At 42.2% G+C, this 72089-nt stretch overlaps 1 protein-coding gene across 1 annotated transcript; it reads left to right on the forward strand.

The window, feature by feature from the left end:
* The first annotated feature begins 30205 nt into the window (after positions 1-30205).
* On the forward strand, positions 30206-51013 carry LOC148040746 (uncharacterized). Its single transcript, XM_087661454.1, has 2 exons — positions 30206-30790; positions 50619-51013. Exons 1-2 carry the CDS (start codon positions 30387-30389, stop codon positions 50851-50853), a joined length of 639 nt encoding a protein of 212 aa, XP_087517580.1. The 5' UTR covers positions 30206-30386; the 3' UTR covers positions 50854-51013.
* Positions 51014-72089: the final 21076 nt, after the last annotated feature.

The raw sequence follows: 72089 nt of genomic DNA on the forward strand, positions 1-72089 counted from the left end.
CTCTTTTACATGGATTCGGGAGCGCTTCCACATTTAATGGTGCGCCTTTTACTCTTTTACTGTCTCGGGACGACACTGAGACTTTCTGAGGGTCGTGCCCGAACATTTAAATTTTTCAGGATCTGGTTACCGGTCAAGGTGCCTTTTTCTTCTTTTATCCTACGCCTTTTTTTGCTATTTCCTTTTTCCCATTTTTTCGCTCCTCTGCTCAATTTTCCCGCTCCTCTGTGCTGCGGTAAACACGGTAAACATTACCCCCCTCCTAACCAAGTGCCAGTCCCATGGCACTGCGGTGGAAACTAGTGGCTAGTTGGGTCTGCTCCTGCTAGGCGGAACTGGTAGGTAGATGACACTGATTCAAAGGTGATTGTGTGAATGAGAGGTGATGGAGTTTAATGACAATGACCAGGAGAGATTCCGACGTGCTTTAGGCTTCATGAAGGTGCTCGGCATTTCTCACACAGTTGTGGCTTCCATTCTGCAACGGTTGATAGGGGTTCCAGTTGGCTGGTGGAAAATATGTAGCCGGTCGTTCCTTGAGCATCAGAAACGCTTGATCAATAAGCAATCCCTTAGGAGGATGGTATTGGAGGGATTTATCCTGGAGGAACCCCCCTCCCCCCCCCCTGAACTCTGCCTTGACAAAGATATGGTTTGTCTTTGCATTAAAGACCTGTGTCTTTGATTTGAAGATCTTTGTCTTTGATTTCAAGATCTTCAATGTTGCGTTGAAGATCTTCACCCTTGCATTGAAAATCTTCAGGCTTATGGAATCAATAAGCGATCCATAGATCTTGAGACGTTAGGCATGCATCTTTGGAAGATGAGGTTCCAAGATCTATGCCAATGGCAAATCTATTACTGAGTACTCCTTTTGCTTGATTTGGTTCAGTCATGGTAGCCATCGGCAGGCACACGGTTGGCGACATGAAGCATGTTGGTCCGTCCAATCCAATGCAGAAAAGCTCCTGAAACAGCAACAATGGTGTCATGTCCGGCACATGAAAAAAGTTCTGGTCATAATAGGATGCCGTGGGTGATCTTCTTCAGCTGAGTAGCCAGTTCTTGAAACACGAACATAACCTGCAAGAAAAGTTGTGCACTCCCTAAGGGGTGTGTCTGCCTCTCCATGTAGTGCATGGTGCCCGTGGCAGTGAAACTGGGAGATGGGTCTAACCTTGGGCAAGCCCTTGGTAATGTCCCACACTTGAGGACCCCATTTGTGCCAAGGGAGGTGCGGTGCGAGTGGCTTAGGGTGACAGGTCTAACCATAGGCTAGTGTTACCTCCCTAGGTATGTCCTGCCCTTGATGCGCCCTAAGGGTGAAGTGGGGGAGCAAAAGGGGCTAGGGGGTTAGGAGCGGAGCCGGCTGACCGAAGCCACCGGGCACGCCTAACTTGAGAACCCCTAGGTGCAGTGATAGTGCTTATGTGGTGATTGAGTGCTTCTATAAGTGAGTGTTTGTGTTGTCATGCTTTTTGCTTTGCCTTTCGTTCTTAGCTTTTCTCTTTTTGTACATTCTTTGCTTTTCTTTTCTTTTCTTTTTTTTGGTTGTTAATAAGGGAAGAAGTTACATAGGGGGATATGGCTACTGTTGCTCACTCTGATCATGTTGGGAAGGAGATTGGGGTTTGCGAAATCTATTAAGGAAGGGCCGGCTTTGTAGATACCTATGTAGATCAAGGTGGGTTTGGAGTGTGGTGGTGGAGAGGAAGGGATGACTACAAGTCGAAAATCGGCTGTCGCAAATATCCTCTAAAAGGGCTAGGCAAAACGAGGGTAGGAGCGTGGCTCGCATCATGAGACGGGCCATGGCACAGCTATCAATCATGTTAGTATCAAAGAAGAGAAGGGGTAAGTTGCGCTCTTGCAGAGTGGGATCTATCCTAAGGAGAATTCTAAGTAGGCAAAGGTAATTACAAGTGGTGATAAATGCTGGGTCAGGGCAAGAGGAGAATGTGTCTAGGAAGTGTACAATGGCATTACAGAGATTGCTAGGGGTGAAGGTAAGAGCATCCTCGTAATTTGTACAATTAGGGTTGTAGATGACTGGGAAATCATACCTTTCATGGGCACTTGGGTCAAAATCAACTCCAATCCTCAGAGGGTGCAGCATGTGAGTGGGATCATTACGCTCGGAGGGGAATGCGTTGCAAAAGGTCATCCAAGTGTCCACATTCATCAAACATAGCCTTCTCCTCCACAGAGGCTGGCTTTCGAATCCTGGCACAGATCTTGGCGGTCTGAATACCCTGTTCTGCCAGTATTCGCTATCTACATTGCTCCATGTAGTCGGATGCTGCTCTCTTTCCAGCAACCACATGTCTCTTAGCCTTTCAGCGACACCTATGACTTCGTCCACCACTTTAATGGGTAAAACTCTTCTTAAGTTCGTGGGGAAGCTGAAAGCAAAGTCATAGGGTTGTCTATTCAGCTCCTGCTGCTCCCATGTGGTGATGTCTGCTTGGAAGCGCACAGGGCGCCCTTCTAGGCTGGGCGGAATTGGCACTGCGACCGCTATCACTGGCCGAGCCCTCTGTCTAGCCCTGACCTCTAGAATAAGCTTCCTCTGCCTTTCTTCTTGGGCGGTTGCTCTCTCTACGGATGGATCAGTGGTGTGGGCGGCTGGTCTTCTGGTGGTGGCGAAGGGGGTGGATGGACCAACTCCTCCTCTTGAGGTCCCATTTCGAAATTGAAGTTGGTCTCATCCCCCTCTTGTCGTTGCTCTTGCTGCACTGTCTCTGCTGTGAAGCCCAATGAGTCTATCTCCTCGGGAGATAGCCCTGCCTCTAGTAGTGCATTACGTTGTTCTTCCAGGCTTGGGCTGGCTCTTGTCTTTCAAGCCGGCAGTTGTAGTCCTGCTTTTAGTGCTTTGCGTGCCATGCCTAGTTTCTTGCAAGCTGTTTCCACTGTCTCGTTGTCTTCTAGCACTGTTACGTCCAGCAAGGTGGTCATGAAAGCACGTTGTTGAGCATTGAAGCTCATGGAGACGGCACCTGCCCTGCTTTCCGCCATCATTTTATCTTTCTTCAGCTATCTTAGGCATTGGGCGAGAGTCTTCACCCGTCTTTCATTGTGAGCGGCCCACTCCTCGGCCCTCTTTCTCATATCCTCCAGACTCTCACCTTGCCTTTGAGCCAACACTGTCAGTCGCTACTCTTGGTCTTGTATGTCCTTCTTCAACTGTACCTGTTTCTCTTGCTCCGCACTCAGCTCCTGTTTTAACTTTTCTATCTCTTCCTCATACCTACGAGCCCTCTCTTCTCGTACCACCTCCAGGTCATTTGCAGCCTTATGGATCTTCTCCCCCTGGGCCTGTAGATCCTCGCAAAATCCTATAAGTTCATCATTTTGCCGTCTTAAAGATGCCATGACCTCGGCGTCTTCATTGGCCTTGGTCTCATACTCGGCTTCCGCATCCTCCTTTTCCTGGAGCTACCCTTTCAGCTCATGTAGTTCTCTCTGAGCTGCGGCTAGCTGCCTCATTGTTTCTACCTGGAAGGCAGCTCTAGCCTCTTTCTTAGCTTCCAGCTCAGTAGCCGTTGCTTTCTTCTCTTCCTTCGCCTTTTCCAGCTGACCTTACAGCTGCTTCACGTATTCATCATATTCTTATGCTGGCATGCCTGTTGTGGGGACGGAGGTGGTGAAAGTTTTTATCTTTTGTCTCTTTGGGTCCCTTCGCAACTCTGCATCAGCAACTATAGGTCTCTTAGTTTCGGGTGCAGAGGGCGTGACTTCTCCTCCTCCTTGGCCCATCTGCTTGTCGACCAAAAACTGCACCCACCCCAAGACATTGCTGAGATCGACCTTAGGAGTGGAGCCTTGGGTGGCAGTGGTAGTGGGCGTTGTCATGATGAGAGTGGCTGGTGTGGTAGGCACGAAGAGAGGGGGAGTTGGCGTCATTGGTTCTTTGCCTTTTCCTTCTGCTGGGGGCGGGGTGCGATTTCCGGCACACTGGTACTGGAACCAGGTGCTTCTGTTTTGTGTGGGCTCTTTGCGCCCTCCTCGTCTCTTTTGTGCTGCTCCTCAATGGAGTGACAGGTGGCCAGTGCTATTTCTTCATCTTCCTTTCTTCTCAACTCCTCTTCAGTCTTCTTCCTCTCCTCCTTTGCCTTCTTTGATTCCATCTCAGCTAATCTTGCCTCCTCTTGCTCCTTTTTTCTCTCCTCCTCATCCCTAAGCGACTCCCTCCGAGCCCTCTCCAAATCTTCTTTTTCTTTTTTCTTGTTCTCTTCTTCCCTCTTTCCATGCAGGGCTTTCGTTCTTTGTTCTGAGTGCCTTTGTGGGCTGCCTTGGGACTCTTCCTCTTCGTCTTTGTCAGTCTCTGTTTCATCTAAAGACCTGTGCTGTTCTTCTGTGCGAGGTGGGGATTGTGACGGTGACTCGTCACTTCCTTCTGCGTCTCTCTTCTTATCTTCTTCTTCCCGTCCTTGCCTTAGTGCTTCTCAGATTATGGCAGTAAGGACACCTCCAAACCCTATGGTTGAGGACTTGGAGGACGATGCCTTGCGATTTGATCTGGACGATGGGGATTCTCCTCCAGTGGTTCTTCCTCCCATTGCTAGAGCCTTAACTGAAGCCTCTATGGTTCTCCTCACAAACCCGTTCAGGTTTACCTCATCCAGTGATTGTGCCGCAATGTTGTCGAGCAGAGGCACGTTGATCTGGCTCATTATGGTGTTGTACCTCTGGCTCGAGAACAAAGTGTGCACCATTTTTGCTTGCAGCTGGATATCTGGGTTTGGGATGTATGCCAAACTAATCCCATCGTTGATATGGACCTTCACCTTGTCCATTCCCAACATGGCGTAGACGTCCCTCTTCGGCTTTCTTTCCACTTTATTTGGCAGCCCCAGTGCCCTCTCCACCAATTCTGGGGTCAGCTCGATCTGTACTTGCCGGGTGGCTTCATTCTCGCGCACCGTGATGGTGCCTCTGTTTCTGTTAAAGGTGCGCAAAAAGTCGGTGCACTGGGTGTAGTCCATCCTCTGGCCCATTGCTTCTAGGTATTTCTGTAGATGGCACTGGTCTATAATCTAGCGCACTGCGGGCTCTTTGATGGCCACATCTTCAAGGTTGAAGATGTGACGGAACCTCAACTGGCTAAAGGCTCTAGTCTCTACCGTGAGCCCGTACTTCGCTTGCTCCTCCTCCGAGAAGGGGAGCTTGCCAGCCTTGTCCTGGCTTGCCATGATAGATGCCTGCAAGTTTATCCATTTCCACTATTAGTGCTTTTTGACAAGTAACTTGCTGAAAGAAGAAAAGCGTAGCAGATTTTATTGATCTAAAATATTTTGAGTATAGCCTTAACTTTTATTTTTAGACTTTTACCATTACATTTTACCATTGCATTTCAATTTTTATTGACATTTCATACTTGGTTCACTTTTTAAATTCCACCTTACCCCCTGCCCCTTTGGAACGAGAAGAATCCGTCCCAGGATTGGAGGTTGAGAGGACAAGGGCGTTCAGCATAAAGAATATCGGTCTATTTGCGCAGGAGCCAAGCATAGAATTTGGGGTTGTACTCTAGCTGAGCTTCATGGTCTAATTCGAATGGACGGATACCCACGTGCGTGATGTATGTCAGAACATCAGTTAGGAGATCGCCAGAATTGACACAACTAGCAATGTGGAGTTCTTTCTCTGTTAAGAGGCGGTCAAGGTAGGGATACCCCTTGATGTGCTCTTCCATGCGTCGGCCACGAAGAGTAGTTAATACTCAATACGAGGTTGGCGCGACGTAAGTGGGATCGTACTCTGTTGTTTTGATTGCGCGGCGCTGCTCAGTGTTGGTCATTATGCGGCGCCCCCCAACTTCCCATTGCAACCTAAGAGTGTACCAATGCTTCAAAAACGTGGAGTCAGTATCAACGAGCTTGGATAACTCTGTGATTTCCTGATCAGTGATAGTAGAAGTGGTTCGTTGATCATAGGATGTGATGAGATGTTGTTTAATGGCTTGCTCTTTGGAGATCTCGCTGTTGAGCAACTCAACAGCAGCAGAGCGAGAAGCTTTTGCAAATGCGAATTCGAAGGTCTCCCAAGAGCAAGTCATATTGCGCACTTCCGTTGCAAAGGGTTCTTCTAATAGACCTAAGTCCAAGCGGTCATAACTGAGGGCTAGCGCCACGAAGGTGGCATCGAGTCGTTTAATGTATTCTGCAACGTCATCCCCAGTATCCTCAGCGAGGTCAGCAGCTAGTGCTAGAAAGGATTTTCGTTCATAGGAGGGCGTAAGGCTGACAGGTGGTTGAGGTTTGACAGAACAAGAACTTTTGACAACGAAGATGGGTGGTTGGGAGGGTTTGTGAGTTTGTGGTTGGGCCGTTTGGATGTTGAGTGGATTGGGAGCAGCCATGACGGACGGGCTGCTGCATTCAGGTTGGAGTTGGGGAGGCGGATTGACTTCGGCGGGGTGATGACTCTTGTGACGGAGCCTGCGGTTTAGGCGGGTAGACTTATGGGACTCCCTTGGGTCTAGGTGTGGATGAGGAGGATGGTTGTGGTTCAGGAGAGCACTGCGGCTTGCGGTTTTGAGGGTTTATGGAACACGGTTTGATCAAGCTTGAGGGCGGTGTATGAGTGGTGTCGTTGGGCGAGTGGGCCTTAGGGATCCACAGCCAGGTATTTCCCTCATAGTAGCCTTGGCAACGTAAGAGGGCTTTAGGGACCCATCTTTGCTTGATCATGCGGCGCTTTCTGTTACTGCATCTTGGCCTCCTAGGGCTAGAGTTTTTAGTCCTACGAGGATAGGAGTGTTGACTCCTAGGCAATGGTTGCGGCTGTTTGGGCTTCCATTGAAATCTAGGCTGTTGAGCCTGATGTTTTGCTACTATGGGTTGTGATTCCTGAATCCTGGAAGGTGGCGGCCACGCACTGCCCCCCTCCGTAGATTTGGTCATGGAGAATTCTATCGGTGGCCTTGCAAACGGTGATGAAGTCGCACAGCCCTTGCTGAAAGTTGTGACAATGCGAACGTTACCTATTGCGAGGTGGATACACTGCGACTCATAATCAACATTGCAGTGAGTCTGCTTTTTGAAAGTGTGTCCTAGCAGCGACTCCGTGCCTGCGTCTTTAGCATTTGGCAACATGTAAAAAACCATTGCGACAGTCTCGGACTCGATAGAAATGGCTACTTTGCACTTGCTGAGGAGTGCGTAGGAATGGGCCCCATATGGGCTTAATTTAGCATTCGTGGGCTGGAGTGGTGGGCTGCCAAGTTTGGTCCAATGACCGTGAGTGCGGACATTGCAGTCTGCTCCCTCATCGATCAGAGCGTTGAAAGCGCAGGTTTGTTTTGCAGTGACCGTTATATGGAGGTATGTGGGATCTACGGCTTCCTCATCCTCATCATCAATCTCCATGATTGTGGCCACTCGTACTTTGACAGGCGGTTCTAACATCAGGGGCTCGTGTAAAGGATGGGTGGGAGGGTAGTACTTCTTGACACGACTACCATTGAAGAAGCCTATTCCCTCACCATCTAAGGTTTCGAGTTCGACATTGCCTGTGCGGTTGATCGCACGAACCTTGAAGGGTCCAAGGTCTCGAAATTTCATTTTCTTTTTATGTCCCTTAACGGAGTAGAGGAGCACTAAGTCGCTCTATTCAAAGTCGCACTGCTTGACATGCTTATCAAACCAACTCTTGCGACGGGCCTTCTCACATATAAGTGCATGGGTGGCTAGAAGACGAGTCTCTAATAGGCGTTCAAGCTCGACCAGGTGTTGCGTCCATGCCTCCTTCCCTTCCCATCGTTCTTGAAGTGCTATTCTCAAGCTAGGAATGAAGAATTCTAATGGTAGAATTGCCTCAGTTCCATAGGTCAGCCTAAAGGGGGTTTGGCCGACAGCCATCTTATAAGCTGTGCGGTAAGCCCACAAAACTGCCATAAGCTTGTTGTCCCAGTCGCTGCATGAAGCTGAGACTACTTTGGTCAGGACATTGACAAGAATTCTGCCTGACCGTTCGCTTGAGGGTAGTATGGCGATGATTTGCAATGGATAATGAGAAAGGTGGACAGGAGATGCGCTATCACTTCGTTGATGAAGTGTGTGCCTTGGTCACTAACCAGTTCGATGGGGCACTCGAATCGCAAGATCACTTGCTCCCATAAGAACTTGGCAGTTGTCCTAGCATCGTTTTTACGTGTGGCTCTTGCCTCTGCCCATTTCGTGAGGTAATCCGTGGCCACAATGATGTACTTGGCTTGTGAGTACTGCGTCGTGGGACTGATGGGTCCTATGAAGTCGATTCCCCATTTTTCAAAGGGTTGTCGAGCAATAATTGGAGTCAACTCCATTTGATCCTTGCGAATCGGGACTTTTGTCTGTTGGCACTCATCACAATGCTTGACGAATCGCGTGGCATCGCGGAAAAGCATGGGCCACCATAGTTGAGACTGCAGCACCTTCCGTGCTGTCGTCTCTCGGCTAAAGTGTCCTCCTGCAATGCCATTGTGTGCCTCCAAGAGCACATCTGCATCTCATGCTCACATATGCATCTACGTAGCAGTCCGTCTTGCCCCAGCCTATAGAGTTGGCCTGCAATCAGCTGATAGGGCTAGACCTTAAGGATTAAGCGCCTACGTCGAGCTTTTTCTATTGGTCGCTCAAGCAGTCCGTGCTCAAGCACTTGGACTATGTCATCCGCCCAATACGGCATTAGATCAGCCTTGAATAACTCTCTCTCACTAGACAGGCTAAATAGATGGGCATCGGGTAATTCATCAACGATACCTTGTCCAACAGCTTCTCCCATGGGGATACATGACATGTGATCAGCCATGTAATGTTGTTTTCCCTTTCGTACTACCACGGAGAAATCGAACTCTAGAAGCAGAAGGAGCCATCGAGCTATGCGTCCTATAGCACAAGGTTTCTTTACGAGATAGAGCAAGGCTTGATGGTCCACGAAGAAGGTAAAGGGTGTGGCCAAAAGATAATGCCGAAATTTCTTCACAGTGAACATCATGGCTAATCACTCTCTTTCTGTTGTCGAGTAGTTCATTTCCATCTCAGTGAGTTGTCTGCTAGCAAAGCTCACTGGATAATCTAAGTTGTGTTCGCCAGGTTGGCACAACACTGCCCCCACAGCAAACTTAGAAGCGTCGATGTGCACGTGGGAGGTAATGGTCCAATCTAGGGCTTGTAGAATTGGTGCTGTTGTTAGAGCCTTTTTCAATTCTTCGTATGCTTGTTGGCATGCATTGGTCCATTCGAAGATGATCAGCAGCTTGTATAATGGTCTGGCGATCAACGCATAGTTCAGTACAAACCGCCGATAGTACCCCGTATGGCCTAAGAAGCATTGAACTCCCTTGTAGTTAAGTGGGGGTGGAAGGTCAACAATAACCCTGACCTTCGAGAAGTCAGTGGCAATGCCGTTCTTTGACACCATGTGCCCTAAGATGCATCCGTGCTTAACCCAAAACTGGCACTTTAAGGGGTTCAAGGAGAGACGATACAAGCGACACCACTCAAAGACTGTGCGGAGTTTGTCTAAGTGTTCGATCCAGATCGAGTGGACACAGAGATCGTCAACAAAGACTTCTAACTCCTTGCGAAGCATGTCCTTAAAGATGGTGCACATGAGACGTTGGAAAGTGGCAGAGGCATTGGTCAACTCGAAGGGCATGACTATGTATGCAAAGACGCCCCACTCAGTGGCAAAGGCGGTGTCCGCAGGATGCACTTACACCTGGTTGTACCCTGAGAAGCCGTCTAGAAAACTGTAGGCTTCCTTGCATGCCACCCTCTCAAGCATGTGCTTGGTGTATGGCAATGGATAGTTGTCCCTCTTCGTAGCAGCGTTCACCTTCTTGTAATTGACGCACACTCGGATTTTTCCATTCTTCTTCATCACAATGACTATGGGCGATACCCAGTCTATGTGCTTAATTTCGTAAATGAATCCAGCTCTCATCAGCTTGTCAATTTCCTCTTTGACAGCGTGAGCGTGTTTTGGATTCATAGGGTACAGTCGCTGCTTGACCGGCATTGCATCTGGCGTCATGGGTATGTTGTGAGTCACGACACTCAGATCTACCCCCTTAAGCTCCTCTAAGGACCAGGCAAACACGTATATATACTCTCGCAAGAGAGCGACAAGACTCGTTTCTTCTTCATCAGTCAAGTCATCGGCAATGAATACTGGTCGGGGTGTTTCCCCTTCCTGGGCTAAGTCTACCTCCTTGACTTTGGCTGGTCCCTCTATTGGTTCGCTCGTCTGCCCTTGATGTTTGGCACCTAACAGAACTACTACCATGTCCCCTTTTTTGAGTTTTGTGAAGCATTTAGGGAGGTCATGCAGCTTTCGATGTTCTTCTGTTCGTGTATCCCTGGGTTGCTTTGCTTTTTTCTACCTTAACCGTCTACGCCTCAGGTGGACGGGTAGGCCCCCCTTGGTACATCTGGTCGTGGGCGGCCTAGGGATCTCTGGATCACTATCCGAACTAACTTCCTATTCATAGTCAAACCCTCCGTCTTCGCTAGAAGAGGTGGTCTCCCCTGGTGGCCGCAATTCAGATGGTGATTCAGTCCTAAGTACTAATGTCATTCCTGGTTGGGCTAGGCTTGCTTGCTCAAGGTCTATGGCTCCTATGTGTTCCAACCAAGCGCGATCACATTCCATGCGCGTGACTCCTCGCTCTACCCTAAAGGTCTGCCATTTCTGTTGCTTGGAGTCTGCTCGTATCTGTTCAATTTCTTGTCCTTCAGTGTCGTATTCTATGGTATCTACTTTACCCTCGCTCTCATCACTGAAGGATTGGCAGTCTTCGTATTCATCGCTAGAATCTTTGTCATCCGACTGCTTGTCATCTCCTAGGGTTTGGTATGTCTCGTGTCATTGGTCAAGAACTAGGGCCCAGTTATACATGAGGTTTAAATCATGCACCCTGGTCCATTGCCACTTGGATTCCTCTAAGAGGTCCTGGAGTGGTTTGAAGTTTGCAGCTGGATTGCCAGCTAGCTTGTCCGTTAGGTATTCCAGTATCCCCTGGAGTTCCCTTTTGTTGGATGGTACTTGGAAGGTGACAGGCTTAGGCTTTTCATGGAGGCTTCCTGCCATCATACAGATTGGTATAGAGAGTGCTTCGTTAAACTTGCCGATCGTTTTGATGGCTTGCTCAGATACCTCATGATCAGAGAATGGCAGGTCAATTGTAGCGAGAACGTGCATCCAATCCCGCTCATCCTCTGGGCATGGAATGTACTTGGTCAAGGGCCCATAAGACTTCTTGACCTGAGTGTTACCCTTGAGCATAGCAAAGATGGCATCCAGGTCGACTGGTGAGGTCTTCCAAGTGTCCATCTCTATCCTTACGGCATCCGTTCTATTGCCAAGGAAGATCAAGCCGTTACCCCAATCTTTGATGACTCTAGCGTTGCGCATCCAGGGTCAGCCTAATAGGATATCGTAGTCCACTCCCTTCATGACTATAAAGTCAACAGAGAACTGAACACCTGCGATCTTCACTGGCCAATTCTTAAGTACCCCGAATGGCTTCACTCTCATACCGTTTGCTAACGTGACATTGAACCTAGCAGTTTCGACGGGTGGGTTTTCCCAAGTCTAAAGCACTGCCTGGCTAAGCACACTAACCCCAGCTCCCGTGTCTACGATTCCCTTTCTTGTTGTGTCACCTAGGGCTAGGACTGGTAAGACTGCATGCATCTTAGAGTCTTCCCAGAAGGCATTGACGTGCAAGGATTTAGGCACGGAGTGTAGCGTCAAACTTGGTAATTGCGTTTCTACATCATGGTCTTGAGGGTCTACCGTGACCTACTCTCGTGACCCTTCGACCCACTGCTTAAGATCTTGCCATAGGGTAGGATGCTGCCTAAGCAGATCTCCCAGGCTAAGTGTTACGGGGTAGTCACTAGCATGGTCAGGAGATCGTTGGATACTCATCTCTCCTTTAACTTGGATTGTCCTGGCCAATGGCTGTGATTGACTGATCTGCGGCTCTCTAGCATCAAGGCTTGGTCTTAGCGGCACTGCTTGTGGCACGGTTGCTTCTGCCGACTTAGGTTGAGGCGGTGATATTGGCGTGCTTGCACTGGAGAGATCATTGATCTCATCCTCCATGATGGGCTTCGTGTCCTTGAGATGCTCTTGAGCTTCCTTCACCCATTCCTTCACCTTTTCTATGGCCTCTAACTATCGCTTTGGGTGCGGGTATTCCCCTACCTTAGCGCTTCCCTTTTCAGTCGTCTTAGGGGCTGAAGTCTCCGCCTCTGCGTCTGCGTCTGAAACCTTCTTTCCAACAGGCAGAGTCGTAGCACTCTCAGTTTTTAGTGCGACTTTAGCTTTCGATCTCTTCTTTTTCCGCCTACGGCTTTTCTTCCCTATCGAGGTTGCGTCAAAATTGCTAGGTCCTGGCAAAGAGATGTCGGCTTGCTTCGTTTGGGCTCGGGTCATGACCTGCAATGGGATAGGTTTGGCCTCCCCATTGAGGTTTTCGACACCAAACAGCCCCAATGGGACAGATGGTACGTTGGCTGAGCTAGAAGATGGCTTTCGCTTTGGGCAATCTACGAAGAGATGGGTGATTTCGCACTCTGCGCACCTTTGGTCAATCTTGTATCTGTTTTGCTACTCTCTTTCAGGGCAGCGTGATGAGACATGACTGGGGTGACCACAAGTCCAACAAGTGACTGGATCCTGCGGGTGGCTGCCCTCCTGGGCCTCTATCTCATCCTTGTCCTAACGCCATCACCAGCATGGGTCGATAATCCATGAGGACCGCGTTGCCCTCGTCGTCGTGCGAGACGTAAGGGTATATGTAGGTCTCTTCATCATTCGGCTCCTCCATGTAGTGGACTAAAGCATCACTCGATGGATGGATCACGTAAGGACCAGGCGGTCTAGGAATGCCGGTAGGATTTATGTCCATTCTAGGGATGGCTAGTTTCATATCGTTAAGCGCGGGAAGAGCTAATGGGGCTCCCCTTCTGAAGAATGATTGCGGCCTGTTCACTAGGTAAGGCTGGCCGTAGGGTTGCGAGTATGGAAGTCTTCTTGGTAATCTACAATGTGTGACATCATGGCCGAACCTACCGCAGTTAGCACAAGGTCTTGACCTAGGGTCTTGACACTCGGCCGGCAAGTGGTTTCCTCCACAGCACACGCATTGGACGTGTGGGTGTGTTGGTCGTCTCAACATGTCTTGCAACTTGGCTAATTCCATCTTGACATCAACCAAGCCTTGGTCTGTCTCAGTGGCTTTTCCCTTATCTTGGGATGATGGGATTGATCGCTCACTAGAGGCTGACGCTCTCTCTGAGCTTCGCAAGTTGGTCTCCTCTAGATTAGAGCTCCTGGAGTTCCGCTCCTTCAACTGATCATCGACTCTAATGGCTTCCTCAAGCACTCTAGCTACCGCGTCTCGCTGCAAGCTTCAATTGCCCGCCAATGTCTTATATAGCTCCTCGTCTCGAATCCCGCTGATGAATACAGTAGAAACTGCTCTTTCAGTCGATCGCTCGCCCAGAGGGATTCTCTTGAAGAGAGTCCTCACATGGGTTACGTAGTCGCAGATGTCCTCCTTCTCTTTCTGCTTGGCGTTCATCAAGTGTACTAGTAGGTTATCGAAGTATTCGGGCTCGGCGAATCTCTTGATGAAGAGATCCTTGAGGCCATTGAAGTTGGCTCGCTCTACAGCATCTAGGCTCGTATACCACGTCCTACCCTTGCCGCCTAGGCAAAGCCCGAACGCTTGCAAGCGTTGAGTTAGGTTGTTGAGGCCGTTGGCCTCGCAAACTTACTCAAACTGCTCAACAAAGCTGTATGGGTTGTCATGGGGTTGGTACTTGTCGAGTTGCTTGGCAACAATCGGTATTTTGGACTGGATCTTTGAACCTTGGTTCGCCGCTAGTCCTACGAGAAGCGATGTCGCTAGTGCAGTGGCACTCTGCTCTGCTACTATATTATTGAGCAGCCGCTTCATGAGAAGCTCGCTCAACGTCAAGTCTCCCTCTAGTGCTCTCTCATGGTCTGTTCGGTTTCGGCCAACTAAGTTCAACACTCAATCGCTGCACCTCATGCAGCTCCATGCTTTGCCTTTGGCTCCTAGCCTGCTGATCCCTATTGTACTCGGCTATGCTCTGCAATGCTTTGCGGGCTAGCCTTCTCTCCTCTTCTAGATTTGTGATGATTGTGTCTGCTGTCCTGCCGCGGTGCTCGTACCGAGCGTGCGCATCATAACTACTCACCAGCTGAATAGCATCTGGGAATACGTTCAAATTGAGCTTCTCATTAGACCGGTGGTCTGAGCTCTCTTCTGTCATGGTCAAGTTCTCGTGCTCCACTAAGCTGTCAATTAGGTTGAATAGACTTGAGAGATCCACGTCGTTGGCACTCCTTGCTTGGTCCTACTCTGCGCTTTGATGGTTTGTCTATGTCTTGGTTCTCTCCTGCTGGTGGGTTCCTTGAGTGGTTTTATCTGAGTGAGTTCCTTGACTTATTAAATACAATCCTCAATTTATGATCACTCTGTGTATGTCGTTTCTCATGCACTTGTGTACTTCAAGTGCGGAATTCAATGTGAGTGCGGCAAACAATCTCTGTATGGTTACGCCCTCTTGTCTCGTCTCGGGCCTGATAAGCTTCGTCGCTCAAGTCCTGGCCGTTTTAGCGGATTCTAGGGTCTGCGTTGCTTCTTGCTGTTTACTCGGGGGTTGATCACAGGCCCTACGATTGGATTTCCGTTCTCAACGTGTCAGGTCGCTGGGGAGTGCTCCAACACTGTCCCCCTGTCTCTTGGTCGTAACTCCTACGTCAAGAACTGCCTACAAGGCATTCGCTATGTTGTCCTGGAGCGGGTTGCGCTTCTAGTCGGTCGCGGGGGTCAATTTTTGATGTTTTCTTTTTTCTACCTAAGGGTGTGTCCGATACTCAGAATCGGACGTCTGGTTTACCAGTGGTCCGATTCTCAGAATCGGACCAGGTGGGTCCGATTTTGAGCTGTCCGACTCTCAAAATTGGACAGGGGTCAAGTGTCTGATTTTTGAAAATCGGACAAGTGGTCCGATCGTACCAAGTGGGTGTTCCGATTGCTAACGTGTCCTAATTCGTGGGTCTGATTCTACGAATCGGATAGGGGTGGGTCCGATTTCCTCGATTGGACGAGGTGTTCGATCGGACAGGTGGTTCGATTTCTTATGGTCTGATTTTCCAAATCGGACGGGTTGGTCCGAGTGGTTCGATTGGATAGGATGGTCTAATCGGACGGTTGTCCGAGCGTTCGATTCTCAGAATCGGGCACTGGGTCGGATGTCCGATTCCACCGATCCGAACGCACTTTCGAGCATGAAATCGTCAAAAATCTTAAGGTATTGATTATTACAAGCTACAAGATTCAACAGGAATGATGCTGGAGTGATGGAGAGGAGATCTATATACCTGGAGATCGCCGATAGCAATGTAACTCCTCGCATTGACCGATCGAAATGGGTCACCCAAGCTCTCTCTCTCTCTCAACTAGTTGCAAATGAGGGTTTCCTTGCTCTCCAAGAACTTATACCCCTGCTGGACATTACCGGGATGTTATCGATTACTCTCCTTGCGATTCCTACACATTCAACTGAGCATTTCCTCCATTTTCCACTTGTTTTTCCCGATTTTCTCCCTGTTTTACAACAACAAACCCTATGCCTCTCAGGTGCAATTTCCTAATGCTAGCCTACTCTAAACTCAACAAAAATCGAAAGCAAAAAACTGAAATAATTTCTCCATGTTTTCCAATCATCAAACAACCAAAATATCCCAAAATACTTACTTGTTTTTAAGATCAAAAATACCCAAACTTTCTACCTATCTCAAGCTCCATTTCGGGGATGAATCCCCTACTTCGATGCTCGATATGAGGCGCGCAAGTGCTCAAGCTTAAATCCGTTGGTCCCGGCAACGGAACCAAAATGTGGGAGCTTTCGCTCAACCGCCAAGACCCACGGACCGCTTATTGCTTCAAACATTTCAAGCGAGCTCTAATGGCTATCTCTCACCTAGCCGATGCGCCGTCGATCCTACGAATGTAGTGAGCTTACCTTGATGCCGATGTGAGTAGCCTCCTTCCTCGTACACCTCGGTATCTCCACAATTCTTGATGCTAGCTCAAGCATCCTCAAGCCTCCTCCATCTCCAAGCTCCATCCTCCATAGCTGCGTGCGTGAGAAAAGAGAAGAGAAGAGAAGAGAAGAAGAGGAGAGGAGACGGTGAAGAGCTTCACCCTCTTGATCCCTCACTCCCACACACTCACTCCCTCACACTCTCACACTCCCTCCCTCAAGAGCACACACAAGCAAGAAGGAGAGAAGAAGAGAGGAAGAAGAAGACTCCTTTTGCCACACACCAAAGAATGAGCTTCTCATTCACTTTTGAACTTTATATACAAAACCCTAAATCCCTTTTGGACGGTCATCCCCTTTTTTACAAGGCCGGCCATTGGCCTAAGCCCATTTCTCATTTCCCACCATTCTAATGTATCCTATTCCCAACTAATGCGTACAATTTGCACAGGAGCGAGCCTGGCACTCTTTTACAAGGATTCGGGAGCGCTTCCACATTTAATGGTGCGCCTTTTACTCTTTTGCTGTCTCGGGGCGACACTGAGACTTTCTGAGGGTCGTGCCCGAACATTTAAATTTTTCAGGGTTTGGTTACCGGTCAAGGCACATTTTCCTTCTTTTATCTTACGCCTTTTTTTGCTATTTCCTTTTTCCCATTTTCCCGCTCCTCTGCTCCATTTTCTCGCTCCTCTGTGCTGTGGTAAACACGGTAAACAATAGAGTACTTAAATATATTAGATCTTGGGGGTGGATTTCCTCCTCACTTATTATAATCTCAACAGATGAATGCACCTATTATTCTACTTAGAAACTTAAATTCAAGAAAAGGTTTGTATAATAGTACATGGTTGATATGCAAGGCATTCAATAGAAAAGTGATAGTTGCTAAGATAATAGTAGGGAAAAATATAGGGGAATGAGTTTTCATTCCTATAATCACTTTTATTTCTAGTGCTATGCAATTTCCATTTACTATGAAGCAAAGGAAATTTTCTGTTCGATTGGTGTTTGCTATGATGATCAACAAGTCATAAGACTAGGCTTTATATATTGTTGGTCTTTATTTGAAGGTACCAATATTTATACATGGACAATTATCTGTTACATTTTCAAGGGTAAAATCCTCATGTGGTGTGAAAGTCTTGCTAGATGAAAATGAAGGGGCTATGAATGTCACGACAAATATTGTATACAAGGATGTTCTTTAGAGGATGCAATGATATGTATTGTTTTTTTGTAGAGATGTATATAGGGATGTATCTTCAGAAGGTGGAATGATATATGCAACTTTTTTGTAAAGATGCATCTATTGAAATTTGATTGTTCCGTAGGGTCAATATTTGGCGCATATGTGGAATATCCTTTATGCCATCTTTGGTTGGCATTTATAACTTTTTTGATAGTAGTGGACTATTTCATATATTTAAGTATTTGCTTAACTTTTGTAGATGGCTACTCCAAGTTGGGGTTATTATCTAGCTTCCGAGTATAAAAAAGAATTGCAATGCATCTTACATTTAGTAACAATGTATGATATTATAAAAAGAATGATTACAAGGGTCATTGAACATTTATATGATGATATCAATATAGAGATTTTGCTTCCTATTTTTATTGAGGTGGTACATTGTGGTTTTACTCGGTGTTTTTGAGTGCTTACGGATGAAGTTGACCGAAAAAAGAGGTTTCAAAGATCTAACGCTATGTGATAGGATATATATCGGGGGTGACTAAAGGATGAATTTAAGGACCTTGGTTGCTTTGTGATGCTGCATCAAGCTTAAAAGATGCCTACTAAGTGGTTCATACATGTTAGAGCAAGTATTGTTATTTTGAAATGAAATCATCTTTGTCAATTGCTAAATGTACTTAGATTTACATTGTGGTTTTCTACAACTTTAGGTGTAAGAAAGAGAGAAAATACTATTATGTCTCTTGTGCCATCATCACGAGACAAAGAGAAGTGATGGGACCTTCTTTACCAATTCATGTTGTATTGGAGAATGAACAATTTCCCAATGATTCCTTGAAGCAAAGAAAGTTCCATTTTGGTTAGCTCCATGGAGAGTTTCTAAGTTTTTCTTCACATTGAGGCCCTTTTTATAACATTTGGACACAATTGCATAGGCACAAACAAAGAGTAACTCTTTATGGTTTGTTGATAGATATGAAGTTTATAACTGATATTCGAATGTGATATGCTTAACTTTATAGTACAAAGTTCTTAGCGCAATATCCAAAACAAACTATGGTTTCAAGCTCTACTTTACCTTTGTGTGTTATCCTTGAATATAAAGATAAATGCTCAAAAAGGGAGCAAGCTTCATTTTGGTTAGCTTAATTGGAGAAATCATTATTTTAAATTAATAACGGGAGTCTCTTTATAATGCATGGAAACACTTAGAATTTGTGGTGTATTTTATATATCTTTTGTTTATGATCCATTTCAACATAGCAATGTTGTTTCTAATTGTAACATCCAAGGGTCATATAAAGCTACTTCTAGATGTCATGCAAAGCAAGTATGGATACAAGTTCGATGAAGTATTGTAAAGGATACAACAATTCCTTCTAATGCACGTATTATTGGATGCTATGGCCCTGTTGTCGAGTGGTCCAAACCAGTTGGGTAGTCCACCTCTCAAAAAGAAGGCCGTCTACAGCACATGCATGAGGAGGAAGAAGCTCAGTTCATTTCAAGCAGTCACTACTCCCGTATGCATTGGGCAAGCACAAAAATGGAGACATTCGTCAAAATTGGAGAAAAAGAAACACCATGTATTGCACTCTTAGACCATGCCTCAGAGATAAATGTCATGGCAATGAGTCTCTATGAAAGTGGCAGATGGCCCATAGATATTGATCCGAGATGGTGAATGAGAGTTGCAAACAACTCTTCTAGAGAGTTATATGCTGCATATCCTAATGTGCAGGTAACTATTGGAGACACAAAATACAATTTCACTTTTTTGTTCAAGACTCTTGTAGTTACCCTATCATTCTTGGGCAACCTTACATTTCTGAAGCTCGCTTGGAAACAAAAGCTCTTGATGATAGTTCTTCCTATGATCGAATCCAAAGCAAGGATAATGAACAAGTTGTCCAATTTCTTACTGTGTGTGTTAACCCTCATCGAAACAAAGATTGACTGCATAAATTATCCTGTGTCTCCTAATGCCCGAGAATTCAAGGGTTTTTAGGCTGCACTACTATAAAAGGAGGCTATGGTAGTGCGTCACGTAAAAAGATTGAACCTCCTTATGCTACAGAAACTGTGTCTCTAGTAAATTTGTATGTATATACAGTATGGGCTATTATAAGTCTCTTCCGGTCATTACTAAAGCTGAAAGAAAATATTTATGTTATGTAAAAAGGGAGGTGAAAACTTATGACATGATGGCTGAAAATGAAGATATTTCGGGCTTTTTTTTTGGACTGATTACTACTGACACATTGGCTGAAATATATGCAGCTACTCATGCAGAAAATCAGACTGAAAATCAGTCCATAGAAGTATGTACATTGGATTTTTATCAAACAATTCAAGAATTTGTTGAGTAGGAAGACATTGGTTTATTAAACAAGGCTGAAGCGCAAGTGGAGACAAAATACAAGATGGTGGATAAGAAAGTCAAACCTGTGGCAGTCCCATTGCCTCTTGAAAGTGAAGGGCTCACTGATAGGGCAGCAAATCAACCAAGTCTTTGTGATCCTTCCAACATTGGTCACAAGTTCACATTTGAAAGTATAAAAGAGCTCAAAATAGGTGAAAATTCTTTCCTTTCGCCGGTTGAAAAACACTATTTTATGCAAATGCTAATGAAACATGGAAAAGCTTTTGCATTTCAACCAAGTAAAATAGGCTGTGTGGATCCAAATATTGTGGCTCCTATGGTCATTTTTTTGGTCCCACATGTGCCTTAGAACCTCAAGCCCATTCATGTTCCAAGGGCGCATTTGCATAAATTATTGGAACTTCTAAATGAGAAGATCAAAATGAAGATTTTAGAACCTTTTTCAGCACCTTACGCAAATCGGTGGTTTACCTACCCAAGAAAAATGGATCTTTATGATTTATCCAAGATCTAGAGCCTGTTAATTGTGTCACAATCCGAAATGTTGGTTCGGGTCCAATTGTTGATGAGTTTGCTGAAGCTTTTGCAGGTATAGCAATTTATTCTATGGGTGACCTATATTCAAGATATGACCAATTTCAGCTTTCATTAAAAAGCCGAGAAATTACCACAATGAAGACACCTCTTGGATTGGTCCGCATGTGCACTCTACCACAAGGTGCAACAAACTCCGTAGCCCATATGATGAATGCCATGCTCAAAGCCTTAAGGGACTTTATTCCACAACTTACTCTTCCATTTCTTGATGATGTACCTATCAAGGGATGTGAAGTCAATGAAAAGAATGAGGAGCGTGACGAAGATGGTTGCAGGACATTTGTAGTTAACCATATTCATGATTGTGATAGGATTTTGACAAGGCTAGAAGAGGTACATTCCCCTTTCTGGAGCTAAGTCGATTTTTGGAGTAGAAGTCCTAGTGGTCGGATATCCTACGGACATAAATCTTCACCAATCAAGATAGATGCCATTAGCAGAATGTAAGAAAAATGCACAAATATCTCAGAGAAGGTGAGAAGATTTCTTGGCACATGTGTATTCTATCTCATATGGATACCACATTTTGCTCATGTAGCCAAAAATCTTTATCAATTATTAAGAAAAGGCCAAAGATTCTCTTGGAATAAAGAGCATACTCTCACTATGTGCAAATTAAAGAAGCTATTAATTTCAGCCCCCACTCTTAAAAGGGCTAATTATTCAAATGGTCAACCCATCATCCTTACTGTGGATACAAGTCCCATTGGGATAGGATGGGATGTTGGCCAAGAGGATCTTGAAGAAAACGGGTATGCAATTCGTTTTGGAGCAAAAGTTCTCAATGAACGTCAAAGAAGGTATGCACAAGTAAAAAGGGAATTGTGGGAAGTTGTAACAGCACTAAAGTGTAAAACAGAATACTTTATAGGTGCTTCCGTAGTGGTAGAAACTGATTGTCTTCCACTCTTGGGCATGATTGCCAACTACTCTACACCTGACATTGCTATGCTAAGATGGATTGCATATATTAAGTCTCTCAACCCCAAATTAAAGCATATTGCAGGAAAGGTGAATTGTTGACATGCTATCATGTGTAAGATATGACAATGAAGAAGAGCAGATGGAAAAGATGAAGCTGAAGAATGTATACTTGCTGAATTTCATTCCATGGCTGCTGAAAATACCTTTTCAGTTACTGCATATACTGGTCCAAAGTTGAAAACAACAGGATGGTCAACTAGAAGCCAGCATGCTCATTGCATTGCTCAAGTTCTAGTTCATTCCCTTGAAGAAGATTATGAAGAAGATTGGCTGAAGATTGGCCAATATTTGAGCACAATGAAGAAGAAGGAGACTTGGACTGATGAGGAGTTCAAGCATATCAAGAGGAAAGCTTATGGCTTTTTTCTTAAAGAAGGACATCTATGAAAGCACGCAAAGATGAAGAAAGGAGCGACTGTCCGAGTTTTAGGTAACAAAAGATTGCAACAACAGGTAATGAAGGAATTTCATGAAAGCCTATGGGCTGGCCATAGAGGCATATGGGGAACCTTTAGTAAAGTCAAAGAAAAATATTGGTGGCAAAACATGTATCGGGACATAGCACATTTTGTTGAAACCTATTATGTGTGTCAGATGTATTCTATGGTCAAGCATCGAGATGGGTTACACCCGACTTATCCCTTGTCTATACATTATAGATGGGTTATTGATCTTGTAACCATGCCTACAGGAATATGGAATATGCGGTATTTAGTGCTTGCAAGAGAGGATCTAACCAATCAAGTTGAAGGCAAAACCTTAACAACCAAATCCACTCAAGCTGTTTGTCGTTTTTTGCTTGAAGAAGTGTTTTGTAGATATGGTTGTGTGGGTAAAGTAATTGCAGATAGAGGAGAGTTGGATGCTGATGAGGCACACAACTTCTTTGCTCATTTGGGTATTAAGTTGGCTTTAACATCAACCTACAACCTTGAAGGCAATGGAAAGAGTGAGAAAGGTCATCAACCTATTCTCAAAGCTTTAGCAAAGTCTTGTAGAGGAAAGATCAAAGAATGGCCTAAAATGCTACCTTTTGCATTATGGGCTGACTGGACTACTCACAGTTCAGTGACTGGCTATATGCCAATTGAACTTATGCATGGACAACAACCAATTATGCCAATTGAAGAATCTATTCTCACATGGAGTCTTCTACCTTGGGAGGAAAGCATAAGTAGAGAAGAGTTGCTGACTTTGCTCATATGGCAGTTAGAAAGAAGGTCTGAAGATGTTCAAGCAGCTATTGAGAAGCTAAAGACAGCAAGACTAAAGAACAAAAGAAGATTTGATAAGCGACATCGACTTCGGCCAAGAGAAATTCAAGAAAATGATTGGGTGCTTGTCTATGACAGCAGTCTAGACAATCAATACAGTGCTTTTAGGAAGATGGTAAAGTGTTGGTTTGGCCCGTATGTGGTAAAGGTCATTCATGACAATGCCACATATTCATTGGCTGAATTGGATGGGACCAGCATAAAGATACCTGTAGCTGAAAAAAGAATCAAGCTTTTCAAACGAAGAGAAAGTTCAACATATGAGTTAGAAGACTTGAATATAGTTCAAGAGTATGAAGACATAGATGAAGAAAAAGAAGCAGAATATGAATACATTGACATGGCAGAAGATACTTCTTCTGACATTGCAAATCTGTAAGACATTGGCACATGCCAGAGGATGTGCAGGTTAGGAGGGGGTGGATGTCATGGCACTACGCACACACCATGTAAAAAAAGTCTAGAGTGTGGCTTCCTTTTAGATTTAGAGAGCCAATGCCACTTTGGGCATTAGTGTTAGTGTCCATGGTTCAAAATTATTAGATTTTTTTTTGACAAGTTTTTAGCCAATTTTTGATATTCTAGATATTATCTCTTGTAAAAATCCATAAAACTATAGACAACTTCTAGATTAAGATGACATGTAAAAGAAAGCATGTAGCTTTCAGCCAATTTGAGAGGATTTTATATTAAAAGAGATATTAGAGAAATTGTGCGACGCACGATCGCTGTTTTCAGACAGTAAACAGCACTCCAAAGTGGGAGATGAACAAGGAGTGATCTGGGAGAATTCTGGGCAGGTGTCCTGCTGTTTAACCCCCCTTTTGGAGCCAATGAAAGTATCAGATTGGCAATCTGAGCAGTATAGAGGAAGGTATTATTTTGTACACGTTTTTGTCTATTAGAGTTATATCTTCTCATAATACCGAAAGAAACTGACAGGCTTCATCTTTGTTAGTATTCTTCTATATTTTCTAATTCTTTTTTTTTTAGTATTCTTCTACGTCTTCGATTTCTTCAAACCCCTTCTCTTCCATCTACTCCTCTCCCTAAATCTACCTTCACCCTGTTGTCTCTTATTTTCAAGAACTTGGCTTGAAACCTTCAACCCTTCTCTTATCTCTACCATCTCCGGAGTCTAAGCTCTTGAACCCCCATACATTCTTCTCTTGTCAAACCCCTGAGGCAACCTTCAACCCTACGCGCTGCGACAACACTATATGGCTACACCTGGCAAGAAACATTGGGATGCCGTGAAGGGTATTATGAGATACCTAAAAGGAACAACATATATGTGTATTTGCTATGGCAGCCAGGATACTGGAGTTGTGGGGTACATAGACTCTGATTATGCAGGACATGCAGATAGTAGGAAGTCCACTTCTGGCTATGTATTCACCTATGCGGGAGATGTTGTCTCTTGGATGTCCAGGGTTCAGAAGTGTACAACTCTCTCTACCATTGAGGCCAAGTATGTTGCAGCCACTGAGGCTTGCAAGGAGGCCATATGGTTGGGCCGTTTGGTTCATGACCTTGGGATTGATTCTATACCTATGTTGCATTCGGATTCTATAAGTGCTATTCAGCTAGCCAAGAATCCGGTCTTCCATGCCAAGACAAAACATATTGAGGTGAGGTATCACTTCATACATGTGGAGGACAAGTTTGTTGACCTTGTCAAGATCTCCATTGATGAAAATCCTATAGATCTGGTCACCAAAAGCCTCACTACTGAGTGCTAGATTGATGGACGTTGGATAAGATGATGTTTTTCCTCATCCTGTTGTACATGTGTACATTGTACTATCTTTTCTTTTTATTTTCACTCCTCACTAGGGCAGATTCGCCTTTAAGTGGAAGGTTGTTAGGGGTAAAGGCACCTCCTCCTAGCTGCCCATGTATTACTACACTGACAATACTCGCCACTGCACACTACATGTGGTGGGAGCCAATCTCATCCTCACTTTATTCTTTATTCTTTTAGTGACATTTGGAATAAAGGAAGGCCCGATCACACATTGTGACTATCCAAGTTCCCATTTGGTGTGTCTCTCTCTCTTTCTTGCTCTTGCTCTCGCGCTATAGCTCTTCCAAGCAAGCTTCAATCCTTCTCATATTTCATTTTATAGATTCTACATAGTGTTCCTCTTTGTGTTTGCGAATGTTTTTTATCTATAAAAAAGAGTAAAAGGTATTCTAAATTATTTGAATATTAATGTTAATCTTTGGTAAAGGAACAACTAAATTGTTTATTTAGCGTACTTGTTGGAAGAAGTGTAGGCGATGTTTCTGACTTGTGTTGTGCTATAGTTAGTCTATGTTGAATTATGTTGAGATTTGTTGTTTGTGTGTATGAGTCATACTATTGTGTATGATATTGATGCAAAGGTTGATGGATCTAGAAGTCTAACTATGCATAAATTTTTTCTTTTGGTTACACAAGAGAGCATCATGTAGACTAGTCCGAGCATAAACACACTCCTTATGTATAGAAGTGCTTTTGGGAAATTGCAGATCCTTTTGTGACTACTGATAGCATATGCAAGTGTAAGTATGAATGTTGATTTACGGTAACACTTGCTATTTAATGTCTTGTATTGGTCTTGCTATGTTGTAGTGTTAGTTATTGCTTGGTAGATTGGACAACGACTTGGCAATGTCTATAGTATAACAACTCATGATCATACCTAGAAAAGGCAAGCAATTAATCTCGACCACCACAGTAGCACCAATGAAGTACTCTTTATCATTCTTGAGAGTCGTGACAACTCCAAAGACCTCCCTCTTAATTTGTGGATATCTGTGCTACCGCTCGTTTAGGACTTTCGCCCCAAACCAAATGGCATACCTATTCCCATCTACATCATCCTAGCTAACAACCCATCCAATGCCGAAAGGACTAGTATCAATAGTGATTACAATAGGTCTCCCACACTCATAATCTTCTTTTCGAAGAGTTAGAGCAGCTCTCAATAATCTCTTTAGCTTCTGCATAGCTCTAGTGTTTCTCGTGTCTCAGGAAAAACGCTGCCCTTTCCTCAAGAGCTAGTAGAGATCATAAATAATATGAGCGAAATGAGAAATCCTAATAAGATAAAATACACAAGCTCCAAGAAACCTACAAATCTCCAAAGTAGAAGAGCAAGTCTCGGCAATCTTCTCTATGGCATCGTGTCATTGTTTATTCTTTTGATATGGTCAATTTTACATGTGGCATTATTTGCGGTACCTATAGCAAGATTGATGTTCTCTATTATCATTACAATCGCTTTGACTGCTATCACTTCTATCTCGTGGAAGTTATTGCCTTGTAACCAGTTTTGCAATGTTGGCTCTTCAGTTGCATTTGTTTGAAGTGTAACAATGTGGATCCCTTCAAATATGTAGTATTTATGGAAAAGTTTCTTGTTGTACTTATAGAGATCTTCCTTGTGTATGTATATGATTGTTGTTCTCTAGTCTACAAAATCTAAAAAGTCCTTCTTGTCAATGATGCACTATATCTCTTCCTTGGTTGGATATCGGTTAAAAGAATTTTAGGAATGGCATGTCTTGAGCATGTTGGACTACTGAAGTGTGGAGGGTGCGGCATTGTGTATGTGTCCAATATGCTGACAAGATGATGCGACATTGTTGGCAAAACTTAGCCTGATGGTTGCAAATTAGTGGCAATTGTGCAAAGTCATCGAACAATATCACAAGCTTTTCATTAAATGGATTGAGTAGAGAGCCTTGGCAAATGTTGAATATCTGGTGTACTATTGTGACAAGTGTTATTCGTGTCAACATCAACATCTTATCAGTTATGGATGTATCTACTTCTCTTATTGTGATGAAGCGCTCATCTATTTCTTACAATGATATAGGATATTGCGATGCACGCATCAGTATCTTAAATTGGTATCGGTGGACTATGGTCTCGAGAGGCTGGATAGTCTAACTGCATCATCCAACATTACAAAGGACTAGCACAATCCACCGATTTTCCTCTAAGCCACCAAATTGCATGTTTGTTCTTCAACGCATTATTGTAGTGAGTAACCTTAGATTTGAGAATGAGTAGATACAACCAACTCATCAATGCAATATTTGACCTACACAACATTAAATACACCCAAGGTAGTGGAAAAAGCTTCCTCATGTACTACTATAATTACAATCTCATTGCTAGGAATAAAAGTGTCCTACTAACAAAAAGTACAAGAGCAGCTCCATAAGCATCTCATAGATTGTCTCTGAGATTAGATATAGATGTGTATTTGGTGATGCTATAGTTTTTGTGGTACTCATAGAATATCAAGTTGACTAAACATGATGGTCAAGTGCAATATAGGTTGAAGGGATGCATTATAATATTCCATGTATATGTGAGCTTTCGTTGTCTTACGCTAGCAGGGGAGGTGTCTATGTATTCAATAGTCTCAATTCTTGTTAGGATTGGGATTTTCATTCAGTTCAAGGCCACCTCAATGGGAGATATTGGCTTGGAAAGTATTGTAGTTGAGACTAGTTTTTGCTTATTTGAATCCATCTTGTATGCCAGTCTTTTGGCATCTTCTGTCTAAATGTTTAATCTATCCATTGGCTGGACCGTCATTGCATATTTTAACAAGTAGAATGAGATTGATGAGTTTGTTACTCATTGAATGTTCATAAACCCCCTCCCCCCACAAGATTAGTAATGTTGGGTGATATGGCATAACATTGCGGTGGTCATCTCCAGGACAGTAGTAGATGTACCATTCTGTTTCAAGGTCTATTGTTGGTTTCAAATTATTGTGTATAGCAAATTGAATTCTATACTTGCATTTTTCATGGTTGGTAGTACCAGTTATATAGCATGTGTGATAACACTTATGAAGTTATTTTGCTAAGACAAGGGCTCTTAATTTTTGTATCAAATTGCATCGATCATCATTTCCAATATATGCGCAGATGTAGTTTGTTGTATTGTCAATATCTCTATCATGCAACCATAGAATGACACATGTGTGTGCAATGAGTTCTTGTGCAGAATTTTGTACCTAATCATATAATCCTAGATGTGTTCTATACAAGTAGCTTTTCCAATGATGTATTGATTGGAAAACAGATGGAACCTGGTGTGAAACAAGATAGTGCACTCAACAGGCAATCTTTCCATGAGAATTTTGGATTGAACTACTTTGCAATGGCTTCCAATATATTGATCTCAACACACCTTGTACTAATCACCACATTTGTAGTAAATGTAAGAAAAAAGTGAGGCATGCTCCACACATCCACCATTGTGATAATGTCCTTCAAGTTACGTCGATGCCAAGAAGGGGACACTAGGATTGATGCAAAAATGCTATAATGAAGTATATGCTCGACCACTTCCTCATTAGAAATGTTCTTGTTTGTTTGCTTATAGTTGTTGATATCTCTTTGTAAGCAAGTATTATTAGTGATGTTTGCAATGATCATAGCTTATTTTAGTTAGTATAAGATTGGGATGTAAGGCTTATGCAAGGTATGGACAGAGAATAATATTGATGTGCATATCTTAATGCATTCACTAAGATACATGTTACCATCATATGCACCATGTCCAAGTGGAAAGAGGAATGGGAATAGTGCATTCTCCAAGGTGATATCTAGGTAGGATGAGCATGTTGCAAGTAAGTTGTTTGTTTTGAACACTGTTGTTCTTTCTAGAAGTTGACTGTTGTGCGAAAGGACAACACATGCAAACTCATGTTGATCAGCCATTTAAAGTGCTTGTCATTAGCTAGGTTCCACTATGTTATTGAGCAAAGTATAGCATGTTTTATTTTCTGATTGTAACTTTGGGTTGAATGGGGATATTTCACAGTGTAGTTCTAGAATCCTTTTAATCGATTGCTTATTATTGAGGATGAAAAGATATGTCTTTGGATATGGATATATATTTGGATAACTGGATCATATATCATATTAAACATGAATACATCGTGGATAGTAAATATTGTCAAATTAACTCTAGTGGATGTATAAGCAAGCAATGTATTCATTTCAATAGACCAAAGGATTGCCAAGAATCAATTGTCAATCCAATGTTTCATTTGCAATTGCTGTCGTCATTTTGGCGGCTGAGATGGAGACGTTAATGATGCTTAGAAGTTGTGCTTGTAATGGTTCAACATCATGTAGAATCCTTTTTGTGTATTCTGGTAAACAGGGCCACTATGTGTTTGTTCCAAGAGCACAACATGGTGCAAATTTTGCCGCTATGATGTCAATCATGTGTGGTTGATATGCAAGAATGAGGATAGTGCTTGACAAAGCCATCGAAACTTGCATTTGCTCTATATAGCTATTACTTGTTTATGAGGATGTAGTTTGATGATGCATTGTGACTACTCTAGAAGTTAAATAAATTGTTAGTGTGCCAATGATGCTTGCACATTTCATTACCCAAGGTAATTCAATTTTGTATATATCATACCAACTTGTAGCACATAGTTTTAGTGATGTTTTTCTATAAGCCATAGTTTTCCTTTTCCTAAAGGACCTTAATGAGGTCTTATGATTTGGTATCTGCATGAAGTCCACTACTATTAAGTATCCTATTATCATAAAAATGTGTATCTATCCATTAGAATAGTATGATTCTTAATTCAATGTACTCTTACATCTTAATTCGTATGCTTGAAAAATCAAGAAAATGTCTTCAACTATCTCTAAGCAAAATGAAATATCTTGTCTTTTAAACTATGCACTGTATGAACAATACTTACGAGTTTTTGGAGCTAATTAGATTTGGTTAGAAACTCATCATACATCTTGGCACGTTCCGTTGATGAAGAGCACCTTACAAAATATAAAGTGGAAAATAAAAAATTTACTTGATCAAAGTCTAAGATGTGGTATTTTTTATGTTTGACTTAAAAAAAAACATGTTTTGTCTAGGACTTACCTTATAGCTTTGTAAAAGTGAAGTATTAAAGAAAAAGAACACATAAACATGCTATACAAGCAGTATGTCGAAAAGCTGGTATAGATCTTTTCTTTGTTTTATAATTATGGGGGAAGGTGCCATTCCCTCATCCTTTGAGAAGGTAACTAATTAATTGTAAGCTAGTTAATAGTTGACTTACTGTAGTAGAGATGACCACACGACACGACAAAAGCACGACAACATAGATGAGGAGATTCGAGTGATGGGATGGATTCAAGTAGAGGAGGTGGATCAGGATAGTAGAGAGACGACACGATAGCAACACGACATCAAAGACAACCAGATCAAGAACAAGCCTCACTCACTACCCGATAACAAGACGTGAATAATAGCTTTTAGCTTTGTTAAAAGCTTTACCCTTTTTTTTATACTCATTTGTTTGTTGCCTCTTACTCCTCATCTCTTTGCTGCCAAGTGTGGTCCTCATCTCTCTGCTATCGTGTGTAGTCCGTAGTCACTGCTATTGTGCCGCCGTGGTCATCTCTACTACCATGCTTGCTACCATCGTGATGCATGACACAAAAGCTATTGGCTTGTAAAAATATTCTCTCCAAAGAAAATAAAAATTTGTATTTCTTCTCTAAATAACAAGAAAAAAGATAAAAGGAAAAGCAATTGGTAGCTGAACGTGTACAATATAATCACCTTGTTTGCTTAATTGGAAAATATATTAAATTTACAACCTGACACGTATATGGTAGAGGAAGTGCACCCAGGTGGCAGGACCGCCCCGCCTGGAAGCCGGAAGGGCCTTAAGGCCACAGCTTTTCATTCGTGTGTCTTGTCTATTCGGTGCCATTCTCTAGACAGAGTCTGTTGGTCTGTTCATCGGGACTCCATCGCCATATCCATCGGAGAAAGAGAACCAGAATACCGCTTCGTTGCTTCTCCATCGCCGTCAGAAAGGAGAAGCAAAGCTATGGCATCCCCAAGCCTGCTGCCTCGGGCTGCTCGCGTTGCCGCAGTGTCCTGCCCTCGCCTTCTGCACACTATGGGCCCTACCATGGCCGCTGCTGCCGCAGATGTACCTGCTGCTTCTGCCGCGCCATCCACTCTCGTGCCGCCGACATCGCAGTCGTTCATCTCCAAGCCCACTGACTATGTCATCTCCAAGGTTGACGCGCTCATGAATTGGGCCCGAAAGGGCTCCATCTGGCCCATGACCTTCGGCTTGGCCTGCTGCGCCGTAGAGATGATGCACACCGGAGCTGCTCGCTACGATCTGGATCGGTTTGGCATCATTTTCAGACCGAGTCCTCGGCAATCTGACTGCATGATTGTGGCGGGCACACTGACCAACAAAATGGCTCCTGCTTTGCGCAAGTAAGTTACCCTACACTCTGCTGTAGTATTTTCATTTTCATGGTGAAATTGTTGACACACGTCTTCATGCAGATTTGTGTGCTTGCATTGTATCCTGGACCTTTATGAGCTCTCAATGGTGTACTAGTGGCGTGTCTTGTGTCCATTAACCTTTGTAGACTTTATCCAAAGGTCACTGCCATACTACTTTGGAAAGAAAAAAGAAAAACTTGTGTGCGCTACTTGCTTGTACCGTGCCCATTGACATTTATAAATTCTTTCTAAAGGCTAATCTGGGAAGAAAAACTTGTGCGCTAGAGCAAACTGCCATCTTTGAATGGTTAACTATCTGGGTGTTGCAGTTGCAATTTATTTTGTATTCCCCCCATCCTGGCTGTCCCCTGTCCTGTGGGCCGTCCATTTATCAGGAATGGTGGACAGGATCATTAAAAAAAAAGCTTCCAGCCTTCTTCTTCCAGCCAATTTAATATGCTAGTTATCTTTGTTTTTTCCTGTTTTGTCAGAAAAACACACGACGAAAAAAAGAAAAGCATACTCATATGTAGTCATACCAAATCAGCCCACATCATATTTGTATTGAGAGACATGGTGAGATATAATTGTCTCTCCAATGAGTGAGGTGGCCCTTCTCACTTTAGTGATCTGTTATATCTATTGTCCAACTCTTTCTTTTCTAGTCTTTTTTTTTGCAAAGAAATGGCCTGGCAAAGACAAGAAATGCAAAGTATACGACAATAGGGAGGACACAATCTGTAGAATGCTGAATGGTAATGAATGTATGAGAACGAAGATGATACAATTAGTATGCCTCAGCTCAGTGTCCAATGTAACACTCCTGCTCCTGTGTAGGAATCCCCCCTTTTTTCTAGTTAATTCAAAATTTTTAAATCCCAAAACAACACCCCCCCCCCCCCCCCCCCCCCCCCGCCAATCGTCAATCATTGATAGGTGGTGGGAGGGGAAAGAAGCGGAAATGGAAGATGATGACGGGGGAGAGAAATGGTGTGATGACAAGGAGGAAGACAACTTGAAGGAGGTTGATGATGTGGCCTCCCCCCCTTGGGCATATCAATCCGTTCTGTGGCCACCTCACCCAGTCCATGTTGCCATGCGGAACGAACAAGTGGTGGAGACACTACCACCACTCCCCTTTTCCCCCCGTGTGGAAGAAAAAAAGGAGGGATACCACCTTTTGCCCCCTTTGCTACCGTAGAGAGAGAGAGAGAGAGAGAGAGTCTTTCTCTTCCCCCTCCTTAGAGGGTGGACACACACATCTTTTTTCCCTGTTGCCCGCAAGCCTACACTCTTTTTGTGGGATTGTCCTCCACTCCGTAGCTTAATTCTCTCCTCCAAATTGGCCCCGCTAATCGAGTACAAGGCGCGGACGTCTTGTGCAATTCTCACCTAAAGGAGACGAAGGTCGAGAATGGCTCCCAAGCGGAAATTGTCGCGCGTCGATGGAAATCCCACAATCCACAACGAAACCTTGGGGCGAGGACTTCACTACCAATCCAACTGCGGTACACTGGTTGTAAGTAATGCATTTTCAAATTTATGGATGCTTGCTTTAATTTCCGTATAAGATGCATTAGACCCATACCATGCCGTACAAGGATGGTTTACCTGAAAGGACAAAGTTTGTCCCAAACATTTAAAAGATGCAGTTTGCAAAGTGCTCGTGTCAAGAGAAGTAAAACCGTGACTAGATATTATAAAATTTGTGCATAGCATAAGCAGCGTATAAAGTTCCAAGGTATTGTTGATTTTTCCTTTTTGCAAATTAGCAGTAATTTTTTTCACCCCACTGAAGGTATATTATAGCTTGCATGCTTGACGGATTGCATGGTAGGCAGTCTAGCCTAAAGGAAATCCATTCTTGAAAACTCTAAGATCTTTGCCCAAGCTCTTATTAATATCTCGATCTGTTAGTTCATTGGGATCTTGATGTTGCGTGTAGATAGTACAAACAACAATCATTAGGATTAAAACTACGATGCCTTAAGATCGGTTTGATAGCGACTATGTTTATCAATCCTATTCGGAAATTGGGCTAGGTACAAACAACATCTCCAAGCCTCAAAGGCAAGGGAAGAACTCAAGGGATTAGGAAACCCTAGGATCAAGTACAATCCAATAGTTCTAAACTTGTTGGAAAAAAGATTGGGTTGTCGATCAATGTAAGTGCTCAATAGAATTTACATTTTTGCATATTTGTATGAGACCTTTGCAAGTGTCTTAGTAAAGTTTGCATAGAATCACTTAGATCCCAAGAAGGAGAGCGAAAATGTGATGGAAGGTTATCGCGACTATTTCTGCAATGTCAGAAAAGGATATCATTGTTTTGTTGATTGATCTAACATCGTCTTAAATGCTTTTTGCATTAAACTGATTGTTGGGATGTGATTTGGATGATTATTCCAAGTGCTGGTGCTTGATGGTAAATGCATGGCAAGGGTTTGTGATGACAAGTTGCCATGGGAATAAAAGAATGTTTTCTTGGACAATGATATTAGGATTGAATGCCTTGTTTGTGCTTAATTCCTAAATGGATTAATTAAGGAAGGATATTTTACTCGGGTGGATAATCTCCAAGATCGCATCGTGTATTAACCTGAGAGGGTACTACTCGATTCACGGGCCGAAGGTCGAGTGGTGAAAAGGCCAACCATGGAAATTGCGTTTCACTCCTAGGTTGCTTGGGGTCAGTGGAGCTTTAGACACCCCTTGCCTAGTTTAGAACAGAGTTGAAGACTGTCATGAGCCCAACGTTTGTGGTATTGGAAGATCCTATCCTAGATAATGGATGGAAATTATGGTGCCATGTGATTTGAATCGGGTACTTCTATTGGATAGAAGGGAATATATAATTTCTCCTATATGGGCAGGAGACAAAGATTAACGTGAAGATAAGTTAAGGAGTTTCTTTAAACTTGTTTGTTAAAAGATTGCTTGCTTTGTATTCGTGTTTGTATCATAAATTACGCGAACGAACTGTGTTCCTTAAAAGGCCTAATTAAGGAAGCTGAATTTGAATGCCATACATAAATGTGATAGGACCTAATTAGAAAACTAAAACTATCAAGGGAAAGGAGTGGGCGGAACTCCCGACGGGTCTGTCCTATGGCAAGGTGGTTCCATAGAATTGGGAGGTTTCTCATAAGGTTTTCTGTCGTTCGACCTTTAGATATTGTTAAGTTAGAACCTGATTCATGCCGCTTTAGGGGACCGGAATGGGACTATGCCCTACAGGCAGAGAGGTTGAGCGGCGCATCCCTCTCGTTTTCCATTCTCCTTGAACCAAGTGCGGCATGGGTCTGCTTTGGCTGGGTATCTCTGCGTAAAGTAGGATGTCCAAGGCCCGACATTAGAATATTGATAGAAGACCTTGGCCACTAGGAACCCAAATTTTAGGTCGATCTTAGTGTGTTTGACCGCGAACGTTTTGTTGCGAGGTGGACTCGAGAAACCCTAGGTGACAAACCCTGGAACATTCCATGGGAGAGGCAGGCAGCGACGCTTAGATTCGTTTCTCGATGGACCGCTAAAACGTGCTTGGATAGCCATTAGGTTGGCACGTTACTGTGTTCCTATGACTTGGGCAGAGGTGATTGTAGTTGGTGTTCGAGTATGTTGTATTGGAATGGATCTCGAGAAGAATGCAGCAGCAGCAATGTCAATGATGATTGAGTGATCGGGCAAATAGTTTGGGCAGTAGATCAGCTGAAAATGTAGATGCTGATGGAGAAAGCGATGAAGTGAGTGGCCTAATGTGTGACCAGTAGGGCAGCTTGTTCTGACTGAGAATGCAGCAGTGGCAGCTTTGGAAGGCCTTGAAACAGCAAAACACAGGTGTACTAATACAGGTGACTGTTGTAGGAGTGTTTGGAGGGGTTTGGCAAAAACACACTCTAGCTGATGCAGACCAGGTTGCGCAGGCAGCTGAGGAAAACCCCACAAATTAGTAGGCTGCAGGTTGTGACTGTAAATACAGCAATTTCAGGCTGGTAATCAGGTTGCCCAGCTGTGTAGGGGCTGTAATCAGCAGGGGCAGCACATGAACAAGCTTCATGAACTGGTGATGTCTTTTGAAAGGTGTGTGGGCAGCACTGGGTGATGAGGAGGTTGAAGATGTCATTGGTTAAATGAGGGAATGAGGATACCTCTTTATCAAGAATTGGTGGTGCATTTGTCCTATTGCCAAAAATAAGCCATTTGATATTAGATAATAATTATTCTTGTGCTTTTGGGGCTACTTTAAGGAGTCTTAATGATGGGTTTGTAAAAGCCCTAAAATTAGTGGCTCAACACTCCCATTAGGCCCAAAAGGATTGTGCTTGAGATTGAGGGAAAGTCATGTCTCCACCGTCTTTTCATAATTGAAAGGTCCCACCCCAAAGAAGCTAGGGTATCGGTCCTCAGTAGGTGCACATTGATTGCCCAAGGACCTGCCAATTTTATAGAGGCAATGATAGCTTCTTTCAAAGACCCCTATTTGAAGGGTCTCACTTTTTCTTTTCTTAAAACAAATAAGCCCCTCAATGTTAATACAGGGAGGATTTCAGTATCCTCCATAAACAGGATAAGTATAACAAAGTCCATGGTGGGGTTGGTAGACCAATCAAATAACTTGTTAGGTGTAGCAAGTGTTGATTGAGAGGATGGTTTGAAAGCCATGTGATCAACATGATGACATTGAACAGTGTATGCATGTTGCTGGCATGGATAAGTTGCAAGTGTGGGAGGGACTCCCTCTTTGCCGTTAGGAAGGGTAGAAGTGCCCTTTTTTGATGAACTTGAGCTCCTCGATGGGGAAGAGGGTCGATGGACTACTACCCTTGGCCCTTGAACAACACTCCTTGCTAAAACGATTGGATTTTTGGCAATACTTGCCAACCCAGAGTTAAACTTTGAGGGTAATTACCTTGCTCCTTTCTACCTGATTCGGTGTTGTTTGTTCCATCCCCTTGCTTTCTTTTTTGTATGATGGAAGTCAAGGTCCCCTCTCCGAATATGGCAATTAGGATTTCTTGTGAACTTGATCAAATTGAAACCCAAAAGTTAGCATTTAAAATGATAGAAGGCGAGTAATTGGGGTTGTGAAATAACTTATCGAAATATGCAAATGACAGCTTATTAATAAACAAGGTAACTTGATCTTCATTTGACTTTGGTGGCCTAGTTGTAGTGAACTTGGCGAGTAAACATTGGTACTCACCTTGCTACCATGGATAAGCTGTAGGTATGGGAGGGACTCTGTGTATTGTATAGGAAGGGCTGAAGTACTCTCTCTTGATGAAATTGAGTTCCTTGGTGGTGGGAAAGAGGGCCAAGTCTTGAGTGGACAATGCTTGCCTCTGAATGACAATCGTTACATCAAAATATTTTTTGAGACCGAGTTACAATGCTTCTCACTACTTAATTGGGTTTTAGTGCTGTTCTCACTGTCTCCTTGCCTACTTTTTTTTGGTGGAAGACAAGGCTTCCTTGTTGAGCTAAAACACGCTTTACGGTTGATTAGCATTTTTAACTAATCCCAAAATATGTTTTAATCAATGAAAAACACAAATTTGGTACGCGGTTCAAGAGAGTTTCAGTGGTCCCCCAAAACCCTAATTTTTTGGGGCACCCTTCAACATCTATAAATAGTCAGGCTACACATAATTCAACTTGATCCTTTGGTGTAGGTTTCTCACTCTACCATGTAGATTTCAGCCATTAGCGGTTGCAGCCCATCACTATCTAGCCCTAGGGAGACCTCTTTTCAGCCATCGCCCTGTTGTTTGGAGGTCTCCATTTGTTGCATCATCATAGCACCTAAGCAGCTTACGGTTTCAGCATCTGGTGCCAGGTGACAAGCTGTTGCCATCTCTCCCACCAAGCCATTGCTGTAGGATCTGTGTTTTTGCTGTCTAGCAAGCCATCTACATTAGCAAACACCTCTCCTATTGTCGCTTGAATTTCTTGACACTATGATGATCAACATTTGGTATTTTCTGCACTCCAACACTCTGATTGGTGGTTACTGCCCCTTGGGATCTGTCTCCAGTGGACATCACTCTCCGACATTGCATTGCTTTGTCCTTGGATATTCTGTACACTCTTACATTTATTTATAACATTCATTCACTTCAGAGTTTCTTCTCTTAGTGTTTGAGATTTGAGTTTTTGTGTTTTGCTTTTGCGTTTTGTGTTTAGGGTTTGAGTTTTGCTCGTTCGTTCGAGTTTTTGTGTTTCAGACTTGGTCGTACATGTGTGTTTTCTCAGTGCAAACCCTAACATATCTTCACATGGTATCAGAGCTGGTGCTCTTCTAAAGAGTATCTTGTGGTGATTGTGAAGGCTAGTCTTTGTGCGAGACTCGTATGTGACTCGATTTTGACTCATAATGTCTTAGACACCTTTTTCTTTGGATCCTATGATATCCTATGAGGCTTCTCCATCATTGGAGGCTTTGAGAAGGCATTATGGTCTTGAGGAGGAGGTAGACACATCTTCACCTTTACCATCTTCTTTTTCTTGTTTTGGTCAGATGAAGAGTTTGAGGAATACTTGTGTATCACGTATAGTTCAATTTACACTCTTCCAACGAATTCTACTACTTCGTCTGGACAGATTGGTGAGATTGGCAATCTCTCTGATCTTGGAGGGACCATGACATTCGGTGCATTTGGCGATCCATCTCCTTCATCACACCCAAGCCTTGTGTCAGGTTCCTATAACCCTTTTGAGTCATATGAACCAAAACCCTCTTTTGGTTCTCCTTTTGGTGTGGAGGAGCCGGATGGATTTCAATATGTTAACGTTAACAGAGGAGGCTCTTGAAGCAGACACCCTTCATTAGGTATATCTCTACCATCTATTTCATTTGAGTAAGTGAACCACACTTCTCAACTCCCTCCCATTCCACCATTATCTTCTCCACATTCGGATCTACTCACATTCTCATTTCAAAATCTTGAATTACATTCCACTTTCGCTCAAAGCATACTAGGGGTTGGATTTTCCATCTCTGCGCCTAATACTTTCTCATTCTCCATTCCACCATCTACCTACTGTCCATTCACTCCCACTTCTTGGTGTATCTTTAGGGGGAACACCACCCTTTAACATTGTACCTTCTACATATCCCCACTTTACCACATCCTTCCGCTTTGGGATGATTGTCATGGGGATGCCTCTCACTACCCCAAAACACTTATATACCCCCCCACACGACCTTTCAATCGCAAGGATATCCATCCTTTGCTTATGGATTGTTGTCATATATCCCTTGGGTCACTCCTACGTAGGGATTTTCATCCTCTGCTCCCTGTGTCCTTATCCCTCCGCCATGGGCTCCTCAGGCAATTACCATGCCCCTATCCAGTCCGCCCTTGCCCACATTTGGATCTGCTATGCATACTTCTCGTATGTATGGTGGATACTCTGGGATTCCTTTCTAAGTGTACTCCACTCCCCCACCCTATCTCCCCTATCCACCCTACCCCCCATTACACATCTCCTCCTAGCACTGTCACTCTTGGTGCCACGACCAAGAATGCCTTCATGGATAAGACTCGTTTTAATGGGTCAAATTTTTCCACTTGGTCAAACTTTATGCAACAAGTGCTCAAATCTCAGGAACTTTGGGATCTCATCGTTGGTACCGTCAGACCCTCAATTAGCTTACCTCGTTTACATCCGTCAATGAAGAGCTTGCAATGCTACAACCAATGTTGAGTTAATGCAGGGGTTGCTTCTTGAGTTCCGCTCTTAATTACAGCATTGTTCCCTTGCATCTAAGTGTTGGAGTCATCTCATTGACTACTATGTGGCTCGAGATCGCACTCAATGTATTAATCTTGAGCTTTAGGAGTTTTCCATTAAGGAAAGGGATGATTTGGAGTTGAAGTTGGTTGAATATCGGCGGTTACTCGCCGAGTTTGCTACTATTGGACCCCCAAAGTTAGACGACAAACGGGTCACGTTCTTCTTGAACAAGTTGCCTGACAAATACTTCCATTTTATATAACACATTATCTCACTACCTAGATTGCCGACCTTTTGCGAGTTGGGAGTGTCAGTTCTTGCATTATGCGAGGTTGCATGATCAAGTCCACAAAAACTCCTCCCCGCATATCCATTTAGAGGGGTGAGGGTTCGTTGCCTCTTTCTTCGAGAGGGAAAACCAATAGTGGCAAGAACTCGCAAGATGCGAAGGTAAGTCAAAACAAGGGTGATACCACTTCCTGTGACGGAAACAAATAAACACCAACCCTTTGGCAGCAAATTCCTAAGAAAATAGGCTTTGCATATATTGCTAGAGCTCGGGCCATGTGGACGAGGAGGGTCGTACCAAGGCCCAAGGTCTTCCTCCTAAAGAACCACAGTAGACTGTTGCGACTACCTCCACTCCGGCTAGCCAGTCCAATGGGGCTATGTCTCATGCTATTGCGCCATCTACTCCATCTGCCCCAATGGCTATTGGATATGTGGCATGTGGATAGTCTTAATAGCCTAACTCCTTCACTATTGAAGGATTGGTTGATTGGTTTGCTAGTGGCTCACATATTGCACTTTACGCATCCATTCCTAGGATATCCGCTACACCTTCTAGGACCACTTTTCCACCTTGTTGTTGTTGAATCAAAGATGGTAGCTATCAACTCAGCACAGAATGTAAATAGTAGAGAGAGAGAGTGTAGACACAACATGACTTGATTAGATTCAAAAAGCGTGTAAGACAGTACAAGAGTACAAGCCTTAGACTTTAGGGTTGTGTAAGTGCCTTAAGGTGCGTTCACATACGAAAGTGTGCAATGTGTGTTAAGTGACTGAATTGTGTAACATAAATACACAAATAAGGAGTAATATGACTGGGGAAAAAACTGCTCTTATGGAGAGTAAAAAGTGCCCTGGTGTCCTACTATCGGATCACTGACACTGCAATGTGAGCGTAGACGTGAGCAAAACCCAACTTGGAGCGAAAAGTGATCAACATACAAGGATCATTCACCAAAGGAGATCAAATTTAAAGCATTGCGAAATGCTTCAAATTTGTCGCAAGAAAGAGCTCTGGTAAAGATGTGTGCCACATTGTTGTTAGTAGGACAATAGACAAGGTTGATCCCTTGCATATAGCCTCTCTGTGACAAAATGATAATGTATCTATATGTGTTTCATGCGTGCATGAAACACTAGGTTCCATGCCACTGCAATGACACTCTGAATGCCAGTAAACAAAGAAGTAGACTTTGTGATAGATACATCAAGATCAACTAATAAATGTCTTAGCTATACACATTCAATTATAGTAGTGAAAGCTACCTTGTATTCAACTCCACAAGATGATGTGGCAACAATGGATTGTTCCTTGCTAAGCCAAGAAATGCAAGAAGAGCCAAGAGAGAAACAATTTCCACTTGTAGAGTGACGAGAATTAAAATCTCCTGCCCAATCGGAATTAGTGTAAGCATGTAACTGCAGTGTAATCCAAGAGTCCTAGTGCCTTGTAAATAACGGAAAACATGCTTCACAGCTTGCCATTGTGACATGCGTGGGGTGTTCATGTATTTGCTTAGGGCTGAAATTGCAAACTAAATATCTGGCCTTGTGTTGCATAAATAAATTAGATATCCAACTGTTGGAGCATGTGTATGAATGTCAAACATGTCACTGTCATCATGCAAAGACAGCTTAAGTCCAGGTCTCCATTGGTGTACTTATTGGCTTGCAATCCTGGAAGCCAAATCTCTCAAGGAGTTTAGCAATATATTTGGACTATGACAATCCAATGCATCTAGTATCATGAATAAATTGAATGCCCAAATAGTAATGCAAAGGTTCCAAATCTGACATTTCAAAGGTTTGATGCACATTTTTCTTAAATGCTGAAATCTGATTAGCATGTGTCCCTGTGAGCAAAAGGTCATCCACATAAAGACAAATGACCAGCAAGGATCCCCTCTCTTTGCATACGTAAAGCGTAGACTCTGATGGGTTGTTAATGAACCCTTGGCTGAGTAAGAAGGTATCACTTTTGGCATACCAAGCTTGTGGAGCTTGCTTTAAATCATACAAAGCCTTTTCTAGGTTGCATACCAAGTGTTTGGATCCTTCAATTGCAAAACCCATGGGCTGCTGAACATACACTTATTCTTGAAGTTCCCCATGTAAAAATGCAGTTTTTATGCCAAGATGGTGCACAATCCAACCATAATGGGCAGCCAATGCAACCATACACCTGATAGTAGTCATACGGGATGTAGTAGCAAATGTCTCCTCATAATTAATGCCTTTCTTTTGCCATAGCCTTTTGCCACAAGTCTGGCCTTGTACTTATCAATGGATCCATTTGCTTTTTGTTTTAGCTTATAGACCCATTTAGTACCAATGGCTCTCTTTCCAACAGGCAATGTAACTAAATCCCATGTTTGATTCTTCATGATAGAATCAAATTCAGCTTGCATTGCTGCCATCCAATGTAAACTTGGTTGTGCATTCTCAAAAGAGTCAGGCTTATCATCATCCAGTGTGTCTGCTGCCATAACAAACTCCATAGCATTAACATGATCATGCAGACGCGTTTGTCTTCAAGTATGACCAGCAAGAGGAGCATCCGAATGACTGTCTTGTAGAGTCTGCAAGTACCATCTAGGTATTTGTCTAGCCTCCTAATTATGTACATGCTCTTGATGAGCCTCAAGTTCAGCATCTTGTTGAATATTCAGATCAGCCATAGGCTGAATTTCTACATTATTTAATGGAGCAGTTGGCTGAACATTTTGTTCATTTAATGAAGCTCTAGTTGTATCACCAAAAGATATAGGCAACAAAAGGGGGGGGACTTGCTGATTATCATTCTTTATGTAGATGACATGACGCTCACTGGACCTTCAAAAGCAAAAATTGCAGATTTCAAGGCTGAACTGAAACATGCATTTGCTATGTTAGATATGGGCTATCTACACTATTATTTGGGGATTCAGTTCACTCAAAATCAGCATGGTATCATCATGGTACAATTATAGTATGTGGATAAGCTGTTACATAGATTTAGTATGCAAGATTGCAAACATATGTGCACTCCTATGGAGCGAGGCTTAAAGTTGTCTTTCCATGATGGTGAAGAGATGTTTGATATTGCAATTTACAGCTAGGCTATTGGCTGTCTTATTTACCTTTGCAACACATGCCTTGACATTCAATATGCAGTATCTTAGGTGAGTAGATATATGCATAGCCCATGGACTATACATTGGCAATTTATTAAATGGATCTTCATATACTTGCAAGGTACTCAGTCACATGCATTATTATTTCCCAAGGGGGGAGATTTGCATGTACAGGCTTATAGTGATTCAGATTGGGCTTGTGATGTAGACACTAGGCAGTTTACTAGTGGACAATGTTTTTTTTTGGGCTGTTCATGCATTTCATGGATAAGCAAGAAATGACCTATATTGGCTACCTCGTCCTGTGAAGCTGAGTATAGGGCAACATTCACGGCAATAGTGAAATGTGTATGGTTGCGCAGATTGTTGGCTGATCTACTTTTAACATTGGAGGGTCCTACACCCATTCTTTTTGTACTTTTAACATTGGAGGGTCCTACACCCATTCTTTTTGACAGTCAAGAGTGCTATTTTAGTGGCATGAAAATTTGCGTTTCATGCTTGTATGAAACATATTGAGATGCATTACCATTATGTCAGAGAGAGATGCTATGCAGGAGAGATTAGCTTGATGTATGTTCCTACATAGGAAAATGTTGCAGACATTTTCACCAAGGCACTACCTCGTGAGAAGTTTGAGGCTTTTCGCAAGTTCCTTAAACTTGCTACCCTTTGGTGATTGATCATTCTTGTACTTTACCACATTGGCACTGCAGGGGGATGTTATAATTTGCCAATTCTATGGGCAATGCCCAATGTTTTAGTATTTAGTTCTTTTTCAATTCTTAGTGTGAACATAACTAAAGTTATAAGTTGTATCACCACTCTTAGAGTTAGAGTTAGAGTTAAGAGTCAGTTAACTCTAGTTGAGTTAGAACTAGGTCTATCTTAGACCTATCTTGTACCTTTCATTCTCTTTCTTTCAGTTCACCAAGTACACTCTACTCTTTTGCTTCAGCACTCTCTCATTGTCTCTCTTTTCTCCTCCATGGTTGGTTGTCATTTTCCAACATGCAGTACTTGCGTTTTTGTTGTCCAACAAGCCATTTACATTAGCAAACACCTTTTCTATTGTTGCCTTAGTTCCCTGACACTCTGGTGATCAGCATTTGGTATTTCCTGCACTTTGACACTTCGATTGGTGGTTATTGCACTTGGGATCCGTTTTCGGTGGATGTCACTCTTCGCCACTATTGCTCTGCCCTTGGGCATTTTGTACACTCTTAACATTTATTTACAGCATTCATTCACTTCAAAGTTTCTTATCTCTGTTTGTCTTTGTGTTTGAGTTTTGAGTTTTTGTGTTTTGCGTTTCGCGTTTTGCGTTTAGGGTTTGAGTTTCGCTTGTCTCTGTCTAAGTTTTTGTGTTTCAATCTTGGTTGTACATGCTATGTTTTCTCAGTGTAAAACCTAGTATATCTTTACACCCCTTTGAATATGGCAGTTTGAATTTCTTGTGAACTTGAACAAAGACTTTGCGAAATTCAAAAAATTGGCATTTAACTTGATAGAAGCTGGGTAATTGGGGTTGTGAAATAACTTCTTGTATAAAATTGAAATATGTAGGTGATGGCTTTTTCATGAACAAAGTGACCTAATCATCATTTGACTTTGGTGGGTGATGTTTTAATGAATTTGGCGAGTAAGAATCAATACTTTGAAACTTAGTCAAGTCATTCCTCTTTGTGATCTTGAACTCCTGGCATTTGTGCTTAAGGTTGACACATTGTAAATGGTTGGATGGACAAAAAATGTCTTGCCATAGTAGAACTGGTTGTAGTGGACAGAATGCCCAAACCAACCATAATGGTTATTAAGTGTCGGAGCTCCATGATGCCCCCCTTAGTGATAGGGCTTACAACCAAGAGATGAAATACAACATGTACTAGTATGAGGATCATGGGTGCCTTATGATGCAAAACAATTGATATAGAAATAATATATGACGTCCATTGAACAATTTTTTGCTGCCTACTCGAGAGTCCACTTCACCAACGCTTCTAAGATTTGAAAGGCAGCCACCTTCTTGAAGGGAAATGCATTGCAATGGTGGTCCACAGCAAGGTAAAGCATTGTTAAGATGGGTACAATTTAAGGGTACAATTTAAGCAAATGCTCGCTTCTAATTTGTTGATGAGCACCTTTGAAGTGAATGTTATGTTTGCTTGGAATAAGTTGGATGCATCATATTGCAAAATTCTCAAGCAATATAATAAGACATTTTTGGATGCATTGTTGCTTGTTATTTCTTATCGTGCTGTTCCCTTTCATGAGCAAATTGAGAAGTATTGTTATGGGCTGCCTTTAGGAATCAAGAATTTTTGCATAAGGATGATTGTGACTAGCATGCAACAACTCATAGAGATGACAAGTACAGTTGATGCTTTGTTGCATGGAAAGTATTTGTGGTTCCAAGATGATGATGAGAAGCCATCCAAAAAGTTTTCCAAGACTGAGAAAAAGGAAAGCCGTGAAAATAGGGGGAAGACTTGGAAATTGGTTGCACAATGTAGAGAATTGATGGTTGCAAATAAATGCTTTGTATGGGAACAGGAGGGGCACATGGCTAAGGACTGTCTAAATAGGCAGCAAGCTGCAAAAACTGAAAACAAGGAAGATCTAAAGGGGAAAAAGTCCAAAACATTAGCTGGTTGGGTAACCAACGCAATGATGATACTATTGAGCTTTGTAGAGCATGGGGGAAGATTAGGGACCAATATGCATTGATATTCTTTTGATAATGAAGCAAGAGCCAATTTCAACTTCACAAACATGAGAGCCCATCTAGGCATCAAAGAGGATGAGATGGGACCTGGTATGGCATGCAAGGGCCATGCATAGCTTGTCACATTTTTGATTGGGAAGCTTTGCTTGCATATATAGTAATATGTGGATAGTGGAGAGGGTTCATTGTACCACTTGAGTGTTGTGATTTATTGCTTACTATACCTTGGTGGCATGGTGACATCATGTGCATGTAGTGATTGACTCATGTGACAAATCATTACTATTCAGTATAAGGGCAAAGCCTATACGTTGGATGTAAAACTAAAAGGGGAAATTGTCCTTGTTGTATCAGCTTTTGCCATTTCAAAAGTAATGAAAAATCATATTTCAAAGTACTTGCTTATTTCTAAGAATGAAGATGATTATGAAAATGTTGAGAATGTGTCCAAGTTAAATAAGGATCTCATTTCATTTCTGAAAATATATGTTGATTGCTTTTATGGGGCAGCTACTGCTCAAAAGATCGGAAGATCATGGAGTAGATTTGACACCTAGAAGTATGTTAGCAAATATGTGAGCTCATGTGTGAGTTTGTGCATGATTTAGGGCTGGGCATTATTTAGGATATTTTAGGCATTTTTTGTGGTCTTTATTTTGGTCATATTGAGCATTTATTGCTGGCCGACCAGCATTAAATGCTGGCCAACTAGATCATATTAAGGACATAGTTTTGTTCTGTATATTCAGGCTCCTCCTCACTCAGTCACTCATTTGCCATCACATGTGTGGAGACTCCGTGGAGAGAGGAGCTAGGGCCGGTGCCCACACAGCCAGTGACTCACTATTGTATGCGAGTGAATCATGTTGGATATATGGATTCCATTTCCCGAACATACATCTGAGTTCTCATCTGTATTGTGTTCTTTCTTTGCCTTTCTCTTTTGTCTTGTGTTTCAGAAGCTTATTACATCATATTTTTACGCTTCCATTGCTGCTCCACTTCTGACATGGTATTAGATTTCAGGTTTTATGCTCTTGCTGTATTTTCTTTGCTGATGATGCTTGTGCTTACGCGGCCTTGCTTCGGTGTATTTCCAAAGAAGTTCTACTAGCGGTTTTCTTGTAGGACATCTTCTGAACTATGGATGAAGTTGTTGCTGATATATGCGACAACTTTCACCATGCGGGCAATTACTCTTTATGGACAGCTCCAACAAATTCCGTTTGAGGTCAAAGATACTATTCAGTCTTTTATACTTCGTGTGATCCAGACCCAAGACCAACTTCGGCAGATATAGTTTGCTCTTCCAGAGGCTCATCTTATTGGACACATACTCTCCAAACTCCCTCCGGTGTTTGATGGAGTGGCGAATGCTTTGAGGGTGTAGATATCATCGACTCTTGTCAGTTTTACACACATAACCTCGATGCTACTTGAGCATGAGGTATCGTTGTGGTTATAGGGGAGGCTTTCGTCAGGTTCTAGTGAGGCTCTTGTAGCTTCAGAGAGGGGTTCGAAGAAGAAGTCGAAGACCCAGTGTTACCACTGTGGGAAGAAAGGTCATTTATGAAAGGACCACAAAGAGTTAGCGGCTTCCAGGAGGAAGAAGTATAAGATGAAGCGGGATGTGAACTCCTCCGACAAATCATCATTTGCCTCAGACTTAGACTCCGACCCTCTGAACCAGAAGTCCAAGGCATGGAAAGGATTAGCTCCTTCGGATTGTTGGAAGGGATCAATGACCCCTTCCTCAGTTGCTTTCTAGTGGTGGTGATGACGGCATCCCTTACGACTCTCCAATGCCAGAGAGGGTGGTGAGATGGGGCAGCCGTGCCTCATCTATACATCTATATAAATGCATAGGATCCAGAGAGGGACTTCCTTGACGCTTCGATTAGAGTCTGGCAGGTTCAAATCCTGAAGCTAGGATTGACATCCAAGTTGATGATGGGTTGTTTATTTGATAGAGAGTGGGATTGGTTCCTAGTCTTAAGCTCACATGAGGGGACACTTTGGTGGTCTGTTGGCCAAAGACGGGGAGTCCATGGTCATGTATGTTCCAGAGGCATTTTTGACAAGATGGTCATGCATGCTATTGAGAGACATTGGGACAAACACAAAGGTATGCTTTGATCTTCTCTATTTTCAGGAGTTGGTATGTTAGACGTCGACTTCAAGTTCTTTCGAGGCATCGGGGTGGTGGCTTGATCACCCCCACTGGTTGGGTATCCATGGTTCTACTTGGTGGTTGTATGTTATATGGTTTATGATTCATTCTCATTGTACCATTGTATTGTATTAGATCACTCATGATCTGAGAGAGGGTGTTAGCAGATATGTGAGCTCATGTGTGAGTTTGTGCATGATTTAGGGCTAAGCATTATTTAGGATATTTTAGGCATTTTTTGTGGTCTTTATTTTGGTCTTATTGAGCATTTATTGGCCAACCACCACTAAATGCTGGCCGACTTGATCATATTGAGGACATATTTTTGTCCTATATATTTAGACGACGACTCCTCGCTCAATTACTCATTTGCCATCACATGTGTGGGGACTCCACTGAGAGAGGAGCTAGTGCTGGTGCCCACACAACCAGTGACTCACTATTGTATGCGACTATCTTGTGTTGGATATATGGATTCCATTTCGCGAGCATACATGTGAGTTCTCATCAGTATTGTGTTCTTCAGTGTTCTTTCTTTCCCTTTCTCTTTTGTCTTGTGTTTTAGTTAGTTTATTATAGCATATATTTACGCTTCCATTGTTGCTCCATTTCTGACAAAGTAGCCCTCCTAATAAGCCACCATATAGGGTGAGTGCAACCCAACAGGAGGAGATTATGAGCCAAGTTAATGAGCTGTTAGAAAAGGGGTTGATTTGCCTAGCCCATCTCCTTATTGTTTAGCAATGCTTTTGGTCCAAAAGAAGGATGGCTTATGGCGTATGTGCATTGACTACTATGCTTTGAACAAGATCATGTTCAAGAATTGGTTTTTGATTCCTAGGATCGATGATGTCATAGATAGATTGCAAGGGTCAGCCATTTTCAGCCATATTGATTTGAAAAGTGGGTATCCTTAAATTCATATAAGGTGAGTAGATGTATGAACATTCAAGATATCTTTTGGGCTTTAGGTGTTTCTTGTCATGCCATTTGGGGTTATGAATGCTCCTACCACATTGAATTAGATGATGGATAGAATCTTTAGACCACATAGAGCATTTGTGGGTACATTCTTTGATGACGTGATAGTGGATTCAATGATTGAGGAATATAGAAAACACTTGACATAGTGTTTAATGAGCTGCATAAGCATTGGTTTAGTGGTCAATGGCAAGAAGAGGGAGTTCTTATCCTCTTTTTGGGGCATGTTGTGTCGTGATGATACGTATTTAATGCTTAGCTTTGAGATTATTAAGTTGTGTACATGTGAGATGCACATGTGAAATGTAAGTCAATTAAGTGATAATGAGACCTTAGTAACCTTGGTGATGAGTGGGTGAGAGTGGAAAAGTTTTTACAAAGTTATAGCGGATAGATACACTTGTGGGTGCTTGGTGTTAGTTTGGGACTAGGCCATTAATTGGGCCTTAGTAACCTTGGTGATAATGAGACCTTAGTAACCTTGGTGATGAGTGGGTGACAGTGGAAAAAGTTTTACAAAGTTATAGCAGATAGGTACACTTGTGGGTGCCTGGTGCTAGTTTGGGACTAGGCCATTAATTGGGCCAGCAAATGTCCAGTAGTAGGGATTAATTAATAAATTAATGCCAAGTCCAAGGCTAATTAATGTTGGGACATTAAATGTTCCATGGAGGTTAGCACATAAATTGTGGATGGTAAGTCCTTTGGAAGGTCAAAAGACTAATTAAATAATTTTCAAAAATTAAAAGTTGAAAATTAATTAATGGAAATTGAAAACTAATTTTGAAAAATCTAGGCCTACGATGGTATCAAAGTGCCATCACCATTGCTTGCAACATCTCCAGGGCAGCCATTGCCATTGAGTGCCGCACCTTGGCCGACTATCACATGAAAGCCATTGCCATCATGTTGGCTTTACAAGTGGTTGTTGATGGTTGCATGCCACTATTGTCATTTCATTTTGTCCTTTTGAGAGAATTCTTCAATCTACCTCGATTGGTGTGCCACTTGCAACCCATTCAATGTTTCAAATTCCTGCCCTGTCTTTGTTGAGTCACCAGCCAAGAGTGCGCCGACCTATCCACTATCTAGCTCAGACCGACTGCAAGTTGCTGCATGTAGGTGGTTGACTTGGACTTTAAGGGTATGTGCTGTTTGCTTGGGATCTATGCACTCCAAGCAATTGTCACGATTCTTTCAAGAAGTAGAGTCAATATAGGGTTTTACTTCGTTAGAAATTTACCTAAATTTTTGCCACCTGTGCTAGTTTGCTACCTTGGCCCAACGACTAGTTGTCGATTGTCATGTTTGCCTTGCCCATTTGCCCCTTGGTTTGTTCCAAAGTGCTACTTGTCTTAGATATGCTGCACTGGTTGCCAAGCCAGCTGACCTCCATGCTTCTGCCGCCTTCGATGCTGCTTCGACTAGCCGATTACTCGTCACCCCGTGCACCTACTTGCTCCACATCAGTAGACAATCGTGCTACCTTGTTTTAATTTGTGTTGATGCTCTAAACGATGTTTAAAACCATGTACTCTTTTAATATTTTAACAATTTAAGCCCTTGCTCTTCCACATTGCCCTTCCCAAGCACAACTTGGATCAAATTTGGGGCTTTTCATGAAACTCACCCAATTTGGTTCAGATTTTACAAAAAATTTTAAGATTTGCCATCAATCTCCTCAAATTCATTATCGAGCTGAAGAAATTCAATGCTAGTCTTCATCAAATATGGGGATTTTTGTTATGTGCCTCTAGCATTTGGCCGAGGAAGGAGCCGGGGTTGGATGAGCTCTGAGAGAGGCAATAGCTGATCCTGCAATGCGACAGGATGGGGGCAGCAGGTTTCCTTCTCTGCCTCAGTAAGAGGTAGCAATAGAAGTGGAGGGCTCCGTAGTTGCATTGGGGTTTTACCCACCCCAACCCCCCAACCCCTTTTTGAAGCTATTGGCACCATCAGAATTGCCATTAGAGCTACCATCCAAAAGATACTCCTTTCAGCTGATTTTTTCTCTCATCCTTTGACATTCCCTTGGCAATTCTCAAGCTATTCCAGCCATTGATGAAGAGCAATTGAAGAAATTGCTGCTAAAACCCAAATCTGCAGCAGCCATTAGGGTTTCCACAGCCACCTTCGGATCTGTGCCCAGTTTTTGAGATGCAGGTACTCCATGTAGAAGCTGAAGGTATTAGTTTGCAGCTGATTGGAGGGGTAGTCTATTCCCAAATTATTGTGGCCTGCATGTGAGAGATTGAAGACTCAAATTGAGCTTGGATTGTTGTATAATCAAGGGGCAAATTGTGCTCAAGCAGTGCTGGTCATTTATGACAGCCATTTGTATTGAAGATTGAAGGAGATCAGCCTATATCGACTTATAGCAATAGAAGAAGAAATACCGCAAGGAGCACCAGTTGTTGGGGCCAATCAGGTGTTGGCTATCCAAGATTAAGTGGTGAAGCGTGTATTTCCAGATTTGTGTATTTAATGCTTGCTGTAATTTTAGTCAAATCAGGTTATCACTACCCTTGCCAAGAAGGCTGGTTTCAAAAGGTATAGCAGAATTTGAGAAGAGGGGATTTGTAATGATGAGAGCAGATAATGGGTTGATGCAAACTTCTCTAAACAGCATAAAGTTTCAAAATGAGTGTGCGTGTGTTTTTTTTTTTTTTTTGTTTGGCACAGGGGGGGGCACAAGTCTTGTTTGAATCCTTTTGATGAAGTGCACATGCTTTTGTTTTGTTGAAGCTGTTATGTTTCTGGTTTGTATTTACAATTTTTGTTGGACACTGTTTTTGTCAGAGTCTATGATCAGATGCCAGACCCACGTTGGGTTATATCCATGGGCAGTTGTGCCAACGGTGGTGGTTATTACCATTACTCATATGCAGTGGTTCGGGGTTGTGATCGAATTGTACCTGTTGACATTTATGTCCCTGGGTGTCCACCAACTGCAGAAGCATTACTGTATGGCCTACTGCAGCTTCAGAAGAAGATAGGTCGCCGTAGGGATTTGGCTATATGGTGGAACAAGTAAATCAAGATGTTTGGCTGCTTCTACATAGCTGGTTATTGCAGGTCAAAAACAATTAAGAGTTTTGAAACTCCTAAGTTCATTGGATATTGTAGAGTAACAATATAATTGTTGTTGACTTGTTAACATGTTTCCATGTAAATAAAAGTGCACTTTTTGCTTATGGAGATGTGCAAGGTGTGCCATTGGAGGTCCAACAAAATCACCACTTTTGCCCATCCTAGAACTGAGTTTTCCATCCCTCACCTTTCATGGAAACAGTCTCTTGTGGAAGTGCAGACACTTCCAAATATGTGATCTTCTGTAATGAATCAAGTGCTCATATTGGTTGATTTTTCTTGGGCTTTGAGAATATTGGCTTGGATGATTGTTTTTTGTTACACTAATCATGTTACTAAAGATGGGTGTGGCTGGTTCACATTGTTGCTGCATGCTCTTTAGTATATATGTGAGAGAGAGAGAGAGAGAGAGAGAGAGAGAGAGAGAGAGGTGTGCAGCATGTCTCTAGAGGTGCAGACATGTTTCTAACCCATCAAGTATACCCCACCCACACCTACATGCATGTGCACGTGTGCACACACCCAAAGTCCTGCATGCAGGTGTGCGCATAGAGTAAGAATGAGATTTTTATCTTCATGCTATCAAAGATGTGTAATTACAAGTTTAAAGGATCTTAATGCCATCTTGCAGTGTTCAGATATGTCATTAGACTTCTTATAGAAGTATACATGTTTGGTCTATCTTTCGCTTTAATGCCTCCATGCAAATTGAAGCATGTTTGTGAAGTACTTGCTCGATGAAGTACTACTACTATTTTACACAAGGTGGTTGAAACAATGCTTGTTACGCGCTTGTTAACGACTGCATTGCTGAGAGAGATTTACTGAATCGATGATTGTTAGTTGCATTTGGTCATCATTATAATTGCTCACTGAGCAAGGCTGTACTTAACTAATGGTTTCATAGTTATGAACAACCTAGTAAAGCTTCTAATAGTGCAGAGCATGTATTGTGTGCAAAAATGACTGTATGAATATGCAATAAGTTTTGACCACATCGACATACCATTGTATGAACTATAGCCTTTCAATCTATAACCATGCAAGAGACTGAAATATACATTTTTAAATACTAGAAGTCTTGACCACCTTTCCAAATCACAAAACTTACACTACTTACGGATGTTTAACATAGTAATCGAACAATGTAGCACATATAAAAGCAACTTTTATTCTTTAGTCATGGCCTTGGCCTTCACAGCAATGCCACTTAGTGCATTACACACTTGGGAGTTCTCTATGTGAATACATCTTCGTGTTCTTGACCTCGCAACAACATTTGCATTGCTAAAGAAAATAGACTTTTGGAATGGTATGTGCAATCAAGATGAATGCATATTGAAAAACTACGATTCCAAAACCATGGACTATCATGTGGCCCTTAGTCAACTAATCGTCGAAGAGTTGGGCTAATTGGAGCTATTGTTGCTAAACAGTGGCACCATCTTGCTTTTGTTGCAGATCTCACTTGAGGTTGTAGATCTCATTTGAGATCTTGAGGTCCCATCCTGTGGGCAGCACTATCATATAATGTTGTCATTAGGAGGAAACCTAAGTTCCTACTCTCATGCTGCCTTTTGGTAGTTGTAGATTTTGTTGAAAATCATGAAAAGTATCTCCCTTTGTGTCACAACAGAGATTTCAGACAGTTTGGACCTCTCGAAGGGAAGCAATGATCTCCCAAATTCCCAGGTGTCTTTTGATTTTTATTTTAATCCGTGAGGCATCATATAGTGAACAGGACTTTCCTTTGCCCTCACAAAGGATCCCACCGCTTCCATTTAGATGGATTTTAAGCATTATGGAAGGACCTTGTAGGATGTGATGCTTCCATATTACTTCAAAAGCCCGTGGCTGTGTTGCATTTTCTGGACGCTGTCCTCTTTCTACCAGAAGTGTTGGAAGATGGATGTAGAAATGGTGGCCAGAGTTGTGATTCTGTGTGGCAGACATGGCTTCTTGCTCTTGTCTTTGAGAAGAGAAATCTCCCTTTTGGCGTTTCTAAAAGGCATGTTTTATGCGTAATTGGAAAACGATTCTTTAAACCCACCACAAGAACAATGAAGAACAGAACTTCTCTGCGACCTCCATGGACTGCAGATGCAATTGCACGATCACAAGAACGATGAACAGAACAGAACTTCTCTGCGACCTCCATGGGCTGCAGATGCAATTGCACAGTCATTGTTTGAGAAATGTAGTGGAAGGATAGCTACTGAAAACATACAGGGATGCTAGTGATTCCTTCTGGTCATCTAGAGAACAATTCTCATGTGAAGCTTCCTTTGTTGGGCGCCCTTTGCAATCACTTCTTTGGGTGAGCTGTGGCTGTTTGTTGAAACGTCCCATCAAGTGGGCGAAGCAGGACACACAGGTAACTTCATGTCCTTTGGTACCAGTGCTCTCATCAAATGCCAGTGCTTCACTTCCACACAATTCTAACTTCCTCTGTCGCCAGGCAGGGCCTGCTCTGGGTCAAAGGAGGCGGCCAGATTAGCTAACTTCGGTAGTAATCTCTTGGGCTCATTCCAGACTAATTCCACTTCCATGCATCCTTAAAAGAGATGCATAACACCATCTTCCTCATTCCTTGGGTAGTAATCTCTTGGGGCTCATTCCAGACTAATTCCATTTCCATGCATCCCCATAAGAGATGCAGAGCATCTTCCTCATTCCTTCAACACAAAGAGCCTACCAGGGTGATCCCCCTTGAAACCAAGCTTTGCGCTGACAGGAAGGATCAACATTAGAACCCTCCATAGCATTAGATTTAGCCCGAGGGATGTATTTATGCGAGGATTCAACGAGCTTCATAGACCATCAGCTCTTTCCTTGAGTTCTACAATTGCCCACCCACGAAATGGATTTATCCTCTCGCATTTGGACACAGTAGTTGGCCAATCCACTCAGAACTTTGCTAATACTGTTTGCACCCACATAGTTTCACCAGCATTAAGTAAGAATTTCCTGGCCATAGTTGATCCATGTTTTAAGGTTAGAGTGGAACTCGACCTAGACAATGCAATTGCAAACCTTTGGGGGCTTATGAGAAATATTTGGAATCCTTTGAAAGATTTCCTAAAAAGTACTATTTTTTCATATAATAATTCAAAAGCACACTTTTTTGAGTTGATATTTTGAAAAAATGATATGACAATGACTAAACATCTTGAATAGTGTCATGTTTGTCATCTGAAACGCACCCTGATTTTGAAAGAAGAAATAAAAAAGAACCCTGAGAGGAGTACATAAATTTTATCCCCCATGTGAAACTTATTATTCACTATGAGACTCCATATGTTGTTGAGATTTGAAAACATTTGCTAATATTATACTAGTTGAAAGAAGATAAAAATTTTAACAAGTACAAAAACAAGGTTAATTTTCAGTGTTGTAAGGCATTTACTCTTCTTTGATTTCCTCTTGTGTTGCACCATATGTATCACTAGCTTTTGTCCATTCACCTTTTGAACTAGATGATGTATCCTCTTCTCTACTATCAACAAGAGCATTGCTTTCATTTAAACATAGCCCTTCGCCTCCAGTACATCTTCTTTCCCTGGGCTCATTGTGACTATCATAATCATCATAATCTTTCTGTAAACTAGGAACTTTCTCTTTAACAATTGCAGTGGTTGATCTTAATATATCTAGTCGTCGTAAGGAACAAATCATATATTAATATAGCTACCTCATCAAGTTTCGATGTGCTTGTGCATCGCTCGACTTTGCTTTTTTTCTTTTCGTTTCAAGATGTCTTGTAGAGTTCATGGCTAGTGTGTACTTACTTGCAAGTGCATCCTTATGCTTCGTTTGAAACCAATGTACCTCTATAGAGTAAATCGTACTTGAAGTATCATCCTTCTTAACTTCCAAAACTTTTGATACCTTAATATCATTAATGTCACCTTGCCATATTTCTTGTAGCTTCTCAATTGTTGTTCTTGGTCTTCTACCACCAATATATATATCTCGCTCCTCAGGATGTAAGATCTTTTGGATCTCCTTTGACATTTGTACATTATCCTTGTAAGATGATTTGCAATACTCAAACTTTTAGGCCATGCGAAAGTTTCTGTCAGCTACCAATCATCAATTTGTATTTTTGTAAGTATTTTCTCTTGATCTCGAAAAAAATTCTTCCACAAAGTCACATCTTGTGTGCCTACATACTTTATTGCTTTTGTAATTAATTGCCTTCTTTCTTATATACATTTGGCATGGTCAATCTCTCGTCCCTTCTTACATGTCTCTTTACATTTTTTGATGGGATCAAGTGGTTCTTGTTTTGTTGTAAATAATATTGTATGTGCAATATATATCAAGAACTTAAGTCTCCTTGAAGGCAACCACTCGTTATATTGAAAGAGAATTGCTTTGTGCGCGCGCGCGCGCGCACACACACACACACACACACACACACACACACACACACACAAAAGGTCATAGATGACTATATTGACATATTTATTGAACTAGGGAAAAAATTTTATGGGTGCATTTAATATTGTTATAAAGTACGCATTAGGAGAGCTGCATAGAAATCCACATGTATTTGGCAAAAAATAAGTGCAACTAAATTTCATGCATATTTTAATGGTATTATAGATGTACATAGTAAGACAAAAAAACCAAGGAGGTGTTGACATACTTATGGCTCTAGCAACATGTTTGCAATAGAAGCTCCACAATTCTCTTTTGGGCCCTTTCTTGTGTGCTTGTTGGGGTGTGTGTGGGTGTGTTCTATCACCTTCATTTTTTCTCTTTATTAGAAATACATATTAAAAGCTATGGTCATTTGACTTATGCAAAGACTTTACATTTTCATCTTTTAAGCCATATATAAAATCGTGAAATCATATGTTTCTCTAGGTGCATGATAACTAGTTTGGGATATAAGCATTCTATATGGTACACATCATTTTAAGCAAGCTAAAAGCATTGTGCTTAGCAAATGTGCTGAACATTTGATCAATACGATCACGTGTATGACCCATCATAAAAAAGTCACTTTTACATTTTGAAATACACCAATGTCTACAAGCATATTGAGGTAGTCCGAAACTCTTTGATTTTTGTCCTCTCTTGCTATGTTCTCCTAAAGAATTCTTCCAACTAGAGAGTACAATGTTCAAAATTGCGATTCTAAGGTTAGGATCGTTTACGAATATTTCAATAGGTAAAGAATACTCTAGGTTGAACTCTTCCATGTATTTAAGGCATTCCACAAAATGTACTTGTACAAGAGTTTCTTCATTGATATTCTTTGGAAGTGTTCGAGGCCGGATCACACACTTTATATACCTTGGTCTATGATATTATTAGGTGGTTGTCTTTATGCAACTCCTCAATGTATCTTCTGATATCCATCATTTGATCCAATGAAAATTCTTCAAGGCAACACCCATTATGAGTTGTTATCAAGCCAACGGGAATGTTTGCATGTGTTTCATGAAGTTTAAGTATTGTTCTCTATTGATAATATATTTAAAAAATTGGTCGTTTATAATGTTTAGGACTGTGTGTTTTCCTGTGACTATTCATAATGTACCTTGAAAGTTGACATTGCATTCTTGAAGAATATATGATTTCTGTTGTTGTTTCTTAGTTCAAGAATCTTGGCAATTAAAGTTATGGTTGTTTAGGGTAGATTCCTGTTGTTTGTGGCATTGTTGATTGGCCATAACACTTTGTTGATCCCATTGGTTTTGTGTGCATGGCACTCATGATTTAGGCATCAGGGGCCGGGAGGAGATCAAGCATAGAATTTTGCTACAGGAGCATAGGACTATAGTGGTAGCTATTGGGTTCAAGGTGTTTTGGATGGGCAGTATTTATGTCAAGGTGATTCTCTCAACAAGGGGATTGGGTTCTTACAAGAGAAGGAGCATGATAATTGAGGGAATATTTGAGAAGAGAAGCTCAATGCATCTTGCTTGAGGTAGAATTTCAAGTACAGGTGGATGAGGAAGTGTAGGCTCAAGTAGAAGTGCAGGTTGGTGAGAAAATGTAGGAGGAAGAACTAATAATGAGAGGATATTGCACTAGAAGATGTCCCATCCACAAGGGCAATAGGAGCAGATGGAAATGTTTATTTAGAATTGTCCATAGAAACTCCTCTTGATGATTTTAGGAGGAGTATATGGATGCTTTGCTGGTCGTTGGAACTACTCTTTTTGGGCCACTTGCACAATAGAAGCTAATATTTGATCCATTAGGCCTTGCTAATAGGATAGAAAAATGTCAACTCAGACAACACCAACTCAAAATCCTAAGGGATGAGCAGTAAAATTTTCATGTGGAAAGAAAGAAGACCCTAATTGTCATTTGGCTCAATTTGAAATGAGGTGGACAACAAGTGGATTTAGTTAGTTGTATAGGGATCAAGTTAAAAAGTAGTACTTTGCAACCATTCTTGAAGAGAAGGCTACGGACAACTGGTTCAATAGTTAGCACATATGATGCATTGAATATTGCATATTTACAACGATTTAGGAAGGACAAAACCCCTGGAGACATTCTTAGGAAGATAAAAAATATAGATCAAAATGATATGTTGGTTGAGGATTATGCTCAAAAGTTTAGGAACTTGTTAAAGAGATTAAATGTTGCTGCCAATAGACTACCCCAAGAAGTGTAGATCTCTTATTTTATTAAGGGCTTGAAGAGTAAGATTCGAGGTCCTATGGCAAATGTGGAGCTTGCACCCAATAACACATTAGATACCTTGGTTAGAGCTACTATGAGAGTAGAAAGAAGACTTAGTAATAGTCGATCAAAGAACTGCAAAGATGAAGATTCTTTAGACTTAGAGGAAGAATCAAATTTATATTGTGATAATGGTGAAGATGAGAGGGATTTAGGATTAGATTTAGAAGATGAATTAAGTAGAGTTGGAGGTCATTAATAAGAAAAAGCATAAGAAGAAGAGGAAAAAAAAGTCAAGTAAAAGTAAGAAGACGAAAGGGAAGGTTGCACGAAACACAAAGGAAAGAAAAATATTGTGAAATATGTCAAAGAAATAAGCATGAAACAAGAAGTTGTTGGTGTAATGTTAATGTTTGAATGGGACAACAATTGCCAATGGTGCAACCTAGAGTTAGGATAGCATAGCCAGTTGCAGTAAATCAAGAAGTTCCTAACATAATACCTCAAAGACCCTTGAAGGGACTTATGATAATCCCGTTAAGATAGCCATGGAAGAGTAATTCTTAGGGACAACATCAAAGTGCACAAGCAGAAGCATGCCATTATTGTGGAGGTTAAGGATACTTTGTAGGAAGACCTAACTATGAACTATGGGCAAGGCATAGGACTGAGAGAGGAATGCCAATAGCAAGGACCTGCAATGACAAAGTACCTATAGGAGCACCTCATCAATAGCATCTACCTACCCCAGTAGCAACATTCTTGATAGAGTTGATCAAAGTAAACGAAGGCAACATCTTGAAGACTCAATGATTGCAATGAGTGAGAATGGCCATCTAGAGACGATTCAAGAAAGGGGAGGTGAAGTGTCATGAAACTTAAATGTTGTAAGTATGCATGTTTAGTGTGATGGTTCAAATCGTATTATAGATGAAGATTGTCTCGAAGAACCTTTAGTTCTAGCCATTTCTAAAAGTCAGGGTAAAAAAAAACTTGATTGGAAACAACAAGAGAAGGCTAGGAAGATGGCTACTAAACATGCTAAGAACTTACAAAAAGAGGTTGGATAAATAGTACTTGAAATTTTTTTAGGTTAGGAGTGGCAAGGGAGCTTGAATCTTGATAAGGAAAACCATCAACCTGAATATATGCCTTCAAGAAAGTTGTAAGGAGGAGGTTCAGAGAGGAGCTATTCTAGGATTTAGCAAGGTGTTCTTTGTAGTTAACTTTGGATCAAAATTGGGATTTGATACCAAGGTTCAAAGAAAAGCTTCTCCTAAAAATTCGCTAGAAAAAGGAGGAGATGCTTGCAAGAAAATTCCTGCAGGTGTAGAAAATTCTTGAATGTTAGGCACTTATAGCAACACAAAAAGTGGTTGTGGATTATTAGGTTCCCACTATTTAGGTGGAATATGTAGGGGAAAAGTATGAAGACGTTCTTTTGGATGGGGTATCTGGAGTTAATATTCTTCTTGATGAAGAGACATACGTGCCAGTAAGTAGGGTGAAATATTACCTTTAGGTCAAGATGGTAGTTTAAAGGAGGCTACAACCACTGGGTGTCTTGAAGAATGAGAAAATTAAGGTTTCTGGCTTGAAGTTAACATTAACTTTGTGGTATTAAGAATGCCAGAGTTGGAAGAAGACTATCATATGCTTTTATGCAAGCCTTGGTTTAAATGAGCCAAGTTGAGGCAGGATTGGGGGGTTGATTATGTGTGCATTCCTAGAGGGCTTAAGGAGATCATGTTATCTACAGTCAACAAAGTGATCTTGAAGAATACTTCTCGACCTGTAGTGGCTCAGACCATCAATTTAGTGGATGAAGTGAAAGATGATGTGAAGAAGAATTATTTCTTTAGGAAAATCATTTTGTGGTACCCGTATTCAAAATAGATGTGGATAGTATTATTTCAAGGTATCAGGAGTAGCTTAGTAGTGTTGGAAATGGAGTTCTTGAATAACAAATAGTTTTTCCTACAACTCTTGACCATTCAAGACAACATCTTAAAGAGATTTTTGCATGTCAAGAACAAATTTGAAGTTCAAGAAAATGTAAGGACTGGATTGGATAGTTCATTTTAGAATTTTGGAGCCATGCAAGATAATTTTGAGCAACATGAAAAGCCTCAAGATTAGGACATTGAATAATTTCAACCTATGGACAATGCAAATTTTTAGGATGAAGAAGGATAGAAGGGTATTATTCAAGCTAAGTAGAGATATGAACACACCATGAGGAAGTCTACAAGACTGATGGAGGATGGATGAAACAAGATATCCTAAATCGATCAAAGTAAGCATCTAGGTGAAGGAAGCATTCAAGAAAGGCCTCATGGGATTTTGCAAGGATTTTCAAGGTATATTTGCTTGGGATTACACAGATATGAGAGGGTTTGATCCAATAGTGTGTTAGCACAGGATTAACCTAAAAATGGAGGCTAAGCCAATAGTCCATAAGAGGTATAGAATGAATCCAAATTATGCTAAGTAGGTTAAGGAGGAAATGGAAAAGCACTTGAGGGTTGGTTTTATAAAACCTATGAACAAGGTGACATGGTTGTGGCTTATAGTGGTAAAACGAATGGGAAGATTAGGGTTTGCATTGACTATAGGAAGCTGAATGCAGCAACAATATCATATCCATTCCCAATACCATTTACTGATTCCCTTCTTGATGATTGTTGAGTGTTGAATTGACTTGTTTTTGGGTAGAATTTTTATTATTTTTGTGGGCTGAATGGTGGATTTTGAGGGTTTATTGATTGATTTTTGTTGTGTTGGAAAGTGTTTTGGAATGTGTTGGGATAGGCTGAGTATATTTGAGGAGCTCATGATGGTTTTTGGTTGAGATATGATGTTTTGATAGGTTTTGTAATGTGTCTATTTGGTTCTGAGATAGGTTCTATTTTGCCTCTGTTTTGATATGATATCTTTCCGTTTGTCAGGTTGGGATTGTGAACGAGTCTTTTGAGGAATGATTGAGAATATGTTGAATGGTTTTGGATAGTTTGAAGTGTTTTTGGTTTGAGTTTTTTAATTTTTAAGTATTTGTGTTGTTCATAATCATGGATTTTTTTGGGGGATTTTTAAATAAATTGTTAAATTTTTGAGATTTTAGTGAATTTTTATGGAATTTTTAACATTTTTAAAATGTTTTTTTTTCATTTATAAGCGTGGAGGATTAAAATAATCAGGATTGGGATAGCGGGGTATCCGATGGTAGCTGCCTGTGAATGTCAACTTCGCGGCATGGGCGAAAAGGGACGTGCGTCCTCTTGCATAAACGAGGGTGTACAACATGAATGCACAAACACGATCAAACACGCATACGCTTGCATATGAACTACCACAACAGTGATCAACATCACCCGATGCGTGATACGGGTTGTAGAGGGGCATTCACATGGTAGAAAACCCGAAACACTATCATCAAGCACAAAATTGCTACCATGCAGGGGGCGTTCATGCAAGAAGCAAACCTGATGCACAATGTGGGAACAAGGGCTTTAAAAGGGGGGTTTTAAGGGGGGATGGGTAGGTTTGAGGGTGGGCAGGGTGGTGGGCAAGGGGGGTAGAGTTAATTGGGGGGGGGGGGGGGGATAAGGTTAGTTTGGGGGGTGGGGGTAAGGGTAATTGGGGGGGGGGGGGGTAAGGGTTAATGGGAGGGGAGTAAGGGTGGGTAGGATGGTAGAGGATGGGCGGGTGGGGTTGGGTGGGTAAGGGCAGATGGTGGGCGGGTGACATGAAGGGTGGGGGGGGGGTAGTAAGGGGCGAGGCGGAGTGGGGGCGTCGAAGGCAGAGTGGGGGGTGGGGAGTGGAGGCGAAGGGGCATCCAAGCATTGGATGAAGACGTTGTAAAAAGCAAACCTGGGAAGGGCAATGGGAAGAATGGCATGGACAATGCGTCTGGTGTGTTCGATAGCAAAAAGGGGATTCATGTGGAAAAAAATAAAAAATTGGCCACAAAAATCACATGAAAATTAATTCCGAAAAATCCATCAGTCAAAATGAAATGTGAAAATAAGGAAAACTATCCATAATGAGGAGTCAGACAGGCTTGTCATGGCGGAACATAGTACCGATGAAAATAAAACCCGTTCACATGGAAAAAAATGGAAAAAGAAAATCTAAAAATATAATTAAAAAAATCAAAAAGCTGAAAAGAAATGCAACAAGAAGGAAAAACGTGCAGAATGACGAGCGGGGTAGGGCTATGTAGTTGAAATGTGGTTTTGATGGCAAATGGGGAGGTTCGCATGGAAAAAATGGTTTATATACACCCAAAAATCCAAACAAAAATTAATTCCAAACAATCCGTAGGTCGCGAAACAAGGGGCAACAGAAAGAATTTTTTTTTGAGAAATGGTGGCCAATAGGGCGATCAAGTCAGAACATGATTTTGGTGGAAGTAAGGTGAGGGCAAAGATTGGTCACTCACCAACCTTTTGTCTCACACTCGTCTGATACATATAGAGTGCAGCCCATACTCAAATCCCTTCCATTTAGGATGAAAGCTCATGTCATTCAAGGGATTGTTGATGAAGAGCGGCTTCGTTTGGTTGATGATGTCCACTTGTATAGGTTTGATGAAGAGGCATACCTCGGAGGTAGCCAATAGATCTAGAACTTCGATTGCAGGTGAAAGATGTCGCATGTTGTAGGAGTTAGATGCACTGATGGAGTTACATGATACAATGCACCAAGGGAGGCGGCTTTGGAACTATATCCTATAAAGTAACCAATGATTTCACTAATCTTTGGACTGTGGGGTATCGCCACCTTTTCCACAGCCAGCTTTTTGTCCAAGGGTGTTTGCCACCTTGTCTTGGAACGAGGCCTGTTATGACATGGAATTTCTTCATTTTCTCCCATAACGGTTTTTTTTTTTGGGCTACTCATGAGGGTGTTTCCACATTTTCTCATAGAATAGGTCGACGTGACAAGGACGGAAGTCATTTTCTCCCATGATCGATATATATTTATATATTTTATTTTTATCTTTTTTTAAAATTTTATTTCCAATAGGAGAATGACAGGAACACCATGTATCAGAACTATCCTCGCCACCTCAGCTGGACCAGATAGGAAGGGAACAAAGAAGGGGTGGGAGGTGGTTGCTGTGAGGGGCTAGATGAATGAGGCCACCTCATTAAGATAAGTAGGAGGGCTATCAGGAGCAATAGGCAAAGCCTTACCAATCGATGTGCAAGGGATGACAACCATTAATCAAGAAGGGATTATCAGAATATTGAGGGCTTGCACTTGGACAGAGCCCTTAGGGTTGACAGCAAGTACCTTATATAGGGGCCCATCCAATGCTATTGTAGTTTTCTTGGGAACTTGCCAAATCTCGAATCATAGGCAAGGATTAGGTCACCTTCCTTGAATTCCTTATGCTTGATGAAATTGTCATGATAGGCCTTTCGTCGCGCTTGTGTGGCTTCCATATATTGTAGGGCATCTACGAGTCTCGTCCAAACATTCCAAGTGTAGAAGACGGCACTCTAGGGACTCATCATCGCCTAGGTGTTCTTTGATAGTCATGCATAGAGAAGGCAGCTCTAACTCGATAGAAACATTGCTTCTGTACCATAAGGGTGTTTGTCCTTGTAGCAGCCTTATGGGAGGTTCTATAAGCCCAGAGGGTCTCTATAAGTTGATCATCCCAATCACGACGATGTGCAGCAATCATCCTTGTCAAAATCGAATAAAGGACGTTGCTTGGCCTCTAACACTTGGTGGAGCCATTTGACTAGCCATAGGCATGGTTACACTGGGAGGAGTTGGCAGCAACATGGGCACATTTGGGATCATGCTTCCTCTCCCATTATTGGGAGTACTCATGGGTATTCCTTGACCTCCATTTGTCAGTGCTAAAGTATTTTTAAACCCTAAACTCGGATTCCAGTTTGCCCTACAGGTATAGGCCACTTGTAATCGTGACTCTACCTCCTCTGCTCATGTAATGGCCATATCAATGTTGGCAAGAGCAACACTGCTCAAGTGTACTTGAATGTTAAAGTCCAACCCATTCAAAAAGTATTGCAACTGAGCAACATCAGGAATATGAATATAGGTTTGTAACTTACGAAATATTTCCTTCAGTTTCTAAGCATATCCATGAACATTCTCATGAGGTTCTTGACGTGTTGCATTGAGGATACATAGCTAATACTGACCTCCCCTTTCAGGGGCAAACTCTCTTTGAAAGGATGCAAAGAAAATGTCAATTGTAGTTATGGTTCCAACCTCTAGGCTATGATACCATAGTGCAGCTCGTCCTTCAAAGTCATATTGAAGAACATCATCAAGTGTCCTTCATCTTGGATTCGACAATTAAACATTAACTTTTGAAATTCATTGATATGAAGTTCCATGTCTTCCTCTGCTAACCCATTAAAATGGGTAGAGGGAATCCCAAGGCTAGCAAGTCCAGTATTCTTGTTGGGATTGCAATGGGTTGCACCATGGTGAAAACCGGATTACTAAAGGAGTTTGGACGATGGGAACTATTACTCCACTTAAAGTGAATGGACTAACTAGAAGAGGAGAAGTACTAAAACTTCCTCCTTCCACTAATAGACTATGCATACGGCTAGGGTTACTAAGATCCCTCCCTTGTAGGGATATCAGACCACTCCTTTGTGGAGAATATCTTCTAATAATTTCGCTTGTCGTCTAGCTCGTTCAGCCCTTTTATGCCTGTGAAGCTCGGCTTTGACTCTATCTCACTGCCTTTTGGCATACACTAATAAATTGGTCCTTATCAACCGAGATTGAAGGAAACCGCCACTTATAAGCGGCTCCTGACAAATGCACCACCTGTCCAAACCTAAAACGGGCTCGACATAGCTCTATGGCACTAGCCGGGGCCTCTACTGCTCACCTAAAACCACCCCACATGGCCTTGTAGCTAGGAGCATCTAAGAACTTTGTGTTTGTATGGTTTTGTAGTCCAAGGAATGATTCTTTCCTCAAACTCCTTAGAGGGAGTCCCGAAACATCTTGGTTTTACACACCATGTAGGCACACACAAAGGGAGCACCCCTCAGTTGATCACCTGGCTCCACTATGGCTCTTCTACACCTCGGGGATTGGCCCCAAGAAGATGTACCGTGAACATAGAATACATTGGGAACAAACTCCAGTCTTTTGATAAATCAATCCAAGAGATAATGAATAAACCTCACCAAATATTCCCCAAGGAACCAAATATCTAGCCCTACGGCTTAGGGTACCTTGCACTCTCAACGTAGGTCATCGCTCATACAAACAGATGATATGCATCCAAGATATGATACCATATGGTGCATGCAATGAAATTGTGTATGACCACCATGCTCAAACAAGTTTATTCATTGAAAATCAGCATCGTGAAAGTGCAAAAATAATTCTTTTCATGCTTCTCTTCTAATATGATAGTGCTTCATTGCTTAGGGCTAATGCCGAGCTTTCTTGTGCTACTAGACCTTTTAAATTTAAAACACAACAAACCCTATATTCTATGCATAATGAAAACATTAGAATTTAGTGTACTTTAAACACTCAATAACCCCCTTCTCCCTACTGCTTAAGATTTTGTATGCATTGGTAGGTTTAAGGCGTATTTTCCATGTATTTTCCTTTTTCCAAAGTGATAAAAACTCACTTTAACAAAGATATAGGGCTGAACTGAGGCTAAACCTCATGCTTCAACTTTACCATACATTCACAACCACAAATCTTATTTTTTCTTATTTTTATGATACGAAAAACCTAAATTTTTCTATTTTTTACAAAAAATTACTGATATTTATTGCTTTTTTGGTTTAAATTGATTGTTCTTATGTAAAATAATTTTCTTATCATGTTTCAACCCATAGGAACAACATACACACACCAAAATCCAAAAGACCGCATATTTTTCCTTAAATCGCACAGTCTCGAGTTTTGTGTTTAGCATAAAATTATTATATGACTGATTTTTCTTGATTTCTTTAGCATGACTGATAAATCAGAGCATTGGCAATCAAATGGAATCATTTCCAACCATTTCAAACCAAAATTTACCATAAAATAACGGAACCTATATTTTTCTCATAAAATCACTCATTATAACATATATATTTCACAATTGGGGACCTGTTGATGCTCTTTCATAGTCGCTGACGATCCGTCAAACTCCGATCTATATCACTTTACACTCGTGTATCATCGCACAATCAAATTCTTTCATCTCAACGCACCCCCTTCTCTTTTACATTGATCCATGAGAACAAACCACAAGAGGAGAGAGGAGAGAGGAGAGGGAAAGACTAAAATTGGATCTTTCCATTCAATGTGTCAAATTTTGATCCATTTCTCATGATAGATGGCGAAGAATTCGAGGAACTTGCTGCTTAGAGCATTCTTGGTATGATCAGTAGCTTGAAAATTGAAAATTGTTTTACAGCGATGGGGGTGAAATGAACTCCGATCAATGAATCGAGACTTGCGTTGGGTTCCTAGTATTGAACTCCCTCTGGAAAACTCCAGCTCATCGATCCACAACTTTTTCATTTTGCATGAAAAATTAGTCTTTTACAGCCTCTCGAGCTCTTTTTTGCTTAAAAAATGACCTCTAAAATCCGCTCTCAATATACCTCAATAAAATCAGATACGTGATTTTGAAATGCAGCCATCATTACTCTTTGAAAGGCAGCACATGCGTTATGGAGTCCAAACAGCATCACTCTGTAAGCATAGGTCCCCCATTCTATTGTGAAGGTTGTTTTGGATTGATCTTCTTCTGCTATCTGAACTTGATTATATCCACTAAATCCATCAAGTAGAGAATAGAGCTAATGTCCGGCCACTATATCCAAAATTTAGTCTGTGAAAGGAATAGAGAAATGATCCTTCTTTACGCTAGAATTCAGCTTTTGGAAGTCCACACATATTCCTAGCTTCCCATTCTTCTTGGGTACTGTCACGATGGGCGAACCCATTTACTATTGGCCACTGAATAGATAAACTCAACTTCAAGGAGCTTCAACAACTCGACTTTCACTAAGGATGAGTAATTTGGGTTCATGTGCCTTTGTCTTTGCCTCATAGGTTTGGCATTAGGCTCTAGGTCGATGTGATGTCGACACATTGTAGGATCAATCCCCTTTAGATCTTTATACGACCATGCAAATATGTCTAAGTTCTTCTTCAGTAGGTCATGCAGGATCAATAACTCCTCTTCTAGAAAACTGGCACCCACCTTTAGGTGATGTTTAGTGCCATCAGTATCCAAAAATTGAATTGCTTTTCACCTTCCACTTCGCGGATAAAGGTCTCACAGACTGTTTTTCATTAGTATTATGAATATATTTCCTTGTTTGCATATGCATATTTTCAAGCTTTTAAAAGAAAACCAAACCATCTATTGAAAATGTTGCAAACCTTGTAGAAAAAGCATATGTACTTATAAAAAGAGGTGTTAGCCTTTTCTTTTCAGCATCATCATAGTCTCGCTTTTTAATGGTGCCTATTGAAAACCCATCTCATGAGACTTTGAATTCTTTAGAATCTAGAGGCAAATGATACTCATGAAGACTATCATGGTTTTTCTCATGGTTCACAAATGCTATAAGAAACTAAACAACCCATTTACCAATCATGACTTCTTACCCTAGCTCTTCTGGAAAATAGACTCGACTCCTTCAAGGCAGTAATCTCCTCGTCTGATGCTCTGTTGGAAGTGGCTTCTTTTTTCCATGGAGACTCGACCGGCTCTTTGGGATATTGAAACAGTACCATTACTGTTTTGGATTTTATGGGAGAGTTAATTATCTCTTGACTCGAGGAATCATCTTCCAAGGATGCCTCTAAGAATGTCACATAATAAGAACCATCTGAGTTTTGCTTGGGTTGCAGGATTGGTGTTTGTTGGCAAGGTGCATCATCATCATCCTTGCTTAAGAAGGGTAAATTAGGGCGACAAGAGCTACTGCTAAAGGGGGGCGTATTCTTCTTAATCCATTTCTTATGGAGGTTTTACATATACAGAGACTCATTTACTAGTCCAAAGGGTACTAGAGTTGCTTTGTCCAACATCATGGAATCTTTAGCTTCTAAAGCTTCTAGGAGATCCTCCTCATTAGTATTGTCCTTTGCTTGTATATCTTCTTCCATGTCACTTTCGTTGTCTTCATCTTGACTTCCATCATCATCTTCTTCAGACTCCGGCTTTGCCTCTATTGTTTTGTAGGAGAAAAACACATTCTTTGTTGTATATTTTGCTTCTACTTCTGTCTTTGACTCTGCTTCTATGTCTGTGTGTGTCTCTGCTTCTACCTCTGTTGACTTTGCTGTGGCCATGTAATAGGGAGAATAGTACATCCATGCCTCTATCTCATTGTCAAAAGAAATTTTGGAAGTCATTTCTGGTTTAGGCAGTAGGTATTCACCCATTGACAATGACTTTGCTTCTTTTGGAAGTTGGCTTATAGTGCCCACTATCAGGGATTGTGCCTCTGTTTTGTTGGGAAAGAGCTGCTTGACAGGTTTTTTGTTTATTGATGTACCATTTGTAACTTCATTGTGTTAGAAGATAGGCATAGGAACCCATTGTAAGAAAGGGTGTATGAGGGCAGATAGGTGTGAATAGCCTAAAGGGGAGGGAAAACCCTAACCTTAGCTAGGCAGAGGCTATATGAACAACCTATGGGTCATTATCAAACTAGAGATAGAGTGTACCCAAGTTGTACCTTGAGCAACTTAGTAAACAAGATTTTGTTCTTATACTTTGAGCTCCTATCTCCCTATTGTGCACACTCTTTCCAGTTGCAACTCTGATTCTCCACATGGTATCAGAGCCTCCTCTGATCTCTTCAGCTTCCTCAAACCTTAGCTTCACTAAGTGCACAAGACAATCTCCATCTCTCTCATTTTGGACCTTCAAACTCCATAGCCAACCAGACCCCTTGAACTTGGAGGAGCTGGTGTGGGAAATAGAAGCAGTTTCAGCCTCTAGTTTCTTCTGGAGATCTTCTCCTTAGCTCTGGGTGATTCAGCCTGGCATAACAAAGCTGGGATTAGTCGACGTGGTGGACAATATTGCTTGAAACATAGAATCGGCACTATTTTTGACAGCGTGACGTCTCCAAGCTTGGCATGGGCAGTAGGTGGCGCAATCACTAGGGCCACCATAGGGCTTTCATAGCCCCCCTAGTGGGCCATCTCCCCCTAAGAGGGCTTGAGGAAATTTCACCTCTACTGACTGTTAGAAGCCAAACCCTAACAATCGATTTCTTGGCAGCCATAGCTAGGAAGCTTCAAGCTTCTTCAACTTTCAGATTTCTCAATGTTTGGTCATTTATAATGATTTTAATCACTGAGTTAACTCCTTTTGAGTCAATTACTAATATGGAAACCTTATCTCAGAGGTTAGTGCACTTGGAAAGTCATCATCAAAGCTTATCAAGATCGACATTTACCATCTCTAGCAACATGAGCTATAGATGAGTGCTTGTAAGCACTAAGGCACATTGTTTATGAAAGGTGAGAAGGATCGAAGCTTGCACTCGAGAGCTATGGTGGGAGAGCAATAGTAAGAAAGAGAGAGACAAGAAATGGGAACTCCAATAGTCACAATGTGTGACTGGGCCTTCCTTTATTTAAATTGTCACTAAAAGAATAAAGAATAAAGTGACGGTGACGGGTACCCGCCACCTGCAGTGTGCAGTGGCGGTGGCTGTCAGTGTAGTAATACAAGGGTAGCTAGGCGGAGGCGCCTTTACCCCCAACAACCTCCCACTGGCGAATCTGTCCTAGTGAGGAGTGAAAAGAAAAAGAAAAAGACAGTACAACATGTACACATGTACAACAAGATGAGGAAAGATGTCATCTCATCCCTCGCCCATCAACCTCCTGAGGAAGGCAAAGCGCTCTGTAGAGAGGCTTTTCGTGAGCAGATCTGCAGGATTCTGGTTAGTCGAGATCTTGACAAGATCAACAGACTTGTCCTTAACGACCCCACGTATGAAGTGATAGCTCACCTCAATGTGTTTTGTCTTCGCATGGAAGATTGGATTCTTGGCTAACTGAATATCACTCATAGAATCCGAATGCAGTGTAAGTGTAGCATCAATACCAAGGTCAGCAACCAAACGACCCAACCAAATGGCCTCCTTGCAAGCCTCAATGGTTGCAACATACTCGGCCTCTGTAGTAGAAAGGGCCGTGCATTTCTGCACCCTGGACATCCAAGAAACAGCACCTCCAGCATAGGTGAATACATAGCCGAAAGTGGACTTCCTACTATCTTCATGTCCTGCATAATCAGAGTCAGTGTACCCTATGACTCCTGTATCCTGGCTGCCATAGCATATGCATATATCTGTAGTGCCTTTCAGGTACCTCATGATACCCTTTACGGCATCCCAATGCTTCTTGCCAGGTGTAGCCATATAGCGTGTCACAACACCAACTGCAAAGGCAATATTTGGATGAGTGGCGATCATGGCATACATAAGACTGCCCACTACAGATGCATAGGGAATCTTGGCCATCTCAGCCCTCTGCTCATTTGTCTGCGGACAATTAGCATGTGATACCTTCACATAAGAAGGCAATGGACAGCCAATAGGCTTAACGTCCTGCATGTGGAAGCGCTCAAGGACTTTATGAATGTACTCCCTCTGTGACAAGTAGAGGAGTCCTTGATGCCTGTTGCATTGAATGCGCATACCAAGTATGTGAGAGGCCTGTCCCAGATATTTTGTGTCAAAGCTCTTCTTGAGCTGAGCCTTAAGAGCATCTAGCTCATCATGAGCTTTCCCTACTATCAACATATCATCCACATAGAGAACCAAAATCAATAAAGAACCATTATAGGTTTTCTTCTTGTAAAGACATGGATCCATAGCACTTGTGACTGCATAAAGGCATCAAACTTATGATACCACTCCCTAGGTACCTGCTTCAAGCCATAAAGACTTTTCTTCAATTTGCACACTAGGTTCTCCTTGCCAGGTTCTGCAAAGCCCTTAGGCTGCTCCATATAAATCTCATCATGCAAGTCCCCATGTAAGAAAGCCGTCTTGATATCCATCTGGTATAAATCCAAGTCAAGCTGAGCAACCAAAGCTAAGACTAAGCGCAGGGTGGTCATCTTAACCACAGGAGAAAAGACCTCATCAAAGTCCACACCATGCTCTTGCTTAAAACCCTTTGCTACCAATCTAGCCTTGTATGCTGGCTCGGGGTGTCCAGGGGTACTTTTCAGCTTGTACACCCACTTGTATGGCAAGCCTTCTTGCTCGTAGGCAAGGAAACCAAATCCCAAGTGTCATTCTTATACAAGGAGTCTATCTCAGACTGCATAGCCCTCTCCCAGGAGTGACTATTACCCTTACGCATAGTCTCATCATAAGTGAAAGGATCTCCTACATATGTAACCAAGACATAATGCATCGAGGGTTGAAATCTATCAGGTGGACGTCTGTCTCTAGTAGACCGTCTCACGGCAGGCTCAGCTGCTTGCTCAGCTACCTGTCCAATACCCTGACCATGAGCATCTGCTCTGCTGCAGTTGTAGGCTATCCAACTGGCTGTGCGAAAGCTCTCAGCTCCTCCTGAAATATGACCCTGCAGATCTCAACAACTCTCTCAGGCTGCCTATGCATCTTGTTTTCATGGAAGACTACATCATGACTGTGGATGACTTTCCGCGCCAACAGACCCCAGAGACGGTAACTCATCTCGCCTGCATCCCCATAACCAAGGAAAATGCATTTGACACTCTTAGGATCCAGCTTACTTCTCTTGTCCTTGGGAACATGGCAAAATGCCTCACTTCCAAAGACACAGAGATGTGCATAAGAGGAAGGTTTTCCAGTCCATACCTCCTTGGCAACTTGGAAATCCAAACCAGTAGAAGGTGATCTTTTTATGATATGCACAGGTGTACTACCTGCCTCAGCCCAAAAGCTCTATGGTAGGCCTGCGTGGCTAAGCATACTACGTACACGCTCCTGGATGGTTCTAGTCATCCGCTCAGCCAAACCATTCTGGGGGGGTGTAGGAGGCGGTCAATTGACATTTAATACCCCTCTCATCACATAACTGCTCAAAAGCACATGAGACATACTCACCCCCATTATCTGTCCTTAGGAATTTTAGCCTATGCCCAGACTGGTTCTCAACTAATGCAAGCCATCTCGGAAACACAGCCAAGACATCGGATTTTAGCTTAATGGGATAAGCCCAAAATTTCCGTGAAAAATCATCTATGAAAGTAACAAAATACTTGGCACCACCCATAGACTGACAAGGCATGGGCCCAAAGACTTCTTTATGGGCCCACAGACTAGGTCTACACATAAGAAGTCTGTCTGCCATAAAGACAATGCTCACATGAATCAAAACTTGCATAATGAAGAGGCGGTAAGTACTACAAACCAGAAAGCATTTTCATTCCCTTCAAGGACATATGGCCCAAAAGGGCATGCCAAAGAGATACATGTGGGATAGAACCCACAGACAACGCATGATCAAGGGAAGAAGCGGATACAATCAATG

Source organism: Lygodium microphyllum, chromosome 2 (assembly GCF_053477565.2).
Source record: "Lygodium microphyllum isolate KBCC chromosome 2, Lygodium_microphyllum_v1.1.10, whole genome shotgun sequence".
Lineage (NCBI taxonomy): Eukaryota > Viridiplantae > Streptophyta > Polypodiopsida > Schizaeales > Lygodiaceae > Lygodium > Lygodium microphyllum.

Coding starts and splice junctions, on each gene's coding strand:
- LOC148040746 (XM_087661454.1), top strand. CDS start 30,387: ATGGCATCCCCAAGCCTGCTGCCTCGGGCTGCTCGCGTTGCCGCAGTG. Junction 30,791..50,618: donor ATGGCTCCTGCTTTGCGCAA/GTAAGTTACCCT, acceptor TGTTTTTGTCAG/AGTCTATGATCAGATGCCAG.